The sequence below is a fragment of the Drosophila miranda genome, chromosome 5, assembly GCF_003369915.1.
Source record: "Drosophila miranda strain MSH22 chromosome 5, D.miranda_PacBio2.1, whole genome shotgun sequence".
Taxonomy (NCBI): domain Eukaryota; kingdom Metazoa; phylum Arthropoda; class Insecta; order Diptera; family Drosophilidae; genus Drosophila; species Drosophila miranda.
In genome coordinates this window covers 180219-252307 of record NC_046678.1, presented here as the reverse complement: position 1 = coordinate 252307, position 72089 = coordinate 180219, and positions in this window count along the sequence as shown.

Sequence of the window (72089 nt, the reverse complement as noted above, 5' to 3'; positions counted from 1 at the left end):
CCGCTGACAGACATCTTATCTCCGCTGGCAGACAATTTATCTCTGCTGACAAAATACGTCTCTCCGCTGGCGGAAAACTTATTTCCGGTGGTTGGAAATTTATATCCCCTGCCGGACAACTTCTCTCCGCTGACGAACTACGTTTCTCCGCTGGCAGAAAACTTATCGTCGGCGGCGGGATATTTATATCCCCTGCCGGACAACTTATCTCTGCTGACGAAATACGTCTCTCCGCTGGCGGAAAACTTAATTCCGGTGGCGGGAAATCTATATCCCCTGCCAGACAACTTATCTTCAGAAGGGGAAATTTATATCCCCTGCCGGACAACTTATCTCTGCTAAGTAGCTACGTTTCTCCGCAGACAGAAAACTTATCTCCGGTGGCGGGAAATGTATATCCGCTGGCGGAAAGCTTTTCTCCGCTGACAGACATCTTATCTCCGCTGGCAGACAATTTATCTCTGCTGACAAAATACGTCTCTCCGGTGGCGGTGGCGGGATATTTATATCCCCTGCCGGACAACTTATCTCTGCTGACGAAATACGTCTCTCCGCTGGCGGAAAACTTAATTCCGGTGGCGGGAAATCTATATCCCCTGCCAGACAAATTATTCCTGCTGACGAATAACGTCTCTCCGCTGGCGGAAAACTTATTTCCGGGGGCGGGAAATCTATATCCCCTGCCAGACAAATTATCTCGGCTGACAAAATACATCTCTCCGCTGGCGGAAAACTTATCTGCGGTGGCGGGATATTTATATCCCCTGCCGGACAACTTATCTCTGCTGACGAAATACGTCTCTCCGCTGGCGGAAAATTTAACTCCGGCGGCGGGAAATTTATATCCCCAGACGGACAATTTATCCCCGCAGACGAATTACGTTGCTCCGCTGGCGGAAAACTTATCTCTGCTAACGAAATACGTCTCTCCGCTGGCGGAAAACTTATTTCCGGGGGTGGGAAATCTATATCCGCTAGCGGACAATTTATCTCCGCCGGCAGACAATTTATCTCCCCTGACGAACTACGTTACTCCGCTGGCAGAAAACTTATCTCCGGTTGCGGGAAATTTATATCCCCTGCCGGACAACTTATCTTCAGAAGGGGAAATTTAGATCCCCTGCCGGACAACTTATCTCTGCTAAGTAGCTACGTTTCTCCGCAGACAGAAAACTTATCTCCGCTGGCAGACAATTTATCTCTGCTGACAAAATACGTCTCTCCGGTGGCGGTGGCGGGATATTTATATCCCCTGCCGGACAACTTATCTCCGCTGACGAACTACGTTACTCCGCTGGCAGAAAACTTATCTCCGGTTGCGGGAAATTTATATCCCCTGCCGGACAACTTATCTTCAGAAGGGGAAATTTATATTTCCTGCCGGACAACTTATCACTGCTAAGTAGCTATGTTTCTCCGCAGACAGAAAACTTATCTCCGGTGTCGGGAAATTTATTTCCGCTGGTGGAAAACTTTTCTCCGCTGACAGACATCTTATCTTCGTTGGCAGATAATTTATCTCCGCTGACGAACTATGTTTCTCCGCTGGCAGAAATCTTATCTTCAGAGGGGGGAATTTATATCCCCTGTCGGACAACTTATCTTTGTTTAACCTCTGCGGAAACCTTATCTCCGGTGGCGGAAAATTTATATCTGTTGAAATTTGAAGTGTAACCATAATATGATCTGTCTGGCAACGCTAGTTAACATAATGTACATGAACAGCGAGAGCCTCTGTTATCTCTCGTCTCTCCTATTCGTATGTAAGTACATATGTACACATGTCATCTCTTCAGTTCTGAATAAACCACTTATGAGCACAGACGCGTCGTTCTCTATTTAATACATGACAAAAGGCGCAATTAACAATAGGTTATGGGCCCACATCACCGAAAGATCGGGCGTGTATTAAAGACAATTAAAAAACCGTGGTAGAACTGTAAGTTAATATTTTGTTTGATGCAATTGCAAATTAATCGTGCACCAGTTAGAAAGTGGCGTGTAGCAATTAAAACAAAATGAGTGTGTCTCTGCAAATTGAAAAATTGGGGGAAGACAATTACGATGTGTGGTCTATGTCCATGCGTAGTGTATTGATCACAACGGATTTGTGGACATATGTAAGTGGTAAAACCGAAAGGCCACAGGAGGAAGCAGCAGGAACACAGGAACACTTGGCACAGTGGGACAAGGCTGATCAAAAGGCGTTGGCATGTATTATATTAAATGTAAAAGCAACGCAGTTGATGCACATAAAGTCGTGCACAACGTCGAAGCAGGCGTGGGAAAAATTACGCGATGTACATGTGTCAGTGGGACCAGTGCGAAAGGTACAGTTATACCAAAAACTTTTGCGGCAAAATATGCAAAACGGTGATAACGTGGTACAATATGTAAATTCCTTCGTGGAAATTACTGAAAAGTTAGCCGAGCTAAATATCGACATTCAAGACGAGCTAAAAGTAATAATGTTGTTGTCGAGCTTGCCCAGCGGTTTTGAAAATTTCGTCGTGGCGATAGAAACACGCGACAGTCTGCCGTCGTTCGAAACGGTAAAAGTAAAAATACTTGAAGAAGGAGCACGTAAAGACGAAAGAGACGATCGTGAGCTTGCTGTACAGGCAGTGTACGCACACACACAGACTCAAAGAAACGGTGCGCGTTCGAAGAATTACGGCGCCAGTCGAAAAGACAGCAAACGAGACGGCCAGAAATCCAACGAGCATCGCGAGTTTCGAGGAAAATGCTACAAATGTAAACAAAGCGGGCACCGCGCATCCGAGTGCAAAAGCAACAAAGATAATACGAAAGAGTGCGTAAGGGATGAAAAATCAAACTGTTTAATGCACAGCTGCGTTGTTAAGCAGCGAAAAAATTCTTGGTGTATCGACAGTGGGGCAACATCGCATATGTGTTGTAATAAAAATTTGTTTGAAACCTTTAATAAGAAAAACACAACCATTATGTTGGCTGCAGAAAAGTATATTGAGTCCCTAGGTATTGGAACTGTAAAAATTAAATCAAATGAAACAAATATAGAATTGCGAAACGTGTTGTATGTGCCGGATTTAAAAATGAATTTTTTGTCGGTGAGCAAAGCAGCCGAGTTCGGGAATGTCACTACATTCGGAAATTCAGAAGCTTTAGTGCGAAATAAACATGGACATATAATGTTGCGAGCGGTACAAGAAAACAATTTATACGTGTATGGAGTGGAAACGAGGGGGAACGTTGTGAGTTGCTGCGGACACCGCAACTCTACGGTTATACCCGATACTAAGTCAGTATGGCTCTCCTCCGGCAGACGCTGCTAATATTAAACGACACGACAAAGAGTGCGTGCGAGAGAGACAGAAAATCAGTCTGAGCGTGACGTCGGTCGCTGCGTAGCCACTGCAAATTGATTTCTTGCTTTTGGCTACAAAAATGATCCGATCTGATCCAGATTCAGCAATCTGATAGATATGGTCATTATCTATGATGCTACGTTTTTAGTTTTCTCGAATGTGCAATATTGTGGATGCAACAGATTTTCGTCTTTTGTGGGGGCGGAAGGGGGTGGGGCGAAATTCTGAGATATACGTTTTATAGTGAGATCTAACAGAAGTGTGGATACCAAATTTGGTTACTCTAGCCTTAATAGTCTCTGAGATTTGTGGATGCCCCAGATTTTCGTCCTTTGCGGCGGCGGAAGGGGATGTGGCGAAATTTGGACACGAAACGGTCAAGGTCATATCACAGGAGTGTGGATACCAAATTTGGTTGCTCTGGCTCTTATAGGTTCTGAGATCCTTGAACTCATATTTTGCAATTGACAAAACCGACCATGAAACCTGTGTGTTAGAGAGAGACAGAGCGAGAAAGAATGAAATTGTTTTCTTGATTCTGGCTATAATCATTATACGATCTGGTTCAGATTTTGCACTTTAGAAGATATGGTCATCCTCACCAATTCTGCGTTTTTGGTTTTATCGTATCTTTAAAAATGTGGATGCCACAGATTTTCGTCCTTTGTGGGGGCGGAAGTGGGCGGGGCGAAGTTTTGAAATATTTTTGTAGCAGTGACATATCACAGAAGTCTGGATCCAAAACATCGTTGCTCTAGCTCTTATAGTCTTTGAGCACTAGGCGCTGAAAAAAATGGCATAGCCGCTACGGGCATTTAAATTTTCAAAATTTAATGAATCTTTGTGAGAAAGAACGTGTAATCGGGATGAAAATTAAAAACGTATCCGTAAACACAAATTGCGACACATGCAATAAGGCTAAAATATGTGCATTGCCGTTCCCACAAAAGGCAGAACGTGTTACGAATAGTGTTCTCGAATTGATCCATACCGACGTATGCGGACCTATGAATGTTAAATCTCTGGCTGGAAACCGTTATTTTGTAACTTTTATAGACGATTACTCGCGAAAAATTCACGTATATTTTATGCGCGCCAAAAATGAAGTTTTTGAGAAATTTAAAATGTATAAAAGTTATGTTGAGTGCCAAACCGAAAAAACAATCAAAGCCTTGCGAAGCGATAACGGTACTGAGTACATAAACAATGAATTTAAAAATTTTTTAAATGCGTGCGGAATAAAAAGAGAACTAACGGTGCCTTACACACCTCAGCAAAACGGCGTTGCTGAGCGCGCAAATCGTACAATCGTTGAAATGGCTAGGAGTATGTTAATTCATGCAAATTTAAAAGAATTTTTGTGGGCTGAAGCCGTTTAAACTGCAGTATATTTGAGAAATAGATGTCCGACCAGAGCGTTAAATGGATGCACCCCCTTCGAGGCTTGGAACAAGCGCAAGCCGTCGGTAAACCATCTGAAAATATTTGGTTCACGCGCATTTGCACTGGAAAAAACCAAAAAAGGCAAATTCGTTGCAAAAGGAAAGGAGTACATTTTTGTTGGCTACTCTTTTGCAGCAAAAGCATATCGTTTATATGACCAAGAAAAGCGAATGATAGTGGAACGCCGAAACGTCAAAATTGTGGAGGGTGAGTTCGTCAAGGAAGTAAATGATATTTACGAAAATGGAGATCAGACTGAGGATCTTGCAAAAATCATCATACGCTTTGAGTCAAACGAAGAACCTGGGCAGGTACAAACTGTTGTTGAGCCCGAAGACGAAACGATTAGCAACATTGACAACAGCGATGATGATGAGGAGGAGTACTTCGTAAGTGCAAGCGATCCAGAACAGAGCCGCAGCTCAGATGAAGAAGACATCCCACAAATACGTGGCCCAGGAAGGCCAAAAATCATTCGTACTGGTCAACCTGGCAGACCAAAGAAGCAGTACAATGTCCTCAACAATCTTAGCTGCTCCGATGACATTGAGACTCCACGGACCGTTGCAGAGGCGTTGCAAAGCCACGATGCAGAAGAATGGAAAAAATCTATGCGAAAGGAATTCGATGCACTCGTGTCAAATAATACATTGATTCCTGTCAATCTTCCGCCCGGAAAAAAGGCTATAGGTTCAAAATGGGTTTTCAGAATCAAACGCAACCAAAACGGTGACATTGAAAGGTTTAAGTCGAGACTTGTGGCACAAGGATGTGGCCAGCAGTTTGGCGTAAACTACTGGGAGACATATTCTCCAGTGATACGTTATGAGACAATCCGAATGTTATTTGCGATTGCTGCAGAAAAGCAGTTACACATGCATCAGGTGGATATCTCTAACGCGTATCTCAACGGTAAACTCCAAGAAGTCGTCTATATGAAGCAACCCGTAGGCTTTATAGATGAGCAGAACCCCCACAAGGTACTCAAACTTCAAAAGGCTATCTATGGGCTGAAGCAGTCTGGACGTGTCTGGAATGACACATTGAACGAGGTGCTGGTTAACATGGGCTTTAAAAAAAGTCAACACGAGCCATGTCTATACGTCAAACAGCATCAACAAGGCATCAGTTATATAGCAGTTTACGTCGACGACCTGATAATCATCTGTCCAAAAGAGATGGACGTCAGCGCGATCAAGCAAAATATCGCATCCATATTTGAGATGAAAGATGGAGGTCAGCTCAACTTTTTCCTAGGCATGGAAATTCATCGAGAAGGCAAACAAGGCGCCCTCAAGTTATGCCAGAAGAGGTATATTGAAAGCGTTTTGAATACTTTCGGTATGCAGGATTGCCGTCCAGTCGCAACACCACTTGACCCAGGTTTTCACGTTGGTTGTAAAGATGAAGAATGTGTAAAGGTAAATAAGACATATTATCAATCACTTATTGGTTCGCTCATGTACTTAGCAGTTTTGAGCCGGCCCGACATTCTTCATGCTGTGAGCAAACTATCACAGCGAAACCAAGACCCTCATGTGGAGCACGAAACTGTAGCTAAGCATGTGTTGCTCTATTTACGAGGCACAATGAATATGAGCATCATCTACCAAAAGTCTGGAGAGCCAGTAAAAGGGTTCGCCGATGCTGATTGGGCAAATGACAAGCTGGACCGAAAATCATATTCCGGATACGTTTTCTTCCTAGCTGGTAGTGCGTTTTCGTGGACATCAGCCAAGCAGAGCGTCGTCGCCATGAGCAGCACCGAAGCAGAGTATGTGGCGCTATCAACAGCCGCTAGAGAAGCAGTATATCTACAAGGTCTGTTGCAAGAGATTGGATACTCAAATCAAGGGCCAATGACTATCTATGGTGACAACCTTAGTGCGCATCATATTGCGAAAAATTCTACTCACCATAAACGCACAAAGCATATAGATTTAAAATATCATTTTGTTAGAGACAAAGTAGAAAGTAAAGAGATAAAACTTGAATATGTATCCACACAGAAAAACGTTGCCGATGTATTAACCAAAAGTTTATGTAAGGAAAAGCATTATAGATTTGTAAAATCGCTTGGATTAATTGATTAATACATTGTAATCACAAAATATTATGCCTAAGCAAAAGTGTTGAAATTTGAAGTGTAACCATAATATGATCTGTCTGGCAACGCTAGTTAACATAAGGTACATGAACAGCGAGAGCCTCTGTTATCTCTCGTCTCTCCTATTCGTATGTAAGTACATATGTACACATGTCATCTCTTCAGTTCTGAATAAACCACTTATGAGCACAGACGCGTCGTTCTCTATTTAATACATGACAAAAGGCGCAATTCACAATAATATCCGGTGGCGGAAAACTTATTTCCGGTGGCGGGAAATTTATATCCGCTGGCGGAAAACTTTTCTCCGCTGACAGACATCTTATCTCCGCTGGCGGACAATTTATTTCCGCTGACGAACTACGCTTCTCCGCTGGCAGAAAACTTATTTCCGGTGGCGGGAAATATATATCCCCTGCCGGACAACTTATCTCTGCTGACGAAATACATCTCTCCGCTGGCGGAAAACTTATTTCCGGTGGTGGGAAATCTATATCCGCTGGCGGAAAACTTTTCTCCGCTGACAGACATCGTATCTCCGCTGCCTAACAACTTATCTCTGCTGACGAAATACGTCTCTCCGCTGGCGGAAAACTTATTTCCGGTGGCGGGAAATCTATATCCCCTGCCAAACAAATTATCTCTGCTGACGAAATACGTCTCTCCGCTGGCAGGAAATCTATATCCGCTGGCGGAAAAATTTTCTCCGCTGACAGACATCTTATCTTGATGGCAGATAATTTATCTCCGCTGACGAACTACGTTTCTCCGCTAGCAGAAAACTTTTCTCCAGAGGGGGGAATTTATATCCCCTGTCGGACAACTTATCTCTGCTTAACCTCTGCGGAAACCTTATCTCCGGTGGCGGGAAATTTATATCCGCTGGCGGAAAACTTTTCTCCGCTGACAGACATCTTATCTCCGCTGGCGGACAATTTATTTCCGCTGACGAACTACGCTTCTCCGCAGGCAGAAAACTTATCTCCGGCGGCGGGAAATTAATATCCACTGCCGGACAACGTATCTCTGCTGACGAAATACGTCTCCCCGCTGGCGGAAAACTTATTTCCGGTGGCGGGAAATCTATATCCGCTGGCGGAAAACTTTTCTTCGCTGACAGACATCGTATCTTCGTTGGCAGATTATTTATCTCCGCTGACGAACTACGTTTCTCCGCTGGCAGAAAAATTATCTCCAGAGGGGGGAATTTATATCCCCTGTCGGACAACTTATCTCTGCTTAACCTCTGCGGAAACCTTATCTCCGGTGGCGGGAAATTTATATCCCCAGACGGACAATTTATCCCCGCAGACGAACTACGTTTCTCCGCTGGCGGAAAACTTATTTCCGGTGGCGGGAAATTTATATCGCCTGCTAGACAACTTATCTCTGCTGACGAAATACGTCTCTCCGCTGGCGGAAAACTTATTTCCGGTGGCGGGAAATCTATATCCGCTGGCGGAAAACTTTTCCCTGCTGACAGACATCTTATCTTCGGAAAAATTTTCTCCGCTGACAGACATCTTATCTTGGTTGGCAGATAATTTATCTCCGCTGACGAACTACGTTTCTCCGCTGGCAGAAAAATTATCTCCAGAGGGGGGAATTTATATCCCCTGTCGGACAACTTATCTCTGCTTAACCTCTGCGGAAACCTTATCTCCGGTGGCGGGAAATTTAGATCCCCAGACGGACAATTTATCCCCGCAGACGAATTACGTTTCTCCGCTGGCGGAAAACTTATTTCCGGTGGCGGGAAATTTATATCGCCTGCTAGACAACTTATCTCTGCTGACGAAATACGTCTCTCCGCTGGCGGAAAACTTATTTCCGGTGGCGGGAAATCTATATCCGCTGGCGGAAAACTTTTCTCCGCTGACAGACATCGTATCTTCGTTGGCAGATTATTTATCTCCGCCGACGAACTACGTTTCTCCGCTGGCAGAAAACTTATCTCCAGAGGGGGGAATTTATATCCCCTGTCGGACAACTTATCTCTGCTTAACCTCTGCGGAAACCTTATCTCCGGTGGCGGGAAATATATATCCGGTGGCGGGAAATTTATATCCCCTGCCGGACAACGTATCTCTGCTGACGAAATACGTCTCCCCGCTGGCGGAAAACTTTTCCCCGCTGACAGACATCTTATCTTCGGAAAAATTTTCTCCGCTGACAGACATCTTATCTTGGTTGGCAGATAATTAATCTCCGCTGACGAACTACGTTTCTCCGCTGGCAGAAAACTTATCTCCAGAGGGGGGAATTTATATCCCCTGTCGGAAAACTTATCTCTGCTTAACCTCTGCGGAAACCTTATCTCCGGTGGCGGGAAATTTATATCCGATGGCGGAAAACTTATTTCCGGTGGCGGGAAATTTATATCCGCTGGCGGAAAACTTTTCTCCGCTGACAGACATCTTATCTCCGCTGGTGGACAATTTATTTCCGCTGACGAACTGCGCTTCTCCGCTGGTATAAACTTATTTCCGGTGGCGGGAAATTTATATCCCCTGCCGGACAACGTATCTCTGCTGACGAAATACGTCTCCCCGCTGGCGGAAAACTTATTTCCGGTGGCGGGAAATCTATATCCGCTGGCGGAAAACTTTTCCCCGCTGACAGACATCTTATCTTCGCTGGCAGATAATTTATCTCCGCTGACGAACTACGTTTCTCCGCTGGCAGAAAATTTAACTCCGGCGGCGGGAAATGTTTATCCCCAGACGGACAATTTATCCCCGCAGACGAATTAATTTTCTCCGCTGGCGGAAAACTTATTTCCGGTAACGGGACATTTATATCCGCTGGCGGAAAACTTATCTCTGCTAACGAAATACATCTCTCCGCTGACGGAAAACTTATCTGCGGTGGCGGGAAATTTATATCCGCTGGCGGAAAACTTTTCTCTGCTGACGAAATACATCTCTCCGCTGGCGGAAAACCTTTTTCCGGTGGCGGGAAATATATATCCCCTGCCGGACAATTTATCTCTGCTGACGAAATACGTCTCTCCGCTGGCAGAACATTTACCCCCGATGGCCGGAAATCTATAGCCCCTGCCAGACAACTTATCTCTGCTGACGAAATACGTCTCTCCGCTGGCGGAAAACTTATATCCGGTGCCGGGAAATCTATATCCGCTGGCGGACAACTTATCTCCGCTGGCAGACAATTTATCTCCGCTGGCAGATAATTTATCTCTGCTGACAAAATACGTCTCTCCGCTGGCGGAAAACTTATCTCCGGTGGCGGGAAATTTATATCCGCTGGCGAAAAACTTTTCTCCGCTGACAGACATCTTATCTCCGCTGGCAGATAATTTATATCCGCTGGCGAACTACGTTTCTCCTCTGACAAAAACTTATCTGCAGAGGGGGAAATTTATATCCCCTGCCGGAAAACTTATCTGTGCTGACGAAATACGTCTCTCCGCTGGCAGAAAACTTATCTCTGGCGGCGGGATATTTATATCCCCTGCCGGACAACTTATCTCTGCTAACGAAATACGTCTCTCCGCTGGAGGAAAACTTATTTCCGGTGGCGGGAAATATATATCCGCTGGCGGACAACTTATCTCCGCTGGCAGACAATTTATCTCCGCTGACGAACAACGATTCTCCGCTGGTAGAAAACTTAACTCCGGCGGCGGGAAATTTATATCCCCAGACGGACAATTTATCCCCGCAGACGAATTACGTTTCTCCTCTGGCGAAAAACTTATTTCCGGTGACGGGAAATTTATATCCGCTGGCGGAAAACTTATCTCTGCTATCGAAATACGTCTCTCCGCTGGCGGAAAACTTATTTCCGATGGCGAGAAATCTATATCCCCTGCTAGACAACTTATCTCTGCTGACAAAATACGTCTCTCCGCTGGCGGAAAACTTATTTCCGGTGCCGGTAAATCTATATCCGCTTGCGGACAACTTATCTCCGCTGGCAGACAATTTATCTCTGCTGACGAAATACGTCTCTCCGCTGGCAGAAAACTTATCTCCGGCGGCGGGAAATTTATATCCCCTGCCGGACAACTTATCTCTGCTAACGAAATACGTCTCTCCGCTGGCGGAAAACTTATTTCCGGTGGCGGGAAATATATATCCGCTGGCGGACAACTTATCTCCGCTGGCAGACAATTTATCGCCGCTGACGAACAACGATTCTCCGCTGGTAGAAAACTTAACTCCGGCGCGGGAAATTTATATCCCCAGACGGACAATTTATCCCCCGCAGACGAATTTCGTTTCTCCTCTGGCGGAAAACTTATTTCCGGTGGCGGAAAATATATACCCCCTGCCGGACAACTTATCTCTGCTGACGAAATACATCTCTCCGCTGGCGGAAAACTAATTTCCGGTGGCGGGAAATCTATATCCCCTGCCAGACAACTTATCTCTGATGACGAAATACGTCTCACCGCTGGCAGAACATTTACCTCCGGCGGCGGGAAATTAATATCCCCTGACGGACAACTTATCTCTGCTAACGGAATACGTCTCTCCGCTGGCGGAAAACTTATTTTCGGTGGCGGGAAATATATATCCCCTGCCAGACAACATATCTCTGCTGACGAAATACGTCTCTCCGCTGGCGGAAAACTTATTTTCGGTGGCGGGAAATATATATCCCCTGCCAGACAACTTATCTCTGCTGACGAAATACGTCTTTCCGCTGGCAGAAAACTTATCTCCGGCGGCGGGAAATTTATATCCCCTGCCGGACAACTTATCTCTGCTGACGAAATACGTCTCTCCGTTGGCAGAAAACTTAACTCCGGCGGCGGGAAATGTTTATCCCCAGACGGAAAATTTATCCCCGCAGACGAATTAATTTTCTCCGCTGGCGGAAAACTTATTTCCGGTGGCGGGACATTTATATCCGCTGGCGGAAAACTTATCTCTGCTAACGAAATACATCTCTCCGCTGGCGGAAAACTTATCTGCGGTGGCGGGAAATAAATATCCCCTGCCGGACAATTTATCTCTGCTGACGAAATACGTCTCTCTGCTGGCGGAAAACTTATTTCCGGTGGCGGGAAATATATATCCCCTGCCGGACATCTTATCTCTGCTGACGAAATACGTCTCTCCGCTGGCAGAAAACTTATCTCCGGCGGCGGGAAATCTATAGCCCCTGCCAGACAACTTATCTCTGCTGACGAAATACGTCTCTCCGCTGGCGGAAAACTTATTTCCGGTGCCGGGAAATCTATATCCGCTGGCGGACAACTTATCTCCGCTGGCAGACAATTTATCTCCGCTGGCAGATAATTTATCTCTGCTGACAAAATACGTCTCTCCGCTGGCGGAAAACTTATCTCCGGTGGCGGGAAATTTATATCCGCTGGCGAAAAACTTTTCTCCGCTGACAGACATCTTATCTCCGCTGGCAGATAATTTATATCCGCTGGCGAACTACGTTTCTCCTCTGACAAAAACATATCTGCAGAGGGGGAAATTTATATCCCCTGCCGGAAAACTTATCTGTGCTGACGAAATACGTCTCTCCGCTGGCAGAAAACTTATCTCTGGCGGCGGGATATTTATATCCCCTGCCGGACAACTTATCTCTGCTAACGAAATACGTCTCTCCGCTGGAGGAAAACTTATTTCCGGTGGCGGGAAATATATATCCGCTGGCGGACAACTTATCTCCGCTGGCAGACAATTTATCTCCGCTGACGAACAACGATTCTCCGCTGGTAGAAAACTTAACTCCGGCGGGAAATTTATATCCCCAGACGGACAATTTATCCCCGCAGACGAATTACGTTTCTCCTCTGGCGGAAAACTTATTTCCGGTGACGGGAAATTTATATCCGCTGGCAGAAAACTTATCTCTGGCGGCGGGATATTTATATCCCCTGCCGGACAACTTATCTCTGCTAACGAAATACGTCTCTCCGCTGGCGGAAAACTTATATCCGGTGGCGGGAAATACATATCCGCTGGCGGACAACTTATCTCCGCTGGCAGACAATTTATCTCCGCTGACGAACAACGATTCTCCGCTGGTAGAAAACTTAACTCCGGCGGCGGGAAATTTATATCCCCAGACGGACAATTTATCCCCGCAGACGAATTACGTTTCTCCTCTGGCGAAAAACTTATTTCCGGTGACGGGAAATTTATATCCGCTGGCGGAAAACTTATCTCTGCTATCGAAATACGTCTCTCCGCTGGCGGAAAACTTATTTCCGATGGCGGAAAATCTATATCCCCTGCTAGACAACTTATCTCTGCTGACAAAATACGTCTCTCCGCTGGCGGAAAACTTATTTCCGGTGCTGGTAAATCTATATCCGCTTGCGGACAACTTATCTCCGCTGGCAGACAATTTATCTCCGCTGACGAAATACGTCTCTCCGCTGGCAGAAAACTTATCTCCGGCGGCGGGAAATTGATATCCCCTGCCGGACAACTTATCTCTGCTGACGAAATACGTCTCTCCACTGGCGGAAAACTTATTTCCGGTGGCGGGAAATCTATATCCGCTGGCGTACAACTTATCTCCGCTGGCAGACATCTTATCTCCGCTGCCGAACAACTTATCTCTGCTGACAAAATACGTCTCTCCGCTGGCGAAAAACTTATCTCCGATGGCGGGAAATTTATATCCGCTGGCGGAAAACTTTTCTCCGCTGAAAGACATCTTATCTCCGCTGGCAGATAATTTATATCCGCTGGCGAACTACGTTTCTCCTCTGACAAAAACGTATCTCCAGAGGGGGAAATTTATATCCCCTGCCGGAAAACTTATCTCTGCTGACGAAATACGTCTCTCCGCTGGCAGAAAACTTATCTCTGGCGGCGGGATATTTATATCCCCTGCCGGACAACTTATCTCTGCTAACGAAATACGTCTCTTCGCTGGCGGAAAACTTATTTCCGGTGGCGGGAAATATATATCCGCTGGCGGACAACTTATCTCCGCTGGCAGACAATTTATCTCCGCTGACGAACAACGATTCTCCGCTGGTAGAAAACTTAACTCCGGCGGCGGGAAATTTATATCCCCAGACGGACAATTTATCCCCGCAGACGAATTACGTTTCTCCTCTGGCGGAAAACTTATTTCCGGTGACGGGAAATTTATATCCGCTGGCGGAAAACTTATCTCTGCTATCGAAATACGTCTCTCCGCTGGCGGAAAACTTATTTCCGGTGGCGGGAAATTTATATCCCCTGCCGGACAACTTATCTCTGCTGACGAAATACGTCTCTCCACTGGCGAAAAACTTATTTCCGGTGGCTGGAAATCTATATCCGCTGGCGGCCAACTTATCTCCGCTGGCAGACAATTTATCTCCGCTGACGACCTACGATTCTCCGCTGGAAGAAATCTTATCTCCGGCGGCAGGAAATTTATATCCCCTGACGGACAATTTATCCCCGCTGACGAATTACGTTTCTCTGCCAGCAGAAAACTTATCTCCGCTGGCTGAACATTTACTTCCGGCGGCGAGGAATGTATATCCCCTGCCGGACATCTTATCTCTGCTGACGAAATACGTCTCTCCGCTGGCGAAAAACTTATCTCCGCTGGCAGAATATTTACCTCCGGCGGCGAGGAATTTATATCCCCTGCCGGACATCTTATCTCTGCTGACGAAATACGTCTCTCCGCTGGCGGAAAAGTTATTTCCGGTGGCGGAAAACTTTTCTCCAAAGGGGGGGAAATTTATATCCCCTGACGGACAATTTATCCCCGCTGACGAATTTCGTTTCTCCGCCGGCAGAAAACTTATCTCCGCTGGCAGAATATTTACCTCCGGCGGCGAGGAATTTATATCCCCTGCCGGACATCTTATCTCTGCTGACGAAATACGTCTCTCCGCTGGCGAAAAACTAATTTCCGGTGGCGGGAAATCTATATCCGCTGGCGGAAAACTTTTCTCCGCTAACAGACATCTAATCTTCGCTGCCGGACAACTTATCTCTGCTGACAAAATACGTCTCTCCGCCGGCGGAAATCTTATCTCCGATGGCGGGAAATTTATATCCGCTTGCGGAAAATTTTTCTCCAGAGGGGGGAATTTATATCCCCTGCCGGACAACTTATCTCCGCAGACGAACTACGTTTCTCCGCCGGCAGAAAACTTATCTCCGCTGGCAGAACATTTACTTCCGGCAGCGAGGAATTTATATCCCCTGCCGGACATCTTATCTCGGCTGACAAAATACATCTCTTCGTTGGCGGAAAACTAATCTGAGGTGGCGGGAAATTTATATCCGCTGGCGGAAAACTTTTCTCCGCTGACAGACATCTTATCTCCGCTGCCGGACAACTTATCGCTGCTGACAAAGACGTCTCTCCGCTAGCGAAAAACTTATTTCCAGTGGCGGGAAATGTATATCCACTGCCGGACAACTTATCTCTGCTGACGAAATACGTTTCTTCGCTGGCGGAAAACTTATTTCCGGTGCCGGGAAATCTATATTCGCTGGCGGACAACTTATCTCCGCTGGCAGACATTTTATCTCCGCTGACGAACTACGATTCTCCTCTGGAAGAAATCTTATCTCCGGCGGCGGGAAATTTATATCCCCTGACGGACAATTTATCCCCGCTGACGAATTACGTTTCTCCGCCGGCAGAAAACTTATCTCCGCTGGCAGAGCATTTACCTCCGACGGCGAGGAATTTATATCCCCTGCCGGACATCTTATCTCTGCTGGCGAAATACGTCTCTCCGCTGGCGGAAAAGTTATTTCCGGTGGCGGGAAATCTATATCCCCTGCCGGACAATTTATCTCTGCTGACGAAATACGTCTCTCCGGCGAACAACTTATCTCCGCTGACAAAATACGTCTCTCCGCTGGCGGAAAACTTATCTCTGCTAACGAAATACGTCTCTCCGCTGGCGGAAAACTTATCTCCGGTGGCGGAAAATTTATATCCGCTGACGGACAACTTATCTCCGCTGGCAGACAATTTATTTCCAGTGGCGGGAAATTTATATCCCCAGTCGGACAATTTATCCCCGCAGACGAATTACGTTTCTCCGCTGGCGGAAAACTTATTTTCGGTGGCGGGAAATCTATATCCGCTGGCGGACAACTTATCTCCGCTGGCAGCAATTTATCTCCGCTGACGAACTACGATTCTCCGCTGGCAGAAATCTTATCTCCGGCGGCGGGAAATTTATATCCCCTGACGGACAATTTATCCCCGCTGACGAACTACGTTTCTCCTCTGGCAGAAAACTTATCTCCAGAAGGGGAAATTTATAACTCTTGCCGGACAACTTATCTCTGCTGACGAAATACGTCTCTCCGCTGCCGGAAAATTTATTTCGGTTGGCAGACAATTTATTTCCGCTGACGAACTACGTTTCTCCGCCGGCAGAAAACTTATCTCCGCTGGCAGAACATTTACCTCCGGCGGCGGGAAATTTATATCCCCTGCCTGACAACTTATCTCTGCTGACGAAATACGTCTCTCCGCTGGCAGAAATCTTATTTCCGGTGGCGGGAAATCTATATCCCCTGCCGGACAATTTATCTCTGCTGACGAAATACGTCTCTCCGGCGAACAACTTATCTCCGCTGACAAAATACGTCTCTCCGCTGGCGGAAAACTTATCTCCGGCGGCGGGAAATTTCTATCCCCTGCCGGACAACTTGTCTCTGCTGACGAAACACGTCTCTCCGCTGGCGGAAAACTTATTTCCGGTGGCGGGAAATCTATATCCGCTAGCGGACCTCCCATCCTTAGTTAACCGTAGAAAAATGCTTGGTGTGATATTTATGCACAACTTGATCAGGGGTGACATAGACAGCCCTGATCTGTTGAGCCGCATAAACTTCACGATTCCTATTAGACTGACTAGAAATTTTATACCGTTGTTCCTTCCACTTTGTAGATCGAATTATTCCTTGCATGAACCGTTTAGGGTCTTATGCTCGGATTATAATTCCCTCTACCATATTATATCCACCACTAATTCTCTTCCTCTTATTAAATTATTAATCCTTACACACCTTTCTATTAATTAGTAACTGTAGTGGTATTTGTACTTTGATTGCATGCTTAGTTTCTTAGTAAGTTTAGTACTAATTTTCCTCGAATGTTAGTCTAATAGCTATCTTTCTTGCATGTTCGCGTTTGGTTCGGCTACGCACCGCGCGTCATGCGGCAGCGCCCCTCGGTCGGTTGGGCGGGAGGAGGGCTGCGTTTTGCCTGGGATCCGCGCGTAACAGCCTTCTGCTGGTGTCACACGGGCCACTTGACGGTGCAGTAACTGCATCGCCTCTTGAAAGATGCAGTCATTGCATGTCAACGTCCACTATACAACTTATCTCCGCCGGCAGACAATTTATCTCCGCTGACGAACAACGAGTCTCCGCTGGCAGAAAACTTAACTCCGGCGGCGGGAAATTTATATCCCCAGACGGACAATTTATACCCGCAGACGAATTACGTTTCTTCGCCGGCAGAAAACTTTTCTCCGCTGGCAGACATCTTATCTCCGCTGGTAGACAATTTATCTCCGCTGACGAACTACGTTTCTCCGCTGGCAGAAAACTTGTCTCCGCTGACGAACAACGATTCTCCGCCGGTAGAAAACTTAACTCCTGCGGCGGGAAATTTATATCCCCAGACGGACAATTTATCCCCGCAGACGAATTACGTTTCTCCGCTGGCGGAAAACTTATTTCCGGTGGCGGGAAATTTATATCCGCTGGCGGAAAACTTATCTCTGCTTACGAAATACGTCTCTCCGCTGGCGGAAAACTTATTTCCGGTGGCGGGAAACTTATATCCGCTAGCGGAAAACTTATCTCTGCTAACGAAATACGTCTCTCCGCTGGCGGAAAACTTATTTCCGGTGGCGGGAAATTTATATCCCCTGCCTGACAACTTATCTCTGCTAACGAAATACATCTCTCCGCTTGCAGAAAACTTATCTCTGCTGACAAAATACGTCTCTCCACTGGCGAAAAACTTATCTCCGGTGGCAAGAAATTTATATCCGCTGGCGGAAAACTTTTCTCCAGGGGGGGAAATTTATATCCCCTGCCGGACATCTTATCTCCGCTGACGAACTACGTTTCTCCGCTGGCAGAAAACTTATCTCCACTGGCAGAACATTTACCTCCGGCGGCGGGAAATTTATATCCCCTGCCGGACATCTTATCTCGGCTGACAAAATACATCTCTCCGCTGGCGGAAAACTTATTTCCGGTGGCGGGAAACCTATATCCGCTGGTGGACAACTTATCTCCGCTGACGAACTACGTTTCTCCGCTGGCAGAAAACTTATCTCCGCTGGAAGAACATTTACCTCCGGCGGCGGGAAATTTATATCCCCTGCCGGACAGCTTATCTCGGCTGACAAAATACATCTCTCCGCTGGCGGAAAACTTATTTCCGGTGGCGGGAAACCTATATCCACTGCCGGACATCTTATCTCTGCTGACAAAATACATCTCTTCGCTGGCGAAAATCTTACCTGCGGTGGCGGGAATCTTATATCCGCTGGCGGAAAACTTTTATCCGCTAACAGACATCTTATCTCCGCTGCCGGAGAACTTATCTCTGCTGACAAAATACGTCTCAACGCTGGCGGAAAACTTATCTCCGGTGGCGGGAAATTTATATCCGCTGCCGGAAAACTTTTCTCCAGAGGGGGAAATTTATATCCCCTGCCGGACAACTTATCTCTGCAGACGAACTACGTTTCTCCGCCGGAAGAAAACTTATCTCCGCTGGCAGAACATTTACCTCCGGCGGCGGAAAATTTATATCCCCTGCCGGACATCTTATCTCTGCTAACGAAATACGTCTCTCCGCTTGCAGAAAACTTATCTCTGCTGAGGAAATACGTCTCTCCGCTTGCAGAAAACTTATCTCTGCTGACGAAATACGTCTCTCCGCTGGTAGAAAACTTAACTCCGGCGGCAGGAAATTTATATCCCCAGACGGACAATTTATCCCCGCAGACGAATTATGTTTCTCCGCTGGCGGAAAACTTATTTCCGGTGGCGGGAAATTTATATCCGCTGGCGGACAACTTATCTCTGCTGACGAAATACATCTCTCCGCTGGCAGAAAACTTATCTCCGGCGGCGGGATATTTATATCCCCTGCCGGAAAACTTATCTCCGCTGACGAAATACGTCTCTCCGCTGGCGGAAAACTTATTTCCGGTGGCGGGAAATTTATATCCCCAGTCGGACAATTTATCCCCGCAGACGAATTACGTTTCTCCGCTGGCGGAAAACTTATTTCCGGTGGCGGGAAATTTATATCCGCTGGCGGAAAACTTATCTCTGCTAACGAAATGCGTCTCTCCGCTGGCGGAAAACTTATCTCCGGTGGCGGAAAATTTATATCCGCTGACGGACAACTTATCTCCGCTGGCAGACAATTTATCTCCGGCGGCGGGAAATTTATATCCCCAGACGGACAATTTATCCCCGCAGACGAATTACGTTTCTCCGCTGGCGTAAAACTTATTTCCGGTGGCGGGAAATTTATATCCGCTGGCGGACAACTTATCTCTGCTGACGAAATACATCTCTCCGCTGGCAGAAAACTTATCTCCGGCGGCGGGATATTTATATCCCCTGCCGGAAAACTTATCTCCGCTGACGAAATACGTCTCTCCGCTGGCGGAAAACTTATTTCCGGTGGCGGGAAATTTATATCCCCAGTCGGACAATTTATCCCGGCAGACGAATTATGTTTCTCCGCTGGCGGAAAACTTATTTCCGGTGGCGGGAAATTTATATCCGCTGGCGGACAACTTATCTCTGCTGACGAAATACATCTCTCCGCTGGCAGAAAACTTATCTCCGGCGGCGGGATATTTATATCCCCTGCCGGAAAACTTATCTCCGCTGACGAAATACGTCTCTCCGCTGGCGGAAAACTTATTTCCGGTGGCGGGAAATTTATATCCCCTGCCAGACAAATTATCTCTGCTGACGAAATACGTCTCTCCGCTGGCGGAAAGCTTATCTCCGCTGGCAGATAATTTATATCCGCTGACGAACTACGTTTCTCCTCTGGCAGAAAACTTATCTCCAGAGGGAGAAATTTATAACCCTTGCCGGACAACTTATCTCTGCTGACGAAATACGTCTCTCCGCTGGCGGAAAAGTTATTTCCGGTGGCGGGAAATCTATATCCCCTGCCGGACAACTTTTCTCTGCTGACGAAATACGTCTCTCCGCTGGCGGAAAAGTTATTTCCGGTGACAGACAATTTATCTCCGCTGACGAACTACGATTCTCCGCTGGCAGAAATCTTATCTCCGGCGGCGGGAAATTTATATCCCCTGACGGACAATTTATCCCCGCTGGCGAACTACGTTTCTCCTCTGGCAGAAAACTTATCTCCAGAGGGGGAAATTTATAACCCTTGCCGGACAACTTATCTCTGCTGACGAAATACGTCTCTCCGCTGGCGGAAAACTTATTTCGGGTGGCAGACAATTTATTTCCGCTGACGAACTACGTTTCTCCGCCGGCAGAAATCTTATTTCCGGTGGCGGGAAATTTATATCCCCAGACGGACAATTTATCCCCGCAGACGAATTACGACTCTTCGCTGGCAGACAAATTATCTCCGCTGACGAACTACGATTCTCCGCTGGCAGAAAACTTAACTCTGGCGGCGGGAAATTTATGTCCCCAGACTGACAATTTATCCCCGCAGACGAATTACGTTTCTCCGCTGGCGGCCAACTTATCTCCGCTGGCAGACAATTTATCTCCGCTGACGAACTACGATTCTCCGCTGGCAGAAAACTTAACTCTGGCCGCGGGAAATTTATATCCCCAGACGGACAATTTATCCCCGCAGACGAATTACGTTTCTCCGCTGGCAGAAAACTTATCTCCGCTGGCAGAACATTTACTTCCGGCGGCGAGGAATTTATATCCCCTGCGTGACATCTTATCTCTGCTAACAAAATACATCTCTCCGGTGGCGGAAAACTTATCTGCGGTGGCGGGAAATTTATATCCGCTGGCCGAAAACTTTTCTCCGCTGACAGACATCTTATCTCCGCTGCCGAACAACTTATCTCTGCTGAAAAATACGTCTCTACGCTGGCGGAAAACTTATCTCCGGTGGCGGGAAATTTATATCCGCTGGCGGAAAACTTTTCTACGCTGACAGACATCTTATCTCCGCTGGCAGATAATTTATATCCGCTGACGCACTACGTTTCTCCTCTGGCAGAAAACTTATCTCCAGAGGGAGAAATTTATAACCCTTGCCGGACAACTTATCTCTGCTGACGAAATACGTCTCTCCGCTGGCGGAAAAGTTATTTCCGGTGGCGGGAAGTCTATATCCCCTGCCAGATAAATTATCTCTGCTGACGAAATACGTCTTTCCGCTGGCGGAAAGCTTATCTCCGGTGGCGGGAAATTTATATCCGCTGGCGGAAAACTTTTCACCGCTGATAGACATCTTATCTCCGCTGGCAGATAATTTATATCCGCTGAAGAACTACGTTTCTCCTCTGGCAGAAAACTTATCTCCAGAGGGAGAAATTTAAAACCCTTGCCGGACAACTTATCTCTGCTGACGAAATACGTCTCTCCGCTGCCGGAAAACTTATTTCGGGTGGCAGACAATTTATTTCCGCTGACGAACTACGTTTCTCCGCCGGCAGAAAACTTATCTCCCCTGGCAGAACATTTACCTCCGGCGGCGGGAAATTTATATCCCCTGCCTGACAATTTATCTCTGCTGACGAAATACGTCTCTCCGCTGGCAGAAATCTTATTTCCGGTGGCGGGAAATTTATATCCCCTGCCGGACAACTTATCTCCGCTGACGACATACGTCTCTCCGCTGGCGGAAAACTTATTTCCGGTGGTGGGAAATCTATATCCCCTGCCAGATAAATTATCTCTGCTGACGAAATACGTCTCTCCGCTGGCGGAAAAGTTATTTCCGGTGGCGGGAAATCTATATCCCCTGCCGGACAACTTTTCTCTGCTGACGGAATACGTCTCTCCGCTGGCAGAAAAGTTATTTCCGGTGGCAGACAATTTATCTCCGCTGACGAACTACGATTCTCCGCTGGCAGAAATCTTATCTCCGGCGGCGGGAAATTTATATCCCCTGACGGACAATTTATCCCCGCTGACGAACTACGTTTCTCCTCTGGCAGAAAACTTATCTCCAGAGGGGGAAATTTATAACCCTTGCCGGACAACTTATCTCTGCTGACGAAATACGTCTCTCCGCTGGCGGAAAACTTATTTCGGGTGGCAGACAATTTATTTCCGCTGACGAACTACGTTTCTCCGCCGGCAGAAAACTTATCTCCGCTGGCAGAACATTTACCTCCGGCGGCGGGAAATTTATATCCGCTGCCTGACAACTTATCTCTGCTGACGAAATACGTCTCTCCGCTGGCAGAAATCTTATATCCGGTGGCGGGAAATTTATATCCCCTGCCGGACAACTTATCTCCGCTGACGAAATACGTCTCTCCGCTGGCGGAAAACTTATTTCCGGTGGCGGGAAATCTATATCCCCTGCCAGATAAATTATCTCTGCTGACGAAAGACGTCTCTCCGCTGGCGGAAAACTTATCTCCGGTGGCGGCAAATTTATATCCGCTGGCGGAAAACTTTTCTCCGCTGACAGACATCTTATCTCCGCTGCTAGACAAATTATCTCTGCTGACGAAATACGTCTCTCCGCTGGCGGAAAAGTTATTTCCGGTGGCAGACAATTTATCTCCGCTGACGAACTACGATGCTCCGCTGGCAGAAATCTTATCTCCGGCATCGGGAAATTTATATCCCCTGACGGACAATTTATCCCCGCTGACGAACTACGTTTCTCCTCTGGCAGAAAACTTATCTCCAGAGGGGGAAATTTATAACCCTTGCCGGACAACTTATCTCTGCTGACGAAATACGTCTCTCCGCTGGCGGAAAAGTTATTTCCGGTGGCGGGAAATCTATATCCCCTGCCGGACAACATATCTCTGCTGACGAAATACGTCTCTCCGCTGGCGGAAAAGTTATTTCCGGTGGCAGACAATTTATCTCCGCTGACGAACTACGATTCTCCGCTGGCAGAAATCTTATTTCCGGCGGCGGGAAATTTATATCCCCTGACGGACGACTTATCTCTGCTAACGAATTACGTCGCTCCGCTGGCGGAAAACTTATTTCTGGTGGCGGGAAATCTATATCCCCTGCCAGATAAATTATCTGTGCTGACGAAATACGTCTCTCCGCTGGCGGAAAACTTATCTCCGCTGACAGACATCTTATCTCCGCTGGCAGATAATTTATATCCGCTGACGAACTACGTTTCTCCTCTGGCAGAAAACTTATCTCCAGAGGGAGAAATTTATAACCCTTGCCGGACAACTTATCTCTGCTGACGAAATACGTCTCTCCGCTGGCGGAAAAGTTATTTCCGGTGGCGGGAAATCTATATCCCCTGCCGGACAACATATCTCTGCTGACGAAATACGTCTCTCCGCTGGCGGAAAAGTTATTTCCGGTGGCAGACAATTTATCTCCGCTGACGAACTACGATTCTCCGCTGGCAGAAATCTTATTTCCGGCGGCGGGAAATTTATATCCCCTGACGGACGACTTATCTCTGCTAACGAATTACGTCGCTCCGCTGGCGGGAATCTTATATCAGCTGGCGGAAAACTTATCTCTGCTAACGAAATACGTCTCTCCGCTGGCGTAAAACTTATTTCCGGTGTCGGGAAATCTATATCCGCTGGCGGAAAATTTATCCCCGCTGACAAATTACGTTTCTCCGCCGGCAGAAAACTTATCTCCGCTGGCAGATCATTTACTTCCGGCGGCGAGGAATTTATATCCCCTGCCGGACAAAATACATCTCTCCGCTGGCGGTAAAAATATTCTGTGGTGGCGGGAAATTTATATCCGCTGGCGGAAAACTTTTCTCCGCTGACAGACATCGTATCTCCGCTGCCTAAAAACTTATCTCTGCTGACAAAATATGTCTCTTCGCTGGCGGAAAACTTATGTCCGGCGGCGGGAAATTTATATCCCCTGCCGGACAACTTATCTCTACTGACGAAATACGTCTCTCCCCTGGCGGAAAACTTATTTCCGGTGGCGGGAAATCTATATCCCCTGCCAAACAAACTATCTCTGCTGACGAAATACGTCTCTCCGCTGGCGGAAAACTTATTTCCGGTGGCGGGAAATCTGTATCCGCTGGCGAAAAACTTTTCTCCGCTGACAGACATCTTATCTTCGTTGGCAAGTAATTTATCTCCGCTGACGAACTACGTTTCTCCGCTGGCAGAAAACTTATCTCCAGAGGGGGGAATTTATATCCCCTGTCGAAAAACTTATCTCTGCTTAACCTCTGCGGAAACCTAATCTCCGGTGGCGGGAAATTTATATCCGCTGGCGGAAAACTTTTCTCCGCTGACAGACATCTTATCTCCGCTGGCGGACAATTTATTTCCGCTGACGAACTACGCTTCTCCGCTGGCAGAAAACTTATCTCCGGCGGCGGGAAATTTATATCCCCTGCCGGACAATTTATCCCCGCAGACGAATTTCGTTTCTCCGCTGGCGGCCAGCTTATCTCCGCTGGCAGACAATTTATCTCCGCTGATGAAATACGTCTCTCCGCGGGCAGAAAACTTATCTCCGGCGGCGGGAAATTTATATCCCTTGCAGGACACTTTATCTCTGTTGAAGAAATACGTCTCTTCGCTGGCGGAAAACTTATTTCCGGTGGTGGGAAATCTATATCCCCTGCCAGACAAATTATCTCTGCTGACGAAATACGTCTCTCCGCTGGCAGAAAATTTATCTCCGCTGACAAACTACGATTCTCCGCTGGCAGAAAACTTAACTCTGGCGGCGGGAAATTTATATCCCCAGACGGACAATTTATCCCCGCAGACGAATTTCGTTTCTCCGCTGGCGGCCAGCTTATCTCCGCTGACGAACTACGATTCTCCGCTGGCAGAAAACTTAACTCTGGCGGCGGGAAATTTATATCCCCAGACGTACAATTTATCCCCATAGACGAATTACGTTGCTCCGCTGTCAGAAAACTTATCTCCGCTGGAAGAACATTTACTTCCGGCGGCGAGGAACTTATATCCCCTGCGTGACATCTTATCTCTGCTAACAAAATACATCTCTCCGCTGGCGGAAAACTTATCTGCGGTGGCGGGAAATTTATATCCGCTGGCCGAAAACTTTTCTCCGCTGACAGACATCTTATCTCCGCTGACGAACTACGATTCTCCGCTGGCAGAAAACTTAACTCTGGCGGCGGGAAATTTATATCCCCAGACGTACAATTTATCCCCATAGACGAATTACTTTGCTCCGCTAGCAGAAAACTTATCTCCGCTGGCAGAACATTTACTTCCGGCGGCGAGGAACTTATATCCCCTGCGTGACATCATATCTCTGCTAACAACATACGTCTCTCCGCTGGCGAAAAACTTATTTCCGCTGGCAGACAATTTATCTCCGCTGACGAACTACGATTCTTCGCTGGCAGAAAACTTAACTCTGGCGGCGGGAAATTTATATCCCCAGATGGACAAATTATCCCCGCAGACGAATTTCGTTTCTCCGCTGTCGGCCAGCTTATCTCCGCTGGCAGACAATTTATCTCCGCTGACGAACAACGATTCTCCGCTGGCACAAAACTTAACTCTGGCGGCGGGAAATTTATATCCCCTGCCGGACAACTTAACTCAACTAACGAAATACGTCTCTCCGCTGGCAGAACATTTACCTCCGGTGGCGGGAAATATATATCCCCTGCCGGACAACTTATCTCTGCTGACGAAATACGTCTCTCCGCTGACGGAAAACTTATTTCCGGTGGCGGGAAATTTATATTCGCTGGCGGAAAACTTATCTCTGCTTAACCTCTGCGGAAACCTTATCTCCGGTGGCGGGAAACTTATATCCGCTGGCGGAAAACTTATTTCCGGTGGCGGGAAATTTATATCCGCTGGCGAAAAACTTTTCTCCGCTGGCGGACAATTTATTTCCGCTGACGAACTACGCTTCTCCGCTGGCAGAAAACTTATCTCCGGCGGCGGGAAATTTATATCCCCTGCCGGACAACGTATCTCTGCTGATGAAATACGTCTCCCCGCTGGCGGAAAACTTATTTCCGGTGGCGGGAAATTTATATCCGCTGGCGGCCAACTTATCTCTGCTGGTAGACAATTTATCTCCGCCGACGAACTACGATTCTCCGCTGGCAGAAAACTTATCTCCGCTGGCAGAACATTTACTTCCGGCAGCGAGGAATTTATATCCCCTGCCGGACATCTTATCTCTGCTGACAAAATACGTCTCTCCGCTGGCGGAAAACTTATTTCCGGTGGCGGGAAATTTATATCCCCTGCCGGAAAACTTATCTCTGCTGACGAAATACGTCTCTCCGCTGGCAGAAAACTTATTTCCGGTTGCGGGAAATCTATATCCGCTGGCGTACAACTTATCTCCGCTGGCAGACAATTTATCTCCGCTGACGAACTACGATTCTCCGCTGGCAGAAAACTTAACTCTGGCGGCGGGAAATGTATATCCCTAGACGGACAATTTATCCCCGCAGACGAATTACGTTTCTCCGCTGGCGGCAAACTTATCTCCGCTGGCAGACAATTTATGTCCGCTGACGAACTACGATTCTCCGCCGACAGAAAACTTAACTCTGGCGGCGGGAAATGTATATTCCCAGACGGACAATTTATCCCCGCAGACGAATTACGTTTCTCCGCTGGCAGAAAACTTTTCTCCGCTGGCAGAACATTTACTTCCGGCGGCGAGGAATTTATATCTCCTGCGTGACATCTTATCTCTGCTAAAAAAAAACCCTTCTCCCCGCTGGCGGAAAACTTATCGGCGGTGGCGGGTAATTTATATCCGCTGGCCGAAAACTTTTCTCCGCTGACAGACATCTTATCTCCGCTGCCGAACAACTTATCTCTGCTGACGAAATACGTCTCTCCGCTGGTAGAAAACTTATCTCCAGAGGCGGAAATTTATATCCCCTGCTGGACAACTTATCTCTGCTGACGAAATACGTCTCTCCGCTGGCAGAAAACTTATTTCCGGTTGCGGGAAATCTATATCCGCTGGCGTACAACTTATCTCCGCTGGCAGACAATTTATCTGAATTTATTTATTTTTGACGAACTACGATTCTCCGCTGGCAGAAAACTTAACTCTGGCGGCGGGAAATTTATATCCCCAGACGGAAAGTTTATCCCCGCAGACGAATAACGTTTCTCCGCTGGCGGCAAACTTATCTCCGCTGGCAGACAATTTATCTCCGCTGACGAACTACGATTCTCCGCCGACAGAAAACTTAACTCTGGCGGCGGGAAATGTATATTCCCAGACGGACAATTTATCCCCGCAGACGAATTACGTTTCTCCGCTGGCAGAAAACTTATCTCCGCTGGGAGAACATTTACTTCCGGCGGCGAGGAATTTATATCTCCTGCGTGACATCTTATCTCTTCTAACAAAATACATCTCTCCGCTGGCGGAAAACTTATTTCCGGTGGCGGGAAGTTTATATCCGCTGGCAGAAAACTTTTCTCCGCTGACAGACATCTTATCTCCGCTGCCGAACAGCTTATCTCTGCTGAAAAAATACGTCTCTCCGCTGGCGGGAAACTTATCTCCGGTGGCGGGAAATTTATATCCGCTGGCGGAAAACTTTTCTCCGCTGACAGACATCTTATCTCCGCTGGCAGATAATTTATATCCGCTGACGAACTACGTTTCTCCTCTGGCAGACAACTTATCTCCAGAGGGGGAAATTTATATCCCCTGCCGGACATCTTATCTCTGCTGACAAAATACGTCTCTCCGCTGGCGGAAAACTTATTTCCGGTGGCGGGAAATTTACATCCCCTGCCGGAAAACTTATCTCTGCTGACGAACAACGATTCTCCGCTGGCAGAAAACTTAACTCCGGCGGCGGGAAAATTATATCCCCAGACGGACAATTTATCCCCGCAGACGAATTACGACTCTCCGCTGGCAGACAATTTATCTCCGCTGACGAATTACGATTCTCCGCTGGCACAAAACTTAACTCTGGCGGTGGGAAATTTATACCCCCTGCCGGACAACTTAACTCAGCTAACGAAATACGTCTCTCCGCTGGCAGAACATTTACCTCCGGTGGCGGGAAATATATATCCCCTGCCGGACAACTTATCTCTGCTGACGAAATACGTCTCTCCGCTGGCGGAAAACTTATTTCCGGTGGCGGGAAATTTATATCCGCTGGCGGAAAACTTATCTCTGCTTAACCTCTGCGGAAAACTTATCTCCGGGGGCGGGAAATTTATATCCGCTGGCGGAAAACTTATTTCCGGTGGCGGGAAATTTATATCCGCTGGCGAAAAACTTTTCTCCGCTGACAGACATCTGATCTCCGCTGGCGGACAATTTATTTCCTCTGACGAACTACGCTTCTCCGCTGGCAGAAAACTTATCTCCGGCGGCGGGAAATTTATATCCCCTTCCGGACAACGTATCTCTGCTGATGAAATACGTCTCCCCGCTAGCGGAAAACTTATTTCCGGTGGCGGGAAATCTATATCCGCTGGCGGCCAACTTATGTCTGCTGGTAGACAATTTATCTCCGCCGACGAACTACGATTCTCCGCTGGCAGAACATTTACTTCCGGCAGTGAGGAATTTATATCCCCTGCCAGACATCTTATCTCTGCTGACAAAATACGTCTCTCCGCTGGCGGAAAACTTGTTTCCGGTGGCGGGAAATTTATATTCCCTGCCGGAAAACTTATCTCTGCTGACGAAATACGTCTCTCCGCTGGCAGAAAACTTATTTCCGGTGGCGGGAAATCTATATCCGCTGGCGTACAACTTATCTCCGCTGGCAGACAATTTATCTCCGCTGACGAACTACGATTCTCCACTGGCAGAAAACTTAACTCTCTCGGCGGGAAATTTATATCCCCAGACGGAAAATTTATCCCCGCAGACGAATTACGTTTCTCCGCTGGCGGCAAACTTATCTCCGCTGGCAGACAATTTATCTCCGCTGACGAACTACGATTCTCCGCCGACAGAAAACTTAACGCTGCCGGCGGGAAATGTATATTCCCAGACGGACAATTTATCCCCGCAGACGAATTACGTTTCTCCGCTGGCAGAAAACTTATCTCTGCTGGCAGAACATTTACTTCCGGTGGCGAGGAATTTATATCTCCTGCGTGACATCTTATCTCTGCTAACAAAATACATCTCTCCGCTGGCGGAAAACTTATCTGCGGTGGCGGGAAATTTATATCCGCTGGCCGAAAACTTTTCTCCGCTGACAGACATCTTATCTCCGCTGCCGAACAACTTATCTCTGCTGACGAAATACCTCTCTCCACTGGCAGCAAACTTATCTCCAGAGGCGGAAATTTATATCCCCTGCCGGACAACTTATCTCTGCTTACGAAATACGTCTCTCCGCTGGTGGAAAACTTATTTCCTGTGGCGGGAAATATATATCCCCTGCCGGAAAACTTATCTCTGCTGACGAAATACGTCTCTCCGCTGGCAGAAAACTTATTTCCGGTGGCGGGAAATCTATATCCGCTGGCGTACAACTTATCTCCGCTGGCAGAAAATATATCTCCGCTGACGAACTACGATTCTCCGCTGGCAGAAAACTTAACTCTGGCGGCGGGAAATTTATATCCCCAGACGGACAATTTTTCCCCGCAGACGAATAACGTTTCTCCGCTGGCGGCAAACTTATCTCCGCTGGCAGACAATTTATCTCCGCTGACGAACTACGATTCTCCGCTGGCAGAAAACTTAACTCTGGCGGCGGGAAATGTATATTCCCAGACGGACAATTTATCCCCGCAGACGAATTACGTTTCTCCGCTGGCAGAAAACTTATCTCTGCTGGCAGAACATTTACTTCCGGCGGCGAGGAATTTATATCTCCTGCGTGACATCTTATCTCTGCTAAAAAAAAACCCTTCTCCCCGCTGGCGGAAAACTTATCTGCGGTGGCGGGAAATTTATATCCGCTGGCCGAAAACTTTTCTCCGCTGACAGACATCTTATCTCCGCTGCCGGACAAATTATCTCTGCTGACGAAATTCGTCTCTCCGCTGGTAGAAAACTTTTTTCGGTTGGCGGGAAATATATATCCCCTGCCGGAAAACTTATCTCTGCTGACGAAATACGTCTCTCCGCTGGCGGAAAACTTATTTCCGGTGGCGGGAAATATATATCCGCTGGCGGACAACTTATCTCCGCTGGCAGACAATTTATCTCCGCTGACGAACAACGATTCTCCGCTGGTAGAAAACTTAACTCCGGCGGCGGTAAGTTGTTCAAAGTGACCGCCACGATAATTAGATATTGATCTCTAACATCACTGCGCATGTGCCCTGCTGCATATCGATGTTCTCATATCGATGTTCTCATATCGATATTCTTCTTTCGGCGTCTGTCTCTTGCGTATGTTCCTCGGAAGCACATATAATTCTGTATACTAATCTTCTGCTGTCTTACAAATAAAATAACTTTAACAGGTTATGGGCCCAGACACCAATTCACCCAGAAACAGTATAAAACAGAAACAGTGAGAAACAATAAACATTGTTTGGTGCTTAGTGAAAAGCAGTGCTAAAAAAATGGCATAGACTCATTAGTGTATGTGTGTACATAGAAAGGCAAAAGAACAAGTTGAACAAATTCGCATTGTTTTTTTTTGATTAGATTTTTTCAGCGAATCGGACCGTTGCCGTGGCTTAAAGTCCAAAATAAAGCAGTCCCAACGGATCAAGAAACACAAAAGCGAACGGAGACTCAAGTGTGTATACCAAAAAGAGCGTATGCCAAGCCGCACAAAACCGCGAGTGTGTATACCCAAAAGTGTGTATACCATGCCTTAGAAAATCCCGAGTGTGTGTGTGTAAATAGCAACTCGGAGGGATACTTAAGAGAAAACAAAAAAAAACAAAAGAAAGACACGGACAACAGTATTGTCGTCGTAGTTGCTTTGTGCATGAGACGATCGACAGTTACAAATTTTGCACTGTGGGACAATAAGTATAAAAAATGAGTGGAAATATGAATTTCAATATTGAGAAACTGGACGAAAACAATTATAGCACATGGGAAGTTTTGATGAGAAGTGTTCTCATACAAAATGATTTGTGGCCAATCGTCAGTGGTAAAATTGAGCTTAGTGAAAGTGCAACAAATGAGCAACGTGCAGCTTTTGAACTAAAGGATCAAAAGGCGTTGGCGTCAATTTTACTTTGTGTTAAATCAACCCAACTAAACAATATTAAAAATTGTGTATCGTCGTCACAGCATGGCAAAAGCTGAATAAAATTCACAGGCCAAGCGGACCAGCAAGGGTAGTGCTTTTAATTAAACAATTGTTGACGTTAAAAATGTCGGATGGTATAAGTGCACAGGAATATTTGCGGAAATTCCAGGTGGTACACGAGGCTTTAGCAGAGGTCAACATAAAAAGATCTTATCAGTTGTGTTGCTAAATGGTTTGCCTAAATCGTATGAAAGTTTTGTTGTTGCGATTGAGACGCGAGATGATTTGCCGAGCTTGAGCATGCTAAAAATAAAAATTTCTGAAGAAGCGAATAGGCAGGAAGATAGCATTAGCAAGGAAATTACAAGTAGCGCGGAACTACACGTCAGTTATGACAACAACAATTTTAAGAAAAACTTTAAGAAGGGCAAAAAGTGTTTTAAGTGCGGAAAGGAAGGGCATTTTAAATCGGAATGCCGTGCTAAAAGCAAGCAGGAAGGAGCAAACAACAATGGCGCAAACAGTAAAAGCGGGGAAAGATTGGGTACAATGCTTTGCGTAACCGAATATGCCAAAGTGGAACCAGAAAAATATGTACCAATCCTAAGTTTAGCTAAGCCAAATGACCAGATGTTAAATGCATGGTGCATAGACAGTGGCGCAACGGCGCATCTATGTTGTGACAAGGAACGCTTTGTGTCGTTCACGGAAGATAATCAAAAAGTATTTTTAGCCGGCGGTAAATCACTTATTGCTGAAGGGCATGGAACTGTTCAAGTAAAGTTCGGTGATAGATCCGTTACGCTGGAAAAGGTTATCTTGGTACCAGATTTGCAGTACAATTTTATATCGGTCACAAAACTATTAAAACATGGAAAAAAAGTTGTGTTTGAGAAAAATCAAGCGATGATTTTTGAAAACGGAAAAATAGTTATAAAGGCACATCTGGAAAATGGATTGTTTATGTTTCAGGACAATCAGGAAAAGTGTATGAACATTGTAAATGTTGAGGCATATGCATTCAAATGGCATAATAGGTTCGGTCACGTACATTTTGACGCATTAAAGGAAATGGTTAACAAGGAGATGGTAATAGGTCTCAAAGGCACATACAAGCCAAAACAAGTGTGTGCAACATGCACAAAAAGTAAAATTTGCGTGCTACCATTTCAATCGAGCACAAACAGGTCAAAGGGCGTTCTAGACTTAATACATACTGATGTATGCGGTCCAATGCAAAAGCAGTCAATGGAGGCAATCGATATTTCGCCACATTTATTGATGATTGTTCAAGATATGTATCAGTAAGTTTCCTAAAAACCAAAGATCAGGTTTTCGAGGCTTTTAAAGAATTTAAAAGTCAAGTTGAGTGCCAAACTGGGAGAAAAGTCAAGGTTTTACGAAGCGACAATGGCCGAGAATACATATCAAACGTTTTTGATAATTACCTAAACCAAAATGGAATAAAGCGAAACTTAACAGTGCCATATACACCTCAACAAAACGGAGTTGCAGAAAGGGCCAACAGAACATTGGTAGAAATGGCAAGAAGTATGCTGCTGCATGCTGGGTTAAGTGAATGCTATTGGGCAGAAGCGATTCGAACTGCCACGTATTTGCGAAATAGAGTGGCAAGCAGCTGCTTGAGCGGGGTGACACCTTTTGAAATATGGACAGGTAGAAAGCCAGTGGTATCGCATTTAAGAGTTTTTGGCTCATTAGCGATAGCTCTAGATAAAACAAAGAAATCAAAGTTCGCACAGAAAGGCTTAGAGTATATAATGGTGGGCTACTCGGATACGGCCAAACAATATCGTTTGGTCAGTAAAGAAACCAGGAAACTCGTAGAGAGAGTAGGGATGTCATTTTTGTAGAACCTGAAGGGGGCAAACTAGATGCATCATGTTCCAATGACATGGCATCAATTGAGGTTCAACAAAACCAGTACTCTGAACCCGAAATGGATAGCGAGCAATTTAAAGATCCAGAAAATGAGCCAGAAAATCAGGAGGAGATTAGGTCTAGTAATGACATTCTTGTAATTCCAGAACCAATAAGAGGACCAGGACGCCCAACCATAGTACGGACGGGCAAACTAGGACGACCAAGGAAGCAGTATCATATGCTCAATGCGATACTGGCAGCAGACGTACAAGTTCCACAAAACTACGCACAAGCTGAACGGTCTACTGAAGGCGAGATATGGAAAGCATCAATGAAGGACGAGTACGAATCTCTCGTGAAGAACGACACGTGGTCGCTTACTAAATTGCCTAGCGGGAAAAAGTCCATTGGATGCAGATGGGTTTACGCAGTTAAGTCCAATCCGGATGGAAGCGTGAACAGGCTCAAATCACGTCTGGTGGCGAAAGGTTGTAGCCAACGCTACGGGATCGACTACAAGGAAACATTTGCACCAGTTGTACGCCACGCAACTATCAGGTTGATAATTGCACTTGCAGTCGAACATGGTCTCCACCTACATCAAATGGATGTTGTCACGGCGTATCTCAACGGCGAATTGGAAGATGAGGTTTTTATGAGACAACCTGAGGGCTTCATCAGCGAAATTCACCCAAATCACGTTTTGAGGCTTCACAAAAGTATATATGGCCTAAAACAATCAGGAAGAGTGTGGAACTCTACGTTGGATGCAACGCTGAGACGCATTGGTTTTATACCGACTGTCAACGAACCCTGTCTGTATTGTAAGCCAGGTAAAAATATGTGTCTAATAGCTGTCTACGTAGATGACATTATTTTGGCGTGTAAGGACCTAGATGATATATCTGATATCAAGATAAAGATCGCAGCAGAATTTGATGTGGTTGACATCGGGCCTATGCAATACTTTTTAGGTATTGAGGTGAAACGTGAAGGCAGTACGTGTGCGATTTCAATCAGCCAACGGAAGTATATTAGAGAGTTGCTCGAACAGTACAATTTGAAAGATTGTCGACAGACGTCCACGCCTCTTGAAGCTGGTTACCAGGTGGCATGCAACAAAGAGGACTGCCGCAGGGTCGACATCACATCGTTCCAAAAGCTAATTGGAGAGTTATCTTATCTTGCTGTTATGACTCGTCCGGACATTGCGCATTCGGTGAACAAATTAGCACAACGTAACAAGGATCCTCATTCCGAGCATGAAGCGGCAGCCAAGCACATCCTTCGATATTTGGCAAAAACTATCGACTGGGAGATATGCTTCACAAAGCAAGGAAAGGCAATTGAGTGTTTTGTTGATGCAGATTGGGCAAGTGATATGACGAACCGAAAGTCATTCACTGGCTATGTATGCATGTTGGCAGGAGGAGCGGTTTCTTGGGAGTCAAGAAAGCAATCGACGGTTGCCCTCAGTTCCACGGAGGCAGAGTACATAGCCTTATCATCTGCAGCAAAAGAGGCGATATACTTTCGCAGCCTACTGATTGACTTGAAGCTGATGTCCAAGGAGTCAGCTATTCAGATGTACGGCGACAACATTGGAGCACAGCAGCTTGCTAGAAACCCCATGTTTCATGCACGTACAAAGCACATCGACGTCAAGATACATCATAATCGAGAGGTTCTCAAGAGAGGTGAAGTCAACATTGCGTATCTGCCAACCGATGAGATGATAGCAGATGTCCTCACAAAGAACTTAGCCAAGGTTAAGCACCATAAATTTGTATTCGCATTTGGTTTAAAAGATCGTTTATAACTGCTTGACATGTTATTGAATATTAGTTAAGTATATTTAAAGTTAGTAAACATGCGTTGTGTTTGTTGAAGAATGACCATCTCTAGCAATGCACGCATGTATTGACAGACATATGAGTATGTAGACGTATGTATGAGTGAGAGACGTAACGAAGCGTCGTTCTCTTATCTCCCTTTTTGTTCTCCCTTTCGTTCGGTCTCTATCTGCCTGCGAGCAGAGCATTTATTAGTCACAAATAAACCTTACATATGAATGGTTGCGTTTTTACTTTTCGGTACAAGAACTTTCCTTGCAACGGCAGCGAAATTCTGTCCAACAGGTTATGGGCCCAGGTTCGGATTTTGTAAATTAAAAGTAAAGTGATTGTTTTAGTTACGAACTATTAACATCGGTGTGACTTGTAGTGTCCAACTATTCGAAAATCAAAAGAAAAAAAAAAAAGAAAGGAAAAGGTCGAACAAGGTACACTTTAGGTACACTTTCTAGAAAGATACTTTTCATACCGCCCTCGCTAGCATAGCTCGAAGAAATTGGTGGAATGCAGGAGATCCAGAAGATCATCCGATTGCACAGTTATGTTAAAGCTTAAAGCTCAGCTTAGGCATGCAATAGGTACAGGCGAATAGACTTTATTCATGTGAAATCATTCCCCTGCATAGTTTCACTTACGGCACACGTATATATAGATTTTCGTGATTTTCGCAATCGCAGAGTGAATGGTGAAGACACGTGGAGTTACATAACTTCCAATTTTTTCACTATTATCTAATCATCCGCTGTTTATATGGATTAATAAATCCGAAGAGTGGCGTTAGCTGAACTACCCGAGGGAAAAGTGAAAATAAAGTGAAATTCTTGAAAGAAGCAAAGGTACGTTAGTCCACCGTGGAAAGATAAGGTTCTGACACAGTTTTATTTAGGGATAGGAGTGCTGGAAAATCTTAATACAGCCAAGCCGGCCAACCAATCTACGGTATCAACTACTAAAACAACCAAGCTGACCGTTTGGGAGTTAGCGCAGTGCACATCCACGGCGGCAAAGTGAAGGCTGAACCGTTGACGTTGGGCTAGCTCAATATCGGAAATCATTTACGGCTCGTGAAAGACCAACCACCATACACCACTGCTGGACGTCCGAATATCAGTTTGAACCTGCCGATCTCGTAAAAAAAAAAAAGCCGGAGGACATAATCGTCACCAACCTACGAAAACTTACAAAGGATTGAGTAATTAGGCTAGCCTAAACCACATTGCCTCAGAACCACTCTTGCTGTCAGCAGATTTGTGTTTATTTTGATTCCCGTGTTTCTCAAATTAAATTTCAAGTGCAAGTTCCCGTTTGCCTTTATCACTATCACATAAAAATCTATACGCTGCTGCTCTAAGAACCAGCTGATTAGATCCACATATTCATATCTCGTTTATCATGGTGTTGATTAATGTAGTAACTAAATAGCTTCCTCCAATGAGTAAATTTGTAACGTAACTGACGATTTTGAAAACTGAGCAATATGAGTTCGGGATAATGTGTTTCTCTTTATATATATACATACATTTATACTGACCAACCTCTAAATTACACAGTGCATACAAATGAATCCGTCAAAGTCATCTTGGGCCCAACGATACACCGATGAGTTTAACCAATTACTGTGAGTACCACTAGTGGCTGAAACCACAATGTCTATACACCAATGCAGGCGTAAGTTTGTTGAAGTAGATATATATATACTGATTTGAAAGAATATTACCCCCCCTCAAATGCTCAAATAATTAAGTTTTTTTTTGCTGATCCAAGAAGAAGGAAGTCTGTATATTTTTGTTTATTTGTAAATGTAAGGAATCGGATTATATCTGTAATTAATGTAAAAAAAAAAAAAAAAAAAAAAAATATATATATATATCAATACAATCTCACATGGTTAGGGACATTTAACATAAAAATAAAAGGAATTTGCAATCATGAATATGTCTGCCTAAACTAAATATTATCTCCGTCCGTCAAGTACTTATGCTTATCTCCCTCAAAATGCACTAGAAGATGTTGGATCTTTGAATTGGGACAACGCCCGAATGTAAACGCGTTTGTCATGGTTGGGTGGGTAAAGACTAGGGACATATATCACCGCTGTTCCCTCCATCAGACAGAAGACGCACTACACTTTTTCTAAGCGTTTTCTAAATGCGTATCGGCGCAGAGTGGAAATAAGTTTTTGTTATTGGTTATTGATATTAACGTCGAGATCCTGCTTATTTTTTTTTTGAAGCGCATTATATTGATTTGTGTCAGGAAAACTGTGTAGCTAGGGGAGAAAGAACCCCGACCAATCCGACGAGCTGGACCCGAGCACAGCAAGAATGCGCGCATTCGAACCTAGCTTCCTATTAACATGAGGTCAGAAAAAACCATCTATTGGCCACGGTCGGAGTTAGAGCCTAAATAGGCTCTGGCCCTAACTCACTGGCAAAGACTGAACACTACACAAACATGGCGCCCAACGTGGGGCCCGAAAAGTTTTCTTTAAGTCCCATTTAAGCTCTACAAATCCATCCATTTATTTCACATTTGCTGCACAACAAGTTGTTTTGTATTCGGCTGGAATCGATCGGTGGACTTAGCGATTGCAATTCGGATACCGGATTGATCGACCCTGATAGATCTATGCTGAGCAAAATAAACAATCTTGACAGGAAACAATCTCAAAGTGTTTTGGATTTACGATGCTCTGGAGAATTTCGGACATCGTCCAGCAATTTGAGATGGTTGTAGATGAATAACAACAATAGTTACTTAGTTAAAATAGAGGAATGCGCTGGAGGAGAGTTTTCGTTTTGTTGTCTGTTTTCTTGTATTTTGAGATATTGATGAGCTAAGGAAAGACGGACATTAGGGGATAAGCAATTTGTTTCGAGAAAGTTTTTTGTGTTAGTGAATTAACAATAAATGGCTAAAATGCCTGTTACTCATAGTAATGAAAATCTCGATGGCATTCGCGAACAAAGCGATCCGTTTTGCTTTATTTGTAATGAAGTAATCGTGGTCTCTGAGTTAGTTGCAAGTACTCCGTGTAATCATAGATTTCATAAATGTTGTATAATAGAAGCAATCACGACCACACCGGCTTGTCCGATATGTGCGGCATGCTGCCTTATTTCGCAACTACGTTATGGTAACAATACCCTAGCAGCGGAACTTGGTGACGCAGCCGAAGAGGCAGAGACAGGAATCAAAGATATTTCAGCTACAGACTCTGGAGCAACCCTGAGTTGTGTCGGAGGCAAGGCAGCACTGGAGTTCCTAGCGTTAGGAAAAACCAAAAAGTGCTCCGGCAACATACGAACTGCTAATGGAACGCCAAGTAAGGTTGTGGGCAAATTACAAACTCATATTACTTATCGAAAGAAAACAGCATGGTTAGATCTTTTTATTATCCCAGGTCTCAAACAAGATATTTATCTCGGGATAGACTTTTGGCATCAGTTTGGATTAACAGATAGCATCAGCAACGCGCAGGTTTCCGAGCTAGATGTGGGTGGAGAGACTCATGACCAAGAACTCCCCAAGTGGCATCTTTTGTCAAATGAACAACAAAGTCGCCTAAAGGCCGTTGTAGAAGTTTTTCCATCATTTGCCAAGCAAGGTTTAGGCAGAACAAATTTGATAACGCATAAAATAGAAGTCGGATCCGCAACACCCATCAAGCAAAGACATTGGCCAGTGTCACCAGCAATAGAGAAACTAATGTTTGCCGAAGTCGATCATATGTTAGCCCTAGACGTAATTGAAGAGTCTTCAAGTCCATGGAGCAGTAATTGCGTGTTGGTGCGGAAAGGGGAAAAGAACAGGCTTTGCTTAGATTCGCGTGAGGTAAATAAGGTCACTATAAAGGATGCTTATCCGTTACCTCATATAGACGGTATTTTGAGTCGATTGCCGCCAGCTAGGTTCATAACAGGCCTAGATATGAAGCACGCCTTTTGGCAGATACCACTCGACGAAAAGTCACGGCAATGTACGGCCTTCACAGTGCCAAACAGGCCACTATATCAATATAAAACAATGCCGTTCGGGCTCTGCAATGCTGCGCAAACCCTCTGTCGACTAATGGACCAGGTTATACCGGCCCATCTAAGAAAATGCGTCTTTGTATATTTAGATGACTTACTTGTGCTGTCAGAGGATTTCGAGTCACATTTGGTCACGCTTCAGGAAATTTCGGTTTGCCTAAAAAAGGCTAATCTGACTATTAATATTGAGAAGTCCAAGTTTTGTATGCGCGAAATAAAGTATTTGGGATTCATCATTCGAGAAGGACAAATTCTGACTGATCCAGGGAAAATAAAGGCCGTCAATGAGTTTCCTGTTCCTACATCTATAAAACAGTTGCGTCGGTTCTTAGGATTGTCTGGTTGGTATCGGCGATTTGTCGAAAATTATGCCACCATAAGCTTTCCACTGACGGAATTGTTAAAGAACAAAAAGTCTATAATTTGGAATGATGATGCCGAAAAAGCTTTCAGTCTTCTAAAATCGCGTTTAACATCAGCTCCGATTTTGATTACCCCAGACTTCACAAGCCAATTTATCTTACTGTGTGATGCAAGTACCTACGGGATAGGTTGTGTCCTGGCGCAAGAGCGTGAGGGAGTGGAACTCCCAATCGCGTATATGTCGGAAAAATTATCGAAAGCCCAAAGGAACTACACCGTTAGCGAACTGGAATGCTTAGCCGTTATCAAGGGTATAAAAAAATTCCGTGCCTATATAGAAGGTCAAGATTTTGTGGTAGTAACGGATCATGCGTCTTTAAAATGGTTGATGAAGCAGAAAGATCTTTCTGGAAGACTAGCGAGGTGGTCGATGAAATTACAATCATTCAATTTTTCTATTACACATAGGCGAGGGTCAGAAAACGTTGTTGCTGACGCCCTGTCTCGACGTAACCAACCTGCTATAGAAGAATTCGTTGCCAGTGGTCCCATGATTGATTTACAGTCAAGTCATTTTAAGTCGCCGGAATATCTTAGCGTGATTCAACGAGTACAAGAGAATCAGTCAAAACTGCTTGATTTAAAAGTTATTGATGGGTATGTCTATAAAAGAACCGAGTTCAATAGAGACAATGACGGACACGAGGAATCCTGGAAACTTTGGGTACCCTCCGCGATGATCCCCGAAGTGTTGCAACAAGCACATGATGCGCCAAGCTCTGCACATTGTGGTATGGCTAAGACGGTAGAAAAACTCAAAAGGTATTTCTTCTGGCCCCGAATGGTAAGCCAAATTCGAGAGTACATCTCAGAATGCCATATTTGTCGATCTACTAAGAGTCCGAACAAAATGTTAAAACCTCCGATGGGCCGACCATTAACATCAGACCGCCCCTTTCAGTGCTTGTATATGGATCTACTAGGTCCGTACCCCCGTACTAAAAATGGAAACATTGGGTTGTTTATAGTGGTAGACCATAACACGAAATTCCATTTTCTTAGCCCTCTAAAGAAATTCACGGCGCCAAAAATGTGTGAATACCTGGAAAGCTCCATATTCTACACCTTTGGAGTGCCGGAAGTTGTTCTAACGGATAATGGTTCGCAGTTCAAATCAAGTTGTTTCGAAGCTTTTCTTACAAGTTTTGGCATTACACATCGGTGTACGGCTATACATTCTCCTCAGGCCAATGCTAGTGAACGATTAAACAGATCGGTTCTGGCAGCCATCCGCGCTTATATTGGAAGTGACCATTCCAATTGGGACGCTAATTTGAACGCTATCAATGGTGCACTTAGAGCAGCGGTGCATCGAAGTACTGGTTATTCACCATATTTCCTTGTTTTTGGTCAGAACATGATTCTGAACGGAGGAGATTATACCCTATTGCGAAACGTGGATCTGCTAAGCAACGACGTCCGATTAGAACACTCCGATCTGTTACAACTGGCAAGACAAGACGCTAAGAAAAACATAAAGAAATCACATGAGCTTAACGCGAAGAAATATAATCTACGGAGTAGGAACGTACAACTTAAAACGGGTGACGAGGTTTTTGCTCGTAACTTTACCCAGAGCAACGCGAGTAAGAAGTTTAGTTCGAAGTTAGCTCCGGTTTTCATTTCTGCAAAGGTTCTCAAAAAAAGAAGCCCATATTATTATGAGTTGGTGAACCCAGCAGGGAAAAAGATTGGAGTTTTCCATCTCAAAGATATTCAGGTGAAGAATAAATAACAGCATTTTTTTCAGATAATGTACCTTCGAGCAGGTCTTGTTTCATTATCTGTGGTTGTAGTGTCCAACTATTCGAAAATCAAAAGAAAAAAAAAAAAGAAAGGAAAAGGTCGAACAAGGTACACTTTAGGTACACTTTCTAGAAAGATACTTTTCATACCGCCCTCGCTAGCATAGCTCGAAGAAATTGGTGGAATGCAGGAGATCCAGAAGATCATCCGATTGCACAGTTATGTTAAAGCTTAAAGCTCAGCTTAGGCATGCAATAGGTACAGGCGAATAGACTTTATTCATGTGAAATCATTCCCCTGCATAGTTTCACTTACGGCACACGTATATATAGATTTTCGTGATTTTCGCAATCGCAGAGTGAATGGTGAAGACACGTGGAGTTACATAACTTCCAATTTTTTCACTATTATCTAATCATCCGCTGTTTATATGGATTAATAAATCCGAAGAGTGGCGTTAGCTGAACTACCCGAGGGAAAAGTGAAAATAAAGTGAAATTCTTGAAAGAAGCAAAGGTACGTTAGTCCACCGTGGAAAGATAAGGTTCTGACACAGTTTTATTTAGGGATAGGAGTGCTGGAAAATCTTAATACAGCCAAGCCGGCCAACCAATCTACGGTATCAACTACTAAAACAACCAAGCTGACCGTTTGGGAGTTAGCGCAGTGCACATCCACGGCGGCAAAGTGAAGGCTGAACCGTTGACGTTGGGCTAGCTCAATATCGGAAATCATTTACGGCTCGTGAAAGACCAACCACCATACACCACTGCTGGACGTCCGAATATCAGTTTGAACCTGCCGATCTCGTAAAAAAAAAAAAGCCGGAGGACATAATCGTCACCAACCTACGAAAACTTACAAAGGATTGAGTAATTAGGCTAGCCTAAACCACATTGCCTCAGAACCACTCTTGCTGTCAGCAGATTTGTGTTTATTTTGATTCCCGTGTTTCTCAAATTAAATTTCAAGTGCAAGTTCCCGTTTGCCTTTATCACTATCACATAAAAATCTATACGCTGCTGCTCTAAGAACCAGCTGATTAGATCCACATATTCATATCTCGTTTATCATGGTGTTGATTAATGTAGTAACTAAATAGCTTCCTCCAATGAGTAAATTTGTAACGTAACTGACGATTTTGAAAACTGAGCAATATGAGTTCGGGATAATGTGTTTCTCTTTATATATATACATACATTTATACTGACCAACCTCTAAATTACACAGTGCATACAAATGAATCCGTCAAAGTCATCTTGGGCCCAACGATACACCGATGAGTTTAACCAATTACTGTGAGTACCACTAGTGGCTGAAACCACAATGTCTATACACCAATGCAGGCGTAAGTTTGTTGAAGTAGATATATATATACTGATTTGAAAGAATATTACCCCCCCTCAAATGCTCAAATAATTAAGTTTTTTTTTGCTGATCCAAGAAGAAGGAAGTCTGTATATTTTTGTTTATTTGTAAATGTAAGGAATCGGATTATATCTGTAATTAATGTAAAAAAAAAAAAAAAAAAAAAAATATATATATATATCAATACAATCTCACATGGTTAGGGACATTTAACATAAAAATAAAAGGAATTTGCAATCATGAATATGTCTGCCTAAACTAAATATTATCTCCGTCCGTCAAGTACTTATGCTTATCTCCCTCAAAATGCACTAGAAGATGTTGGATCTTTGAATTGGGACAACGCCCGAATGTAAACGCGTTTGTCATGGTTGGGTGGGTAAAGACTAGGGACATATATCACCGCTGTTCCCTCCATCAGACAGAAGACGCACTACACTTTTTCTAAGCGTTTTCTAAATGCGTATCGGCGCAGAGTGGAAATAAGTTTTTGTTATTGGTTATTGATATTAACGTCGAGATCCTGCTTATTTTTTTTTTGAAGCGCATTATATTGATTTGTGTCAGGAAAACTGTGTAGCTAGGGGAGAAAGAACCCCGACCAATCCGACGAGCTGGACCCGAGCACAGCAAGAATGCGCGCATTCGAACCTAGCTTCCTATTAACATGAGGTCAGAAAAAACCATCTATTGGCCACGGTCGGAGTTAGAGCCTAAATAGGCTCTGGCCCTAACTCACTGGCAAAGACTGAACACTACAGACTCAGAGACTAAACGATAATCAGCAATGAGCGGGATGTATCAAATAGACAAATTAGAGGAGGGAAATTATGACTCCTGGTGTATTCAAATGCGGTCTGTGTTGGTGCACGCTGAATTGTGGAGTGTGGCATCTGGTGACCTGCTACCAACGAATGTTCCCGAAGGTGTGAATTGGCAGGCCAAGGATGAAAAGGCGCTGGCCATGATCACATTGAGTGTGAAAACTTCACAGTTGGGATACATTAAAAATTGCAGTAAGTCGTCCGAAGCATGGAACAAATTAAAGAGTGTTCATCAACGAAGTGGACCTGTACGAAAGGTTCAACTGTACAAGAAATTGCTAAGCAAGCGCATGGACCAAAGGCAAAGCATTTCAAGCTACATTAATGAGTTCGTGGATATTCTTGATGGCCTTGGGTCAGTAGGAATCGAGCTAAATGATGAACTGCGCTCAATTGTTTTGTTGTCAAGCCTTCCAGAACAATTCGAAAATTTCGTTGTCGCCATAGAGACGCGCGACAGTCTGCCGACTTTCGATGTTCTATGCGTAAAACTGAAGGAAGAAGGCGAACGAAAGGGAAACACAGAAGATCAAAAGGAATACGCAAAGGCATATACCGCAGTACATAAGCCGGCCGCGCACAGAGCGCTAAAGAAGAGAAACAATACAATGATATGTTTCAAGTGTGGTGAGCGCGGGCATATGAAGGCTCAGTGTAAGAAGGAGAGCGCAAATGTGGAAAGGGCAGCAAGAGTGGAGAACAAGCAGTGCAGTCTATTAAATGCGTTGGACGCAGATAATTTGAAAAAGAGTATGTGGTGTTTGGATAGTGGTGCCACAAGCCACATGTGTTGTGAGAAACAGTTATTCACAAAGTTCGAGAAACACACAGAAATGATTGGTCTGGCTGACTCCGGTTTCCTAAAAGCTGAAGGAAAAGGGGAAGTAGAGCTGAAGACAGAGATATGCACGCTGCTGTTAAAGAATGTTCTCTATGTGCCCGAAATGAATGGAAATTATTTCTCGGTGAGCAGCGCTGTACAGAATAAATGTTTCGTCACTTTTGAACAAGAATATGCACGAGTTATCCAAAATGGCGAATGCATTGTAAAGGCGAACAGAGTTGGAAACTTGTATATGTTTCGAGGAAAACAAAACAACTGTTTTGCGGCGGTTAAGGCTGATGGTGCCCTGTGGCATAAACGGTACGGCCACTTGAACATCAGTAGTATGAAAGATTTGATCAGCAAAGGAATGGTGCGCGGCATTGAAAATATGGTTTTCCCGGCGAATATGAATTGCAAAACATGTATGGTCAGCAAGATTCATGCGCAACCATTTCCTGTTGCAACCACCAGTAGAGCTCAAGATATATTGGAACTAGTTCATGCAGATGTGTGCGGGCCCTTTGGCACACAGTCGCTTGCTGGATCGAAGTATTTTTTAACCTTCATCGATGACAAATCAAGGCGTATATTTGTGTATTTCCTGCGGACAAAGGGTGAAGTCTTCCAGAAGTTCGTCGAGTTCAAAACCCTGGTTGAACGGCAAAAGGGAAAAAGTCTCAAATGTATCCGGAGCGACAATGGCGGTGAATTTGTCAACAAATCGTTTGATGAATTTCTGAAAACTAATGGGATTGAGAGGCAGCTGACAGTGGCGTACACTCCACAGCAAAACGGCGTTGCTGAGAGGGCAAACCGCACTCTGGTGGAAATGTCAAGATGTATGCTGGTCCAGTCAGGATTAGGCGAATCCTTGTGGGCTGAGGCAGTCAACGCAGCTGTGTATGTACGGAATCGATCACCGACCAAGGCGCTGACCAGTATGACGCCTATGGAAGCGTGGACTGGTAAGAAACCTTTTGTTGGTCATCTAAAGGTTTTTGGCTCCGTTGCAGTAGCTTTGGACAAGGGTCCAAGGAAGAGTAAACTTCAACCAAAAGGCAAAGAATATCGCATGATTGGATATTCAGTAGCGGCTAAGGGCTATCGACTGTATGACCCTGTGTCTCATCAGGTGATTGAGAGGCGAGATGTTCTCTTTGACGAGATCCAAGACGACAAGGATACAGTCACATTCAAACTTCCGAAGGCAGAAGTTAGCATGCAGTCAGGCGGCGATACTGATGACATTGACAGCAGCGGTGGAGACAGCAGCCATGGTGCAAGCGTTGACGGGGAGAATCCCAGTAGCAGCGGTACTGATGGGTACGAGAGCGCAACAGAAAAGGTTGAGTCAGATGAGCCAGCTCCTCGCGTTGGACCTGGCAGACCAAGGCTGATTCGGACCGGCAAACCTGGCCGTCCGAGAAAGGAGTACAACATTCTTGGTGCTCTGGTTGCCAGCGACGTAAAGATTCCAGTATCCTACGAGGAGGCGTTGATCAGTATTCATGCATCACATTGGTCCGAAGCGATGCAACGCGAATATGAGGCATTAATGGCAAACGAGACATGGCAGTTGGCAGACTTACCGGCAGGACAACGAGCAGTTGGATGCAAATGGGTATATAGCCTGAAACGCGACAAAGATGGTCAAATCGAACGATTCAAGGCGCGGCCGGTGGCAAAAGGTTGCTCCCAGCAGTACGGCATAAACTATGCGGAAACATTTTCTCCAGTCTGCAGACTGGAGAGCGTGCGATTTATTCTTGCGCTAGCAGAAGAATTGAAATTATATGTCAACCAAATGGATGTATGTACGGCATACCTCAACAGTGACCTGAGCGATACGGTGTACATGAAGCAACCACAAGGGTACATTGATCGAGCTTATCCAGCGAAGGCTATGCTGCTTAAAAAGGCAATATATGGATTGAAGCAGTCAGGAAGGGAATGGAATTCGAAGCTGAATGGCGTCCTGACTAATCTGGGTTTTGTTTCCTGTGACAACGAGCCGTGCCTCTACCAGCAGAGAGGGAAAGGTAACTTATCGTTAATCTCGGTATATGTTGACGATTTACTTATAGCATGTCAGTCCAAAGAGGACATGCTCGGTATCAAATCGGCTATTTCAAATGCGTTCGAATGTATCGACAAAGGTGTTCCAGAGCTGTTTTTAAGCATGGAGGTGCACCGTGAAGGTGAGCTTGGGCCTATCACCATAGGCCACTCGCAATACATCAAGGAACTATTGCAAGCTCACGACATGGTCAAATGTAGACCAGTGGATACTCCGTTGGATGCGGGGTTCCAGGTGGATTGTACTAATGAGCAGTGTCAAAAGGTTGATCCTGTCATGTATCAATCCATGATTGGTGAGCTGATGTGGCTGGCACTCACAACCAGACCGGACATTTTGCATTCAGTTGCAAAGTTGGCCCAGAGGAACAAAGATCCGCACGCAGAGCATCTGGCTGGTGTGAAGCACGTTCTGAGGTACTTGGCAGCGACGATGAACTTCAAACTACACTACAAAGGGTGTCACCAGCCACTTACTGGATATGTGGATGCGGATTGGGGCGGCGATCGAACTAACCGGAAGTCGTATACGGGCTATGTTTATTTTTTGGCAGGTGGCCCAATTTCTTGGCGATCTGAGAAACAACGCAGCGTGGCACTTAGCAGCACGGAGGCAGAATACATGGCACTGTCGGCTGCGTGTAAGGAGTCCATATTCTTACGTCGCTTAATCATTGAAATTGGCTGTGGAGATGAAGCTACCTCAACTACCTTATATGGCGATAATCTGAGCGCACAAGAGCTGGCTAGGAACCCAGTGCATCACTCAAGGACCAAGCATATTGATATTAGATATCACTTTGTACGACAGATTGTAGAAGAAGGTCAAGTTAAGTTAAAGTATGCTAGTACAACAGATATGATTGCAGATATCTTGACCAAGAATCTCCCTAAGAGAAAGCATGTCGAATTTACAAAATTATTAAGTTTAAATTGAGTTAAATGGAAGCATGCACGCATTGAGGAAGGGTGTTGAAGAATGACCATCTCTAGCAATGCACGCATGTATTGACAGACATATGAGTATGTAGACGTATGTATGAGTGAGAGACGTAACGAAGCGACGTTCTCTTATCTCCCTTTTTGTTCTCCCTTTCGTTCGGTCTCTATCTGCCTGCGAGCAGAGCATTTATTAGTCACAAATAAACCTTACATATGAATGGTTGCGTTTTTACTTTTCGGTACAAGAACTTCCCTTGCAACGGCAGCGAAATTCTGTCCAACAGTGTTGAGGAGGAGTGTTCAAAGTGACCGCCACGATAATTAGATATTGATCTCTAACAACACTGCGCATGTGCCCTGCTGCATATCGATGTTCTCATATCGATATTCTTCTTTCGGCGTCTGTCTCTTGCGTATGTTACTCGGAAGCACATATAATTCTGTATACTAATCTTCTGCTGTCTTACAAGTAAAATAACTTTAACAGAAGTTTATATCCCCAGACGGACAATTTATCCCCGCAGACGAATAACGTTTCTCCGCTGGCGGAAAACTTATTTCCGGTGGCGGGAAATTAATATCCGCTGGCGGAAAATTTATCTCTGCTAACGAAATACGTCTCTCCGCTGGCCGAAAACTTATTTCCGGTGGCGGGAAATTTATATCCGCTAGCGGAAAACTTTTCTCCGCTGACAGACATCTTATCTCCGCTGTTGAACAACTTATCTCTGCTGACAAAATACGTCTCTCCGCTGGCGGAAAACTCATCTGCGGTGGCGGGAAATTTATATCCGCTTGCCGAAAACTTTTCTCCGCTGACAGACATCTTATCTCCGCTGCCGAACAACTTATCTCTGCTGACAAAATACGTCTCTCCGCTGGCAGAACATTTACCTCCGGCGGCGGGAAATTTATATCCCCTGCCGGACAACTTATCTCTGCTGACGAAATAAGTCTCTCCGCTGGCAGAAATCTTATTTTCGGCGGCGGAAATTTATATCTCTTGCCGGACAACTTATCTCTGTTGAAGAAATACGTTTCTCCGCTGGCGGAAAACTTATTTCCGGTGGCGGGAAATCTATATCCCCTGCCAGACAAATTATCTTTGCTGACGAAATACGTCTCTCCGCTGGCGGAAAACTTATTTCCGATGGCGGGAAATCTATGTCCGCTGGCGTACAACTTATCTCTGCTGACGAAATACGTCTCTCCACTAGCGGAAAACTTATTTCAGGTGGCGGGAAATCTATATCCGCTGGCGGACAACTTATCTCCGCTGGCAGACAATTTATCTCCGCTGGCAGATAATTTATATTCGCTGACGAATTACGTTTCTCCGCTGGCAGAAAACTTATCTCCGCTGGCAGAACATTTACTTCCGGCGGCGAGGAATTTATATCCCCTGCGTGACATCTTATCTCTGCTAACAAAATACATCTCTCCGGTGGCGGAAAACTTATCTGCGGTGGCGGGAAATTTATATCCGCTGGCCGAAAACTTTTCTCCGCTAAAAGACATCTTATCTCCGCTGCCGAAAAACTTATCTCTGCTGACAAAATACGTCTCTCCGCTGGCGGAAAACTTATCTCCGCTGGCAGAACATTTACCTCCGGCGGCGGAATATTTATATCCCCTGCCGGACAACTTATCTCTGCTGACGAAATACGTCTCTCCGTTGGCAGAAAACTTATCTCCGGCGGCGGGAAATTTATATCCCTTGCCGGACAACTTATCTCTGTTGAAGAAACACGTATCTCCGCTGGCGGAAAACTTGTTTCCGGTGGCGGGAAATCTATATCCCCTGCCAGACAAATTATCTCTGCTGACGAAATACGTCTCTCCGCTGGCGGAAAACTTATTTCCGGTGGCGGGAAATCTATATCCCCTGCCAGACATCTTATCTCCGCTGCCGAACAACTTATCTCTGCTGACAAAATACGTCTCTCCACTGACGGAAAACTTATCTCCGGTGGCGGGAAATTTATATCCGCTGGCGGAAAAACTTTTCTCCGCTGACAGACATCTTATCTCCGCTGGCAGATAATTTATATCCGCTGACGAATTACGTTTCTCCTCTGGCAGAAAACTTTTCTCCAGAGGGGGAAATTGATATCCCCTGCCGGACTACTGATCTCTGCTGACAAAATACGTCTCTCCGCTGGCGGAAAACTTATCTCCGGTGGCGGGAAATTTATATCCGCTGGCGGAAAACTTATCTCTGCTGACGAAATACGTCTCTCCGCTGGCAGAAAACTAATCTCCGGCGGCGGGATATTTATATCCCCTGTCGGACAACTTATCTCTGCGAACAAAATACGTCTCTCCGCTGGCGGAAAACTTATTTCCGGTGGCGGGAAATATATATCCGCTGGCGGACAACTTATCTCCGCTGGCAGACAATTTATCTCCGGTGACGAACAACGATTCTCCACTGGTAGAAAACTTAGCTCCGGCGGCGGGAAATTTATATCCCCAGGCGGACAATTTATCCCCGCAGACGAATTACGCTTCTCCGCTGGCGGAAAACTTATTTACGGTGGCGGGAAATTTATATCCGCTGGCGGAAAACTTATCTCTGCTAACGAAATACGTCTCTCCGCTGGCGGAAAACTTATTTCCGGTGGCGGGAAATTTATATTCCCAGCCGGACAACTTATCTCTGCTGACGAAATACGTCTCTCCACTGGCGGAAAACTTATTTCCGGTGGCGGAAAATCTATATCCCCTGCCCGACAAATTATCTCTGCTGACGAAATACGTCTCTCCGCTGCCGGAAAACTTATTTCCGGTGGCGGGAAATCTATATCCGCTGGCGGACAACTTATCTCCGCTGGCAGACAATTTATCTCCGCTGACGAACAACGATTCCCCGCTGGCAGAAAACTTAGCTCCGGCGGCGGGAAATTTTTATCCCCAGACGGACAATTTATCCCCGCAGACGAATTACGTTTCTCCGCTGGCAGAAAACTTATCTCCGCTGGCAGAACATTTACTTCCGGCGGCGAGGAATTTATATCCCCTGCGTGACATCTTATCTCTTCTAACAAAAAAAAATCTCTCCGCTGGCGGAAAACTTATCTGCGCTGGCGGGAAATTTATATCCGCTGCCCGAAAACTTTTCTCCGCTAACAGACATCTTATCTCCGCTGACGAACAACTTATCTCTGCTGACAAAATACGTCTCTCCGCTGGCGGAAAACTTATCTCCGCTGGCAGAACATTTACCACCGGCGGCGGGAAATTTATATCCCCTGCCGGACAACTTATCTCTGCTGACGAAATAAGTCTCTCCACTGGCAGAAAACTTATCTCCGGCGGCGGGAAATTTATATCCCTTGCCGGACAACTTATCCCTTTTGAAGATATACGTCTCTCCGCTGGCGGAAAGCTTATTTCCGGTGGCGGGAAATCTATATCCGCTGGCGTACAACATATCTCCACTGGCAGACATCTTATCTCCGCTGCCGAAAAACTTATCTCTGCTGACAAAATACGTCTCTCCGCTTGTAGAAAACTTATTTCCGGTGGCGGGAAATATGTATCCCCTGCCGGAAAACTTATCTCTGCTGACGAAATACGTCTCTCCGCTGGCAGATATCTTATCTCCGGCGGCAGGATATTTATATCCGCTGGCGTACAACTTATCTCCGCTGGAAGACATCTTATCTCCGCTGCCGAACAACTTATCTCTGCTGACAAAATACGTCTCTCCGCTGGCGGAAAACTTATCTTCGGTGGGGGGAAATTTATATCGCTGGCGGAAAACTTTTCTCCGCTGACAGACATCTTATCTCCGCTGGCAGATAATTTGTATCCGCTGGCGAACTACGTTTCTCCTGTGGCAGAAAACTTATCTCCAGAGGGGGAAATTTATATCCCCTGCCGGACAACTTATCTCTGCTTACGAAATACGTCTCTCCGCTGGTAGAAAACTTATTTCCGCTGGCGGACAACTTATCTCCGCTGGCAGACAATTAATCTCCGCTGACAAACAACGATTCTCCGCTGGTAGAAAACTTAACTCCGGCCGCGGGAAATTTACATCTCCAGACGGACAATTTATCCCCGCAGACGAATTACGTTTCTCCGCTGGCGGAAAACTTATTTCCGGTGGCGGGATACTTATATCCCCTGCCGGACAACTTATCTCTGCTGACGAAATACGTCTCTCCGCTGGCGGAAAACTTATTTCCGGTTTCGGGAAATTTATACTCCCCGCCGGACAACTTATCTCTGCTGACGAAATACGTCTCTCCGCTGGCAGAAAACTAATCTCCGGCGGCGGGATACTTATATCCCCTGCCGGACAACTTATCTCTGCTGACGAAATACGTCTCTCCGCTGCCGGAAAACTTATTTCCGGTGGCGGGAAATCTATATCCGCTGGCGAACAACTTATCTCCGCTGGCAGACAATTTACCTCCGCTGACGAACAACGATTCTCCGCTGGCAGAAAACTTAACTCCGGCGGCGGGAAATTTATATCCCCAGGCGGACAATTTATCCCCGCAGACGAATTACGCTTCTCCGCTGGCGGAAAACTTATTTACGGTGGCGGGAAATCTATATCCGCTGGCGGACAACTTATCTCCGCTGGCAGACAATTTATCTCCGGTGACGAACAACGATTCTCCGCTGGTAGAAAACTTAGCTCCGGCGGCGGGAAATTTATATCCCCAGGCGGACAATTTATCCCCGCAGACGAATTACGCTTCTCCGCTGGCGGAAAACTTATTTACGGTGGCGGGAAATTTATATCCGCTGGCGGAAAACTTATCTCTGCTAACGAAATACGTCTCTCCGCTGGCGGAAAACTTATTTCCGAAGGAGGGAAATTTATATTCCCCACCGGACAACTTATCTCTGCTGAACAAATACATCTCTCCACTGGCGGAAAACTTATTTCCGGTGGCGGAAAATCTATATCCCCTGCCAGACAAATTATCTTTGCTGACGAAATACGTCTCTCCGCTGCCGGAAAACGTATTTCCGGTGGCGGGAAATCTATATCCGCTGGCGGACATCTTATCTCCGCTGGCAGACAATTTATCTCCGCTGACGAACAATTCTCCGCTGGCAGAAAACTTAACTCCGGCGGCGGGAAATTTTTATCCCCAGACGGACAATTTATCCCCGCAGACGAAATACGTTTCTCCGCTGGCAGAACATTTACTTCCGGCGGCGAGGAATTTTTATCACCTGCGTGACATCTTACCCTTCTAACAAAATACATCTCACCGCTGGCGGAAAACTTATCTGCGGTGGCGGGAAATTTATATCCGCTGCCCGAAAACTTTTCTCCGCTAACAGACATCTTATCTCCGCTGCCGAACAACTTATCTCTGCTGACAAAATACGTCTCTCCGCTGGCGGAAAACTTATCTCCGCTGGCAGAACATTTACCTCCGGCGGCGGGAAATTTATATCCCCTGCCGGACAACTTATCTCTGCTGACGAAATAAGTCTCTCCGCTGGCAGAAAACTTATCTCCGGCGGCGGGAAATTTATATCCCTTGCCGGCCAACTTATCTCTGTTGAAGATATACGTCTCTCCGCTGGCGGAAAACTTATTTCCGGTGGCGGGAAATCTATATCCGCTGGCGTACAACTTATCTCCGCTGGCAGACATCTTATCTCCGCTGCCGAACAACTTATCTCTGCTGACAAAATACGTCTCTCCGCTTGTAGAAAACTTATTTCCGGTGGCGGGAAATATATATCCCCTGCCGGAAAACTTATCTCTGCTGACGAAATACGTCTCTCCGCTGGCAGATATCTTATCTCCGGCGGCAGGATATTTATATCCGCTGGCGTACAACTTATCTCCGCTGGCAGACATCTTATCTCCGCTGCCGAACAACTTATCTCTGCTGACAAAATACGTCTCTCCGCTGGCGGAAAACTTATCTCCGGTGGCGGGAAATTTATATCGCTGGCGGAAAACTTTTCCCGGCTAACAGACATCTTATCTCCGCTGGCAGATAATTTACATCCGCTGGCAAAATACGTTTCTCCTGTGGCAGAAAACTTATCTCCAGAGGGGGAAATTTATATCCCCTGCCGGACAACTTATCTCTGCTTACGAAATACGTCTCTCCGCTGGTAGAAAACTTATTTCCGCTGGCGGACAACTTATCTCCGCTGGCAGACAATTTATCTCCGCTGACGAACAACGATTCTCCGCTGGTAGAAAACTTAACTCCGGCCGCGGGAAATTTACATCTCCAGACGAACAATTTATCCCTGCAGACGAATAACGTTTCTTCGCTGGCGGAAAACTTATTTCCGGTGGCGGGAAATTTACATCCGCTGGCGGAAAACTTATCTCTGCTAACGAAATACGTCTCTCCGCTGGCGGAAAACTTATTTCCGGTGGCGGGTGTTGGACAGAATTTCGCTGCCGTTGCAAGGGAAGTTCTTGTACCGAAAAGTAAAAACGCAACCATTCATATGTAAGGTTTATTTGTGACTAATAAATGCTCTGCTCGCAGGCAGATAGAGACCGAAACGAAAGGGAGAACAAAAAGGGAGATAAGAGAACGTCGCTTCGTTACGTCTCTCAATCATACATACGTCTACATACTCATATGTCTGTCAATACATGCGTGCATTGCTAGAGATGATCATTCTTCAACACCCTTCCTCAATGCGTGCATGCTTCCATTTAACTCAATTTAAACTTAACAATTTTGTAAATTCGACATGCTTTCTCTTAGGGAGATTCTTGGTCAAGATATCTGCAATCATATCTGTTGTACTAGCATACTTTAACTTAACTTGACCTTCTTCTACAATCTGTCGTACAAAGTGATATCTAATATCAATATGCTTGGTCCTTGAGTGATGCACTGGGTTCCTAGCCAGCTCTTGTGCGCTCAGATTATCGCCATATAAGGTAGTTGAGGTAGCTTCATCTCCACAGCCAATTTCAATGATTAAGCGACGTAAGAATATGGACTCTTTACACGCAGCCGACAGTGCCATGTATTCTGCCTCCGTGCTGCTAAGTGCCACGCTGCGTTGTTTCTCAGATCGCCAAGAAATTGGGCCACCTGCCAAAAAATAAACATAGCCCGTATACGGCTTCCGGTTAGTTCGATCGCCGCCCCAATCCGCATCCACATATCCAGTAAGTGGCTGGTGACACCCTTTGTAGTGTAGTTTGAAGTTCATCGTCGCTGCCAAGTACCTCAGAACGTGCTTCACACCAGCCAGATGCTCTGCGTGCGGATCTTTGTTCCTCTGGGCCAACTTTGCAACTGAATGCAAAATGTCCGGTCTGGTTGTGAGTGCCAGCCACATCAGCTCACCAATCATGGATTGATACATGACAGGATCAACCTTTTGACACTGCTCATTAGTACAATCCACCTGGAACCCCGCATCCAACGGAGTAGCCACTGGTCTACATTTGTCCATGTCGTGAGCTTGCAATAGTTCCTTGATGTATTGCGAGTGGCCTATGGTGATAGGCCCAAGCTCACTTTCACGGTGCACCTCCATGCTTAAAAACAGCTCTGGAACACCTTTGTCGATACATTCGAACGCATTTGAAATAGCCGATTTGATACCGAGCATGTCCTCTTTGGACTGACATGCTATAAGTAAATCGTCATCATATACCAAGATTAACGATAAGTTACCTTTCCCTCTCTGCTGGTAGAGGCACGGCTCGTTGTCACAGGAAACAAAACCCAGATTAGTCAGGACGCCATTCAGCTTCGAATTCCATTCCCTTCCTGACTGCTTCAATCCATATATTGCCTTTTTAAGCAGCATAGCCTTCGCTGGATAAGCTTGATCAATGTACCCTTGTGGTTGCTTCATGTACACCGTATCGCTCAGGTCACTGTTGAGGTATGCCGTACATACATCCATTTGGTTGACATATAATTTCAATTCTGCTGCTAGCGCAAGAATAAATCGCACGCTCTCCAGTCTGCAGACTGGACAAAATGTTTCCGCATAGTTTATGCCGTACTGCTGGGAGCAACCTTTTGCCACCAGCCGCGCCTTAAATCGTTCGATTTGACCATCTTTGTCGCGTTTCAGGCTATATACCCATTTGCATCCAACTGCTCGTTGTCCTGCCGGTAAGTCTGCCAACTGCCATGTCTCGTTTGCCATTAATGCCTCATATTCGCGTTGCATCGCTTCGGACCAATGTGATGCATGAATACTGATCAACGCCTCCTCGTAGGATACTGGAATCTTCACGTCGCTGGCAACCAGAGCACCAAGAATGTTGTACTCCTTTCTCGGACGGCCAGGTTTGCCGGTCCGAATCAGCCTTGGTCTGCCAGGTCCAACGCGAGGAGCTGGCTCATCTGACTCAACCTTTTCTGTTGCGCTCTCGTACCCATCAGTACCGCTGCTACTGGGATTCTCCCCGTCAACGCTTGCACCATGGCTGCTGTCTCCACCGCTGCTGTCAATGTCATCAGTATCGCCGCCTGACTGCATGCTAACTTCTGCCTCCGGAAGTTCGAATGTGACTGTATCCTTGTCGTCTTGGATCTCGTCAAAGAGAACATCTCGCCTCTCAATCACCTGATGAGACACAGGGTCATACAGTCGATAGCCCTTAGCCGCTACTGAATATCCAATCATGCGATATTCTTTGCCTTTTGGTTGAAGTTTACTCTTCCTTGGACCCTTGTCCAAAGCTACTGCAACGGAGCCAAAAACCTTTAGATGACCAACAAAAGGTTTCTTACCAGTCCACGCTTCCATAGGCGTCATACTGGTCAGCGCCTTGGTCGGTGATCGTTTCCGTACATACACAGCTAATCGCCTAATCCTGACTGGACCAGCATACATCTTGACATTTCCACCAGAGTGCGGTTTGCCCGCTCAGCAACGCCGTTTTGCTGTGGAGTGTACGCCATTGTCAGCTGCCTCTCAATCCCATTAGTTTTCAGAAATTCATCAAACGATTTGTTGACAAATTCACCGCCATTGTCGCTCCGGATACATTTGAGACTTTTTCCCGTTTGCCGTTCAACCAGGGTTTTGAACTCGACGAACTTCTGGAAGACTTCATCCTTTGTCCGCAGGAAATACACAAATATACGCCTTGATTTGTCATCGATGAAGGTTAGAAAATACTTCGATCCAGCAAGCGACTGTGTGCCAAAGGGCCCGCACACATCTGCATGAACTAGTTCCAATATATCTTGAGCTCTACTGGTGGTTGCAACAGGAAATGGTTGCGCATGAATCTTGCTGACCATACATGTTTTGCAATTCATATTCGCCGGGAAAACCATATTTTCAATGCCGCGCACCATTCCTTTGCTGATCAAATCTTTCATACTACTGATGTTCAAGTGGCCGTACCGTTTATGCCACAGGGCACCATCAGCCTTAAGCCGCAAAACAGTTGTTTTGTTTTCCTCGAAACATATACAAGTTTCCAACTCTGTTCGCCTTTACAATGCATTCGCCATTTTGGATAACTCGTGCATATTCTTGTCCAAAAGTGACGAAACATTTATTCTGTACAGCGCTGCTCACCGAGAAATAATGTCCATTCATTTCGGGCACATAGAGAACATTCTTTAACAGCAGCGTGCATATCTCTGTCTTCAGCTCTACTTCCCCTTTTCCTTCAGCTTTTAGGAAACCGGAGTCAGACAGACCAATCATTTCTGTGTGTTTCTCGAACTTTGTGAATAACTGTTTCTCACAACACATGTGGCTTGTGGCACCACTATCCAAACACCACATACTCTTTTTCAAATTATCTGCGTCCAACGCATTTAATAGACTGCACTGCTTGTTCTCCACTCTTGCTGCCATTTCCACATTTGCGCTCTCCTTCTTACACTGAGCCTTCATATGCCCGCGCTCACCACACTTGAAACATATCATTGTATTGTTTCTCTTCTTTAGCGCTCTGTGCGCGGCCGGCTTATGTACTGCGGTATATGCCTTTGCGTATTCCTTTTGATCTTCTGTGTTTCCCTTTCGTTCGCCTTCTTCCTTCAGTTTTACGCATAGAACATCGAAAGTCGGCAGACTGTCGCGCGTCTCTATGGCGACAACGAAATTTTCGAATTGTTCTGGAAGGCTTGACAACAAAACAATTGAGCGCAATTCATTATTTAGCTCGATTCCTACTGACCCAAGGCCATCAAGAATATCCACGAACTCATTAATGTAGCTTGAAATGCTTTGCCTTTGGTCCATGCGCTTGCTTAGCAATTTCTTGTACAGTTGAACCTTTCGTACAGGTCCACTTCGTTGATGAACACTCTTTAATTTGTTCCATGCTTCGGACGACTTACTGCAATTTTTAATGTATCCCAACTGTGAAGTTTTCTCACTCAATGTGATCATGGCCAGCGCCTTTTCATCCTTGGCCTGCCAATTCACACCTTCGGGAACATTCGTTGGTAGCAGGTCACCAGATGCCACACTCCACAATTCAGCGTGCACCAACACAGACCGCATTTGAATACACCAGGAGTCATAATTTCCCTCCTCTAATTTGTCTATTTGATACATCCCGCTCATTGCTGATTATCGTTTAGTCTCTGAGTCACACCGATGTTAATAGTTCGTAACTAAAACAATCACTTTACTTTTAATTTACAAAATCCGAACCTGGGCCCATAACCTGTTGGACAGAATTTCGCTGCCGTTGCAAGGAAAGTTCTTGTACCGAAAAGTAAAAACGCAAACATTCATATGTAAGGTTTATTTGTGACTAATAAATGCTCTGCTCGCAGGCAGATAGAGACCGAAACGAAAGGGAGAACAAAAAGGGAGATAAGAGAACGTCGCTTCGTTACGTCTCTCACTCATACATACGTCTACATACTCATATGTCTTTCAATACATGCGTGCATTGCTAGAGATGGTCATTCTTCAACAGCGGGAAATTTATATCCCCTGCCGGACAACTTATCTCTGTTGAAGAAATACGCCTCTCCGCTGGCGGAAAACTTATTTCCGGTGGCGGGAAATCTATATCCCCTGCCAGACAAATTATCTCTGCTGGCGAAATACGACTCTCCGCTGGCGGGAAATCTATATCCGCTGGCGTACAACTTATCTCCGCTGGCAGACATCTTATCGCCGCTGCCGAACAACTTATCTCTGCTGACAAAATACGACTCTCCGCCGGCGGAAAACTTATTTCCGGTGGCGGGAAATTTATATCCGCTGGCGGAAAACTTTTCTCCGCTGACAGACATCTTATCTCCGCTGGCAGATAATTTATATCCGCTGGCGAACTACGTTTCTCCTCTGGCAGGAAACTTATCTCCAGAGGGGGAAATGTATATCCCCTGCCGGACAACTTATTTCTGCCTACGAAATACGTCTCTCCGCTGGTAGAAAACTTATTTCCGGTGGCGGGAAATATATATCCCCTGCCGGAAAACTTATCTATGCTGACGAAATACGTCTCTCCGCTGGCAAAAAACTTATCTCCGGCAGCGGGATATTTATATCCCCTGCCGGACAACTTATCTCTGCTAACGAAATACGTCTCTCCGCTGGCGGAAAACTTATATCCGGTGACGGGAAATCTATATCCGCTGGCGGACAACTTATCTCCGCTGGCAGACAATTTATCTCCGCTGACGAACAACGATTCTCCGCTGGTAGAAAACTTAGCTCCGGTGGCGGGAAATTTATATCCCCGGACGGACAATTTATAACCGCAATTTATAATACGTCTCTCCGCTGGCGGAAAACTTATTTCCGGTGGCGGGAAATTTATATTCCCCGCCGGACAACTTATCTCCGCTGGCAGACATCTTATCTCCGCTGCCGAACAACTTATCTCTACTGACAAAATACGTCTCTCCGCTGGTAGAAAATTTATTTCCGGTGGCGGGAAATATATATCCCCTGCCGGAAAACTTATCTCTGCTGACGAAATACGTCTCTCCGCTGGCAGAAAACTTATCTCCGGCGGCGGGATATTTATATCCCCTGCCGGACAACTTATCTCCGTTAACGAAATACGTCTCTCCGCTAGCGGAAAACTTATTTCCGGTGGCGGAAAATCTATATCCCCTGCCAGAAAAATTATCTTTGCTGACGAAGTACGTCTCTCCGCATGCGGAAAACTTATTTCTGGTGGCGGGAAATCTACATCCGCTGGCGTACAACTTATCTCCGCTGGCAGACATCTTATCTCCGCTGCCGAAAATTTTATCTCTACTGACAAAATACGTCTCTCCGCTGGTAGAAAACTTATTTCCGGTGGCGGTAAATATATATCTTCTGCCGGAAAACTTATCTCTGCTGACGAAATAGTCTCTCCGCTGGCAGAAAACTTATCTCCGGTGGCGGGAAATCTATTTCCCCTGCCAAACAAATTATCTCTGCGGCCGAAATACGTCTCTCCGCTGGCGGAAAACTTATTTCCGGTAGCGGGAAATCTGTATCCGCTGGCGGCCAACTTATCTCCGCTGGCAGATAATTTATATCCGCTGACGAACTACGTTTCTCCTCATGCAGAAAACTTATCTCCAGAGGGGGAAATTTATATCCCCTGCCGGACAACTTATCTCTGCTGACGAAATACGTCTCTCCGCTGGTGGAAAACTTATTTCCGGTGGCGGGATATTTATATCCCCTGCCGGACAACTTATCTCTGCTGACGAAATAAGTCTCTCCGCTGGCAGAAAACTTATCTCCGGCGGCGCGAAATTTATATCCCTGCCGGAAAACTTATCTCTGTTGAAGAAATACGTCTCTCCGCTGGCGGAAAACTTATATCCGGTGGCGGGAAATCTATATCCCCTGCCAGACAAACTATCTCTGCTGACGAAATACGCCTCTCCGCTGGCGGAAAACTTATTTTCGGTGGCGGGAAATCTATATCCGCTGGCGTACAACTTATCTCCGCTGGCAGACATCTTATCTCTGCTGACAAAATACGTCTCTCCGCTGGCGGAAAACTTATTTCCGGTGGCGGGAAATATATATCCGCTGGCGGACAACGATTCTCCGCTGGTAGATAACTTAACTCCGGTGGCGGGAAATTTATATCCCCAGACGGACAATTTATCCCCGCAGACGAAATACGTTTCTCCGCTGGCGGAAAACTTATTTCCAGTGGCGGGAATTTTATATCCGCTGGCGGAAAACTTATCTCTGCTAACGAAATACGTCTCTCCGCTGGCGGAAAACCTATTTCCGGTGGCGGGAAATCTATATCCCCTACCGGACAACTTATCTCTGTTGAAGAAATACGTCTCTCCGCTGGCGGAAAACTTATCTCCGCTGGCAGACATTTTATCTCCGCTGCCGAAAAACTTATCTCTGCTGACAAAATACGTCTCTCCGCTGGTAGAAAACTTATTTCCGGTGGTGGGAAATATATATCCCCAGACGGACAATTTATCCCCGCAGACGAAATACGTTTCTCCGCTGGCGGAAAACTTATTTCCGGTGGCGGGAAATTTATATCCGCTGGCGGAAAACTTATCTCTGCTAACGAAATACGTCTCTCCGCTGGCGGAAAACTTATTTCCGGTGGCGGGAAATTTATATCCCCTACCGGACAACTTATCTCTGTTGAAGAAATACGTCTCTCCGCTGGCGGAAAACTTATCTCCGCTGGCAGACATTTTATCTCCGCTGCCGAAAAACTTATCTCTGCTGACGAAATCCGTCTCTCCGCTGGCGGAAAACTTATTTCCGGTGGCGGGAAATTTATATCCCCTGCCGGACAACTTATCTCTGTTGAAGAAATAAGTCTCTCCGCTGGCGGAAAACTTATCTCCGCTGGCAGACATCTTATCTCCGCTGCCGAAAAACTTATCTCTGCTGACAAAATACGTCTCTCCGCTGGTAGAAAACTTATTTCCGGTGGCGGGAAATCTATATCCCCTGCCAGACAAATTATCTCTGCTGACGAAATACGTCTCTCCGCTGGCGGAAAACTTATTTCCGGTGGCGGGAAATCTATATCCGCTGGCGTACAACTTATCTCCGCTGGCAGACATCTTATCTCTGCTGACAAAATACGTCTCTCCGCTGGCGGAAAACTTATTTCCGGTGGCGGGAAATATATATCCGCTGGCGGACAACTTATCTCCGCTGGCACAAAATTTATCTCCGCTGACGAACAACGATTCTCCGCTGGTAGAAAACTTAACTCCGGCGGCGGGAAGTTTATATCCCCAGACGGACAATTTATCCCCGCAGACGAAATACGTTTCTCCGCTGGCGGAAAACTTATTTCCGGTGGCGGTAAATTTATATCCGCTGGCGGAAAACTTATCTCTGCTAACGAAATACGTCTCTCCGCTGGCGGAAAACTTATTTCCGGTGGCGGGAAATCTATATCACCTGCCAGACAAATTATCTCTGCTGACGAAATACGTCTTTTCGCTGGCGGAAAATTTATTTCCGGTGGCGGGAAATCTATATCCTCTGGCGTACAACTTATCTCCGCTGGCAGACATCTTATCTCTGCTGACAAAATACGTCTCTCCGCTGGCGGGAAATATATATCCGCTGGCGGACAACGATTCTCCGCTGGTAGAAAACTTAACTCCGGCGGCGGGAAATTTATATCCCCAGACGGACAATTTATCCCCGCAGACGAAATACGTTTCTCCGCTGGCGCAAAACTTATTTCCGGTGGCGGGAAATTTATATCCGCTGGCGGAAAACTTTTCTCTGCTAACAAAATACGTCTCTCCGCTGGCGGAAAACTTATTTCCGGTGGCGGGAAATTTATATCCCCTGCCGGACAACTTATCTCTGTTGAAGAAATACGTCTCTCCGCTGGCGGAAAACTTATCTCCGCTGGCAGACATCTTATCTCCGCTGCCGAAAAACTTATCTCTGCTGACAAAATACGTCTCTCCGCTGGTAGAAAACTTATTTCCGGTGGCGGGAAATATATATCCCCTGCCAGACAAATTATCTCTGCTGACGAAATAGTCTCTCCGCTGGCAGAAAACTAATCTCCGGTGGCGGGAAATCTATATCCCCTGCCAAACAAATTATCTCTGCTGACGAAATACGTCTCTCCGCTGGCGGAAAACTAATCTCCGGTGGCGGGAAATCTATATCCCCTGCCAAACATATTATCTCTGCTGACGAAATACGTCTCTCCGCTGGCAGAAAACTTATCTCCGGCGGCGGGATATTTATATCCCCTGCCGGACAATTTATCCTTGCTAACGAAATACGTCTCTCCGCTGGCGGAAAACTTATTTCCGGTGGCGGGAAATATATATCCGCTGGCGGACAACTTATCTGCACTGGCAGACAATTTATCTCCGCTGACGAACAACGATTCTCCACTGGCAGAAAGCTTAACTCCGGCGGCGGGAAATTTACATCCCCAGACGGACAATTTATCCCCGCAGACGAATTACGTTTCTCCGCTGGCGGAAAACTTATTTCCGGTGGCGTGAAATTTATATCCGCTGGCGGAAAACTTATCTCTGCTATCGAAATACGTCTCTCCGCTGGCGGAAAACTTATTTCCGGTGGCGGGAAGTCTATATCCCCTGCCAGACAAGTTATCTCCGCTGCCGAAATACGTCTCTCCGCTGGCGGAAAACTTATTTCCGGTGGCGGGAAATCTATATCCGCTGGCGGACAACTTATCTCCGCTGGCGGAAAACGATTCTCCGCTGGTAGAAAACTTAACTCCGGCGGCGGGAAATTTATATCCCCAGACGGACAATTTATCCTCGCAGACGAATTACGTTTCTCCGCGGGCGGAAAACTTTTTTTCGTTGGCGGGAAATTTATATCCGATGGCGGTCAACTTATCTCCGCTGGCAGACAATTTATCTCCGCTGACGAACAACGATTCTCCGCTGGCTGAAAACTAAACTCCAGCGGCGGGAAATTTACATCCCCAGACGGACAATTTATCCCCGCAGACGAATTACGTTTCTCCGCTGGCGACCAACTTATCTCCGCTGTCAGACAATTTATCTCCGCTGACGAACTACGATTCTCCTCTGGCACAAAATTTAACTCTGGCGGCGGGAAATTTATATCCCCAGACGGACAATTTATCCCCGCAGACGAATTACGTTTCTCCGCTGGCAGAAAACTTATCTCCGCTGGCAGAACATTTACTTCCGGCGGCGAGGAATTTATATCCCCTGCGTGACATCTTATCTCTGCGAACAAAATACATCTCTCCGCTGGCGGAAAACTTATCTGCGGTGGCGGGAAATTTATATCCGCTGGCGGAAAACTTTTCTCCGGTGACAGACATCTTATCTCCGCTGGCAGATAATTTATATTCGCTGACGAACTACGTTTCTCCTCTAGCAGAAAGCTTATCTCCAGAGGGGGAAATTAATATCCCCTGCCGGACATCTTATCTCTGCTGACGAAATACGTCTCTCCGCTGGTGGAAAACTTATTTCCGGTGGCGGGAAATATATATCCCCTGCCAGACAAATTATCTCTGCTGACGAAATACGTCTCTCCGCTGGTGGAAAACTTATTTCCGGTGGCGGGAAATATATATCCGCTGGCGGACAACTTATCTCCGTTGGCAGACAACTTATCTCCGCTGACGAACTACGATTCTCCGCTGGCAGAAAACTTAACTCTGGCGGCGGGAAATTAATATCCCCAGACGGACAATTTATCCCCGCAGACGAATAACGTTTCTCCGCTGGCAGAAAACTTATCTCCGCTGGCAGAACATTTACTTCCGGCGGCGAGGAATTGATATCCCCTGCGTGATATCTTATCTCTGCTAACAAAATACATCTCTCCGCTGGCGGAAAACTTATCTGCGGTGGCGGGAAATTTATATCCGCTGGCCGAAAACTTTTCTCCGCTGACAAACATCTTATCTCCGCTGCCGAACAACTTATCTCTGCTGACAAAATACGTCTCTCCGCTGGCGGAAAACTTATCTCCGGTGGCGGGAAATTTATATCCGCTGGCGGAAAACTTTTATCCGGTGACAGACATCTTATCTCCGCTGGCAGATAATTTATATCCGCTGACGAACTACGTTTCTCCTCTGGCAGAAAGCTTATCTCCAGAGGGGGAAATTAATATCCCCTGCCGGACATCTTATCTCTGCTGACGAAATACGTCTCTCCGCTGGTGGAAAACTTATTTCCGGTGGCGGGAAATATATATCCCCTGCCAGACAAATTATCTCTGCTGACGAAATACGTCTCTTCGCTGGCGGAAAACTTATTTCCGGCGGCTGGAAATCTGTATCCCCTGCCAGACAAATTATCTCTGCTGACGAAATACGTCTCTCCGCTGGCGGAAAACTTTTCTCCGGTGACAGACATCTTATCTCCGCTGGCAGATAATTTATATCCGCTGACGAACTACGTTTCTCCTCTGGCGGAAAACTTATCTCCGCTGGCAGAACATTTACCTCCGGCGGCGGGAAATTTATATCCCCTGCCGGACAACTTATCTCTGCTGACGAAATAAGTGTCTCCGCTGGCAGAAATCTTATCTCCGGCGGCGGGAAATTTATATCCCTTGCCGGACAACTTATCTCTGTTGAAGAAACACGTCTCTTCGCTGGCGGAAAACTTATTTCCGGCGGCTGGAAATCTGTATCCCCTGCCAGACAAATTATCTCTGCTGACGAAATACGTCTCTCCGCTGGCGGAAAACTTATTTCCGGTGGCGGGAAATCTATATCCCCTGCCAGACATCTTATCTCCGCTGCCGAACAACTTATCTCTGCTGACAAAATACGTCTCTCCGCTGGCGGAAAACTTATCTCCGGTGGCGGGAAATTTATATCCGCTGGCGGAAAACTTTTCTCCGCTGACAGACATCTTATCTCCGCTGGCAGATAATTTATATCCGCTAACGAACTACGTTTCTCCTCTGGCAGAAAAAATATCTCCAGAGGGGGAAATTCATATCCCCTGCCAGACAACTTATCTCTGCTGACAAAATACGTCTCTCCGCTGGCGGAAAACTTATCTCCCGTGGCGGGAAATTTTTATCCGCTGGCGGAAAACTTATCTCCGCTGGCAGACAATTTATCTCCACTGACGAACAACGATTCTCCGCTGGTAGAAAACTTAGCTCCGGCGGCGGGAAATTTATATCCCCAGACGGACTATTTATCCCCGAAGACGAATTACGTTTCTCCGCTGGCGCAAAGCTTATTAACGGTGGCGGGAAATTTATATCCGCTGGCGGAAAACTTATCTCTGCTAACGAAATACGTCTCTCCGCTGGCGGAAAACTTATTTCCGGTGGCGGGAAATTTATATTCCCCGCCGGACATTTTATCTCTGCTGACGAAGTACGTCTCTCCACTGGCGGAAAACTTATTTCCGGTGGCGGGAAATCTATATCCCCTGCCAGACAAATTATCTCTGCTGACGAAATACGTCTCTCCGCTGGCAGAAAACTTATTTCCGGTGGCGGGAAATCGATATCCGCTGGCGGACAACTTATCTCCGCTGGCAGACAATTTATCTCCGCTGACGAACAACGATTCTCCTCTGGCAGAAAACCTAACTCCGGCGGCGTGAAATTTTTATCCCCAGACGGGCAATTTATCCCCGCAGACGAATTACGTTTCTCCGCTGGCGGAAAACTTATTTCCGGTGGCGGGAAATTTATATCCGCTGGCGAAAAACTTAGCTCTGCTAACGAAATACGTCTCTCCGCTGGCGGAAAACTTATTTCCGGTGGCGGGAAATATATATCCCCTGCCGGACAACTTATCTCTGCTGACGAAATACATCTCTCCGATGGCGGAAAACTTATTTCCGACGGCGGGAAATCTATATCCCCTGCTAGACAACTTATCTCTGCTGACAAAATACGTCTCTCCGCTGGCGGAAAACTTATTTCCGGTGCCGGGAAATCTATATCCGCTGGCGGACAACTTATCTCCGCTGGCAGACAATTTATCTCCGCTGACGAACTACGATTCTCCGCTGGCAGAAATCTTATTTCCGGTGGCGGGAAATTTATATTCCCCGCCGGACATTTTATCTCTGCTGACGAAGTACGTCTCTCCACTGGCGGAAAATTTACCTCCGGCGGCGAGGAATTTATATCCCCTGCCGGACATCTTATCTCTGCTGACGAAATACATCTCTCCGCTGCCGGAAAACTTCTTTCCGGTGGCGGGAAATATAAATCCCCTGTCGGACAACTTATCTCTGCTGACGAAATACGTCTCTCCGCTGGCGGAAAACTTATTTCCGGTGGCGGGAAATTTATATCCCCTGCCGGACAACTTATCTCTGTTGAAGAAATACGTCTCTCCGCTGTCGGAAAACTTATCTCCGCTGGCAGACATCTTATCTCCGCTGCCGAAAAACTTATCTCTGCTGACAAAATACGTCTCTCCGCTGGTAGAAAACTTATTTCCGGTGGCGGAAAATATATATCCCCTGCCAGACAAATTATCTCTGCTGACGAAATAGTCTCTCCGCTGGCAGAAAACTAATCTCCGGTGGCGGGAAATCTATATCCCCTGCCAAACAAATTATCTCTGCTGACGAAATACGTCTCTCCGCTGGCGGAAAACTAATCTCCGGTGGCGGGAAATCTATATCCCCTGCCAAACATATTATCTCTGCTGACGAAATACGTCTCTCCGCTGGCGGAAAACTTATTTCCGGTGGCGGGAAATATACATCCCCTGCCGGAAAACTTTTCTCTGCTGACGAAATACGTCTCTCCGCTGGCAGAAAACTAATCTCCGGCGGCGGGATATTTATATCCCCTGCCGGACAACTTATCCTTGCTAACGAAATACGTCTCTCCGCTGGCGGAAAACTTATTTCCGGTGGCGGGAAATATATATCCGCTGGCGGACAACTTATCTCCACTGGCAGACAATTTATCTCCGCTGACGAACAACGATTCTCCGCTGGCAGAAAGCTTAACTCCGGCGGCGGGAAATTTAATTCCCCAGACGGACAATTTATCCCCGCAGACGAATTACGATTCTCCGCTGGTAGAAAACTTAACTCCGGCAGCGGGAAATATATATCCCCAGACAGACAATTTATCCCCGCAGACGAATTACGTTTCTCCGCTGGCGGAAAACTTATTTCCGGTGGCGTGAAATGTATATCCGCTGGCGGAAAACTTATCTCTGCTAACGAAATACGTCTCTCCGCTGGCGGAAAACTTATTTCCGGTGGCGGGAAATCTATATCCCCTGCCAGACAAGTTATCTCCGCTGACGAAATACGTCTCTCCGCTGGCGGAAAACTTATTTCCGGTGGCGGGAAATCTATATCCGCTGGCGGACAACTTATCTCCGCTGGCAGAAAACGATTCTCCGCTGGTAGAAAACTTAACTCCGGCGGCGGGAAATTTATATCCCCAGACGGACAATTTATCCTCGCAGACGAATTACGTTTCTCCGCGGGCGGAAAACTTATTTTCGGTGGCGGGAAATTTATATCCGATGGCGGTCAACTTATCTCCGCTGGCAGACAATTTATCTCCGCTGACGAACAACGATTCTCCGCTGGCAGAAAACTAAACTCCAGCGGCGGGAAATTTACATCCCCAGACGGACAATTTATCCCCGCGGACGAATTACGTTTCTCCGCTGGCGGCCAACTTATCTCCGCTGTCAGACAATTTATCTCCGCTGACGAACTACGATTCTCCTCTGGCACAAAATTTAACTCTGGCGGCGGGAAATTTATATCCCCAGACGGACAATTTATCCCCGCAGACGAATTACGTTTCTCCGCTGGCAGAAAACTTATCTCCGCTGGCAGAAGATTTACTTCCGGCGGCGAGGAATTTATATCCCCTGCGTGACATCTTATCTCTGCTAACAAAATACATCTCTCCGCTGGCGGAAAACTTATCTGCGGTGGCGGGAAATTTATATCCGCTGGCCGAAAACTTTTCTCCGCTGACAAACATCTTATCTCCGCTGCCGAACAACTTATCTCTGCTGACAAAATACGTCTCTCCGCTGGCGGAAAACTTATCTCCGGTGGCGGGAAATTTATATCCGCTGGCGGAAAACTTTTCTCCGGTGACAGACATCTTATCTCCGCTGGCAGATAATTTATATCCGCTGACGAACTACGTTTCTCCTCTAGCAGAAAGCTTATCTCCAGAGGGGGAAATTAATATCCCCTGCCGGACATCTTATCTCTGCTGACGAAATACGTCTCTCCGCTGGTGGAAAACTTATTTCCGGTGGCGGGAAATATATATCCCCTGCCAGACAAATTATCTCTGCTGACGAAATACGTCTCTCCGCTGGCGGAAAACTTATTTCCGGTGGCGGGAAATCGATATCCGCTGGTGGACAACTTATCTCCGCTGGCAGACAATTTATCTCCACTGACGAACAACGATTCTCCGCTGGTAGAAAACTTAGCTCCGGCGGCGGGAAATTTATATCCCCAGACGGACTATTTATCCCCGAAGACGAATTACGTTTCTCCGCTGGCGCAAAGCTTATTAACGGTGGCGGGAAATTTATATCCGCTGGCGGAAAACTTATCTCTGCTAACGAAATACGTCTCTCCGCTGGCGGAAAACTTATTTCCGGTGGCGGGAAATTTATATTCCCCGCCGGACATTTTATCTCTGCTGACGAAGTACGTCTCTCCACTGGCGGAAAACTTATTTCCGGTGGCGGGAAATCTATATCCCCTGCCAGACAAATTATCTCTGCTGACGAAATACGTCTCTCCGCTGGCGGAAAACTTATTTCCGGTGGCGGGAAATCGATATCCGCTGGCGGACAACTTATCTCCGCTGGCAGACAATTGATCTCCGCTGACGAACAACGATTCTCCTCTGGCAGAAAACCTAACTCCGGCGGCGTGAAATTTTTATCCCCAGACGGGCAATTTATCCCCGCAGACGAATTACGTTTCTCCGCTGGCGGAAAACTTATTTCCGGTGGCGGGAAATTTATATCCGCTGGCGAAAAACTTAGCTCTGCTAACGAAATACGTCTCTCCGCTGGCGGAAAACTTATTTCCGGTGGCGGGAAATATATATCCCCTGCCGGACAACTTATCTCTGCTGACGAAATACATCTCTCCGATGGCGGAAAACTTATTTCCGACGGCGGGAAATCTATATCCCCTGCTAGACAACTTATCTCTGCTGACAAAATACGTCTCTCCGCTGGCGGAAAACTTATTTCCGGTGCCGGGAAATCTATATCCGCTGGCGGACAACTTATCTCCGCTGGCAGACAATTTATCTCCACTGACGAACTACGATTCTCCGCTGGCAGAAATCTTATTTTCGGTGGCGGGAAATTTATATTCCCCGCCGGACATTTTATCTCTGCTGACGAAGTACGTCTCTCCACTGGCGGAAAATTTACCTCCGGCGGCGAGGAATTTATATCCCCTGCCGGACATCTTATCTCTGCTGACGAAATACATCTCTCCGCTGCCGGAAAACTTCTTTCCGGTGGCGGGAAATATAAATCCCCTGTCGGACAACTTATCTCTGCTGACGAAATACGTCTCTCCGCTGGCGGAAAACTTATTTCCGGTGGCGGGAAATTTATATCCCCTGCCGGACAACTTATCTCTGTTGAAGAAATACGTCTCTCCGCTAGCGGAAAACTTATCTCCGCTGGCAGACATCTTATCTCCGCTGCCGAAAAACTTATCTCTGCTGACAAAATACGTCTCTCCGCTGGTAGAAAACTTATTTCCGGTGGCGGGAAATATATATCCCCTGCCAGACAAATTATCTCTGCTGACGAAATAGTCTCTCCGCTGGCAGAAAACTAATCTCCGGTGGCGGGAAATCTATATCCCCTGCCAAACAAATTATCTCTGCTGACGAAATACGTCTCTCCGCTGGCGGAAAACTAATCTCCGGTGGCGGGAAATCTATATCCCCTGCCAAACATATTATCTCTGCTGACGAAATACGTCTCTCCGCTGGCGGAAAACTTATTTCCGGTGGCGGGAAATATACATCCCCTGCCGGAAAACTTTTCTCTGCTGACGAAATACGTCTCTCCGCTGGTAGAAAACTTATTTCCGGTGGCGGGAAATATATATCCCGCTGACGAACAACGATTCTCCGCTGGCAGAAAACTAAACTCCAGCGGCGGGAAATTTACATCCCCAGACGGACAATTTATCCCCGCGGACGAATTACGTTTCTCCGCTGGCGGCCAACTTATCTCCGCTGTCAGACAATTTATCTCCGCTGACGAACTACGATTCTCCTCTGGCACAAAATTTAACTCTGGCGGCGGGAAATTTATATCCCCAGACGGACAATTTATCCCCGCATACGAATTACGTTTCTCCGCTGGCAGAAAACTTATCTCCGCTGGCAGAAGATTTACTTCCGGCGGCGAGGAATTTATATCCCCTGCGTGACATCTTATCTCTGCGAACAAAATACATCTCTCCGCTGGCGGAAAACTTATCTGCGGTGGCGGGAAATTTATATCCGCTGGCGGAAAACTTTTCTCCGGTGACAGACATCTTATCTCCGCTGGCAGATAATTTATATCCGCTGACGAACTACGTTTCTCCTCTAGCAGAAAGCTTATCTCCAGAGGGGGAATTAATATCTCCTGCCGGACATCTTATCTCTGCTGACGAAATACGTCTCTCCGCTGGTGGAAAACTTATTTCCGGTGGCGGGAAATATATATCCCCTGCCAGACAAATTATCTCTGCTGACGAAATACGTCTCTCCGCTGGTGGAAAACTTATTTCCGGTGGCGGGAAATATATATCCGCTGGCGGACAACTTATCTCCGTTGGCAGACAACTTATCTCCGCTGAAGAACTACGATTCTCCGCTGGCAGAAAACTTAACTCTGGCGGCGGGAAATTTATATCCCCAGACGGACAATTTATCCCCGCAGACGAATAACGTTTCTCCGCTGGCAGAAAACTTATCTCCGCTGGCAGAACATTTACTTCCGGCGGCGAGGAATTGATATCCCCTGCGTGATATCTTATCTCTGCTAACAAAATACATCTCTCCGCTGGCGGAAAACTTATCTGCGGTGGCGGGAAATTTATATCCGCTGGCCGAAAACTTTTCTCCGCTGACAAACATCTTATCTCCGCTGCCGAACAACTTATCTCTGCTGACAAAATACGTCTCTCCGCTGGCGGAAAACTTATCTCCGGTGGCGGGAAATTTATATCCGCTGGCGGAAAACTTTTCTCCGGTGACAGACATCTTATCTCCGCTGGCAGATAATTTATATCCGCTGACGAACTACGTTTCTCCTCTGGCAGAAAGCTTATCTCCAGAGGGGGAAATTAATATCCCCTGCCGGACATCTTATCTCTGCTGACGAAATACGTCTCTCCGCTGGTGGAAAACTTATTTCCGGTGGCGGGAAATATATATCCCCTGCCAGACAAATTATCTCTGCTGACGAAATACGTCTCTCCGCTGGTGGAAAACTTATTTCCGGTGGCGGGAAATATATATCCGCTGGCGGACAACTTATCTCCGTTGGCAGACAACTTATCTCCGCTGACGAACTACGATTCTCCGCTGGCAGAAAACTTAACTCTGGCGGCGGGAAATTTATATCCCCAGACGGACAATTTATCCCCGCAGACGAATTACGTTTCTCCGCTGGCAGAAAACTTATCTCCGCTGGCAGAACATTTACTTCCGGCGGCGAGGAATTGATATCCCCTGCGTGATATCTTATCTCTGCTAACAAAATACATCTCTCCGCTGGCGGAAAACTTATCTGCGGTGGCGGGAAATTTATATCCGCTGGCCGAAAACTTTTCTCCGCTGACAAACATCTTATCTCCGCTGCCGAACAACTTATCTCTGCTGACAAAATACGTCTCTCCGCTGGCGGAAAACTTATCTCCGGTGGCGGGTAATTTATATCCGCTGGCGGAAAACTTATTTCCGGTGGCGGGAAATTTATATTCCCCGCCGGACATTTTATCTCTGCTGACGAAGTACGTCTCTCCACTGGCGGAAAACTTATTTCCGGTGGCGGGAA